Below are 70861 nucleotides of genomic sequence, written 5' to 3'. Positions count from 1 at the left end.
TATTAGGTTCCCTATTTCCCTTGGCAAAAAGAAAATCCCTAAAATACAAAAACAAAAAAAAATTATAACTTATTGATTTTATGATAAGTGTCTAAATTACCCATTTTAGCTATCAACCGCATTTGTTCTTTCCGATTTGTGTTTTCTGTTTTTCACTTCTCGTTATCGATTTATGACGTCAATACCCGCAATTTTTTTTTCAGCAACAAAAACTCTAAAATATGATGTCCATATCCCAAACTTTTTCTTTTCCTATTACGAAAACTAATAAACTCTTTCCACCCAATTTTTTTTCATGCTTGTACAGATTTAGGGCAGTGGCGACACACAAAAAAATTTGAGTATTGGAGTCGTGATGGGCAAGGTTTAGGGTTTTTCGTGGTAGATCGAGAGGTTCTTTCGCACATTAGAACAATTTTTAAGGTTTTAGTGATGCAAAAAAAAAAAAAAGGTATTTATGTTACCATGGGCACCGTTTCCGTGGTTTGTTTTTTTTTTTTTCAGTGTTTTCTCCAAATAAATAAAAATGGGTACATGTAGAAACACGACATATATGTGTGCACAAAGTAGCAAACTATTAATCGTAAATTAATTAAGTACGAGATAATACATTGCAATTAACGATAGACATCAAGGAGCAAGAAGGAAGGAGTTGCTGAATTTTTTTTGGTCTCTTTTTGACTCTCTTTTGCCATCCAAAAGCTAGAGAAACCGTGTCCAATTCACTCAGCTATTTTTCCCCCTTTTCCCAATTTTCGATCGTCATTTTTCCTCAGCAATTTATGCTTTGATTCGACCCGCGAAGTTGAACGATTGCGAAGAACCGGCATAAGTCATAAGCTTTGACTAGGATTTTATCTTTTTTTCCTGTATTTTGATCATTTGTTTTTTGATATCTTTTGATCAGAAGTTCATTGGGAAACTGCAGCACGAGCATTTTAGCTCCAATGTAGATTGCATCATTTCCGGACATGTGATCACGTCGATGCATAATGGAAACCGCAGCACGAGCATTATTGACTTGGGACTCTCTCTCTCTCTCTCTCTCTCTCTCTCTCTCTCTCTCTCTCTCTCTCTCTCTCTCTCTCTCTCTCTCTCTCTCTCTCTCTCTCCTTTTTACGGAAGTTATAGGCGCAACCGTGGGGGGCCTGCAACTTGCGTGAAAAGGCCCCCCGCCGCAGTGGCATAATGCCGCTGCGGCGGGTGTGGGGGGAGGGGCTTGCTCGGCAGTCATATCGCCGACCGGGCCCCGCCCTTTCCCCCAACTCGACCCCCCTACCCCCGCCCCGGCCCCCGCCCCCGCCCCCACTTAGCCCCCCCACGTGGTGATGCCCCTTGCAGCATTCGCGAAGGTGCTGCGGCGCCATTATTTTGCGCTGCAGCACCTTGACGGGTGCTACATCTCTTCACCGTGTTTGGAGGAAAGCTGAAGCCCCCTTCTCTCTCGGGCCAAATTCATTTCGGATTCGCACGAAATAGGACAACATCTCTTCAACTATGTAATGTGGACATCGAATAGATAAATGATGAAATATCGCGCAATTGAGATATTGTAATATTACAAAAAAATTACACATGTAATATAAAAATCAACTAAAAAAATGATTACGCCACTGTCATCTAATCCCGAGCCGATCCGTGCGCACATGTTTGCCTGTTGTGCCCTGATTTCTCGCAGTTCGTGCAATAGTTACACGAATCGCTACCGCTCGGGGTTCTCTAGTCCATCTCATTACGTATCCGGGATGCACGAGGCCTTCCTTTCTTCCTAATACGCCTTGGATCCGGCACTAATGGCAACTCATTAAGTTTATCCCGATAGTCATGATGCCTTAACGGATGAAACATGTACCGATAGCACTGAAGGGTTTTGTCTACCGTATAGCATTCATCTACGAACCCGGTGTAATCAATTGCATGTAGTTGGCATACTGCAATTACGTGGGAACAAGAAATTTTCAACTGTTCAAATTTTCCACATGTGCATGTTCGCACGTCTAGGTGCACTTTGTATTTGTTGCCCCCGGATCCTCCGGTTCTATCACGTGCAGCTTTTACTTCGTAAATCCCTCTTTCAGAGTCGAAACATCTTACCCGATGCTTCTTTGCCTTTTCGCTGTTTTTGAGGAGCGTTTCACTCGCAATTTGCATAAATTTCCATTGGTTGGCCTTCTGCATCGTGTACATCGTTCTCCTCGTGTCGAAATAATGGAACAACTGGTAGAATATCTTTTCGACCATGGCTGTTATTGGCGGACCACGAACCGGTTTCAGCATCCCGTTGACCGATTCAACCAAATTTGTGGTCATCGACCCATATCTCTTCCATCCATCATAAGCCTTTGTCCATTTTTCCTTTGGAATCTGATCACACCATTCACTTGTGGGTTGATCGATCTCCCTAATTCGGCTCATGATGAAATCAAACTTCTATCGTTGATTCGCGTAAGCTGCACATTACAACAATAATGAGTACATTATAGTAAAATTTTTGAATAAGTATTTAGTTGGGAATTCACGAATTTCAATGTTTACCCGCCATCCGAACATGCTTTATTCAATCGGCATTTTTGAAATATTTTTTGTAGTTGCTGACAATGTGAAGAATGTAATATCTATGGTGGGGATGTGGAGGACGCCACTGTGTTGTGTGCATTGTTTGTTGAATCCCGATATGTCTGTTTAATATCACATAAATATCATTTCTTCCCGTGACATATCTCCGCAGCATATTCATAAACCACCGCCAATTGTCAACATTTTCCCGATCAACCACAGCAAATGCCAATGGGAAATTATGATTGTTCCCATCAAGTGAGGTCGCACAAAGGAGCGTTCCTCGATATTTTCCATACAAGAAAGTACCGTCAATAAATATAACAGGCCGACAACTTTTGAAATCTTCAATCGTCCGCTTGAAAGTCCAAAACATTCGGTCGAAAACCGTGCAGGTCTGATCCTCAGCCATGCGATCCTCGATCACAAAATGAGAACTTGGATTCTCTTTCATCATTGCGTTCATGTACCTCCTCAACCTACCGTATGAATTATCCCATCCTCCAAATTCTTTGGCAATCGCTATTTGTTTGGCCTTCCAGGTTTTACGGTAAGTAGGTTGGAAGTTCAGCTTGTCTTGAATCTCCGCCATCATTGCCTTGATTTTGATATCCGGTTGGGCGGAGACCATTTGTTGGATGAAGCTGCATATGTATATTTGATCAAGGTGCGGATGATCTGCAGATGCATGTAAATTACTGCATGTATGTGGGCCATTATACTTACTTATTTTCCAAAACATGCCACCCACTTTTGTGGTCGCGCGAAGCCTCCAGCCGCATGGTGCATTCGGATTACCACACTTGATGACATATTCTCTCTTCTTTGTAGTATCATAGCAAAACCTATGATTTCTTCTCATTGAGTACTCTTTGACAGCCAGCTATACTGCATCCCGTGATGGAAAAATCTGTCTAACAGCAAATTCTTTCGACGGATTAAATACCGTACCGCTCGGCTTTGCTCTTGTATTGTCTTGCATCATATCAAAGTCGATCTCCTAATAGGGCGGTGGATGTACCAATGGCTGAATGGGGTTACTACACTGCGTGTTGTAGTAACTCTCCATATTGTCAGATTCGATAACTTCGGCATCACTATCATCGGTGTCCATCCAACTATCATCTTCTTCATTGCTAACTTCATTATCATCATTATCACCATCATCATCATTATTATCGTTATTATCATCAAACTCACCCGATCGATTACGCACACCATCTTATTCTTCTTCACAAACATTGGACCCAAATGGTCGATTACGCACACCATCTTCTTCTTCTTCACGGACATTGGACCCTTCCCCCGTATGGTAATCATGTATCACCTGGTGTTCATCTACAATGACATAAAACACTACAAACCTCGTTCCAGCAGATCGATTGGCAAACCGCTGGATTATCCGAACAAGATTATCATCACGCACTCCATTATATCATACACGACAAACCCTTGTGTGACATTTAGGTATCTATACATGATGCTATGAATGTACTGGTTTTCGGTAATATTCAACACGCTCTCAATCGTAGCACGTAATGCATCTTTTGTCCATATGCTTGCAAACTCGAACCGGGTAGATTCTCCATCTTCGTAATCATTTTCATAATCTTTTTGCACTATTCTACCTCCCCAGTGCACAATTGCAAAAGATGTGACGCCATTCTGCTAAAGAAATTATAAATTATTTGGCGGCTACATTTTACCAAACATTAGAACAAACAATATATCAAATGAAATAAACATCCTTGTATAGCCATAAAGGCTAACTTCTAATTTTTAAGAAATGTTTCCAAAAATAAAATTTAACGAATTTTAAATTTTGCAATTATTTCACGTATAAATAACAACTAAAAAAATAAATCTATACTTACGAAACTGTAAAAAATAGGTACAACGAAATTAACCTCGAACTATCAATAGAGAGCACGTGCCGAATGAATATTTCTTAACTACCAAGAGAGTGCACCGAGCAACAAGGTTGGCTTTGCACCAAATCACAACTTCGGGAAAAAAAAATTTCACAAATTAATTTCAATACAACGAAGATATTATTAACAAACACAAAAAACACACACTGTAATATACACTTACCGAAGCAACGGAGAGTGCAACGGTTTCTAAACCCAAGGCAACCGAGGGGGTTTTTGTGTGAAATAGGGAGAGTGCGAGAGTTAGAGCACGAGAGAGAGAGAGAGCGCGAGAGTGATTTGAGAATAAGAGAGGGGGGCTTCGGTTGTGCTTTAAACACAGCTGAAGAGAGGCCGTAGCACCCGTGAAGGTGCTGGAGCGCGAAATGATGGCGCCGCAGCACCTTCGCGGATGCTACGGTGAGTGGGGGTCGGGCCTCCTTAGGATGTAGAATGACTACAGCGTCATAATGGCGCTGCAAGAATAGGGGGTGGGGGGCACCTCCCTTCTACGGCTGCAGCGCCATAATGGCGCCGCAAAGGTAGAGGGGCCACCCCTTTGCAGCGCCATATGGCGCCGCAGTGTCGGCCCCCCAACCCCCCGCTCGGCGGTCATACTGCAGCACCCCCCTTCCCCTCATCCTGCAGCGCCATAATGGGCGATGCAAAGTAGTCTTCAGCTCTACTTATTTAAGTAGAGCCGAAGACTCTCATTCCTCATCATCAACTATCTTCCCTCAATTGCTTACTCAATCCTCGTGCTCTTCCTAGCTCACTCACTAAAGTTACGAAATTTTGTCATTTTTCACAATTTTGTAGATATAGCACAGAGGAGTTACATTCAGCCAGGGCCCGAGGATGATTTACTACTTATTGGGCAGGCTCGACATCGATCACAAGTTTTATGGGACGATGAGGTAATTGAGGAATTTAGCATGTTAAATGTCATTTATGACGATATTATGAAAATTGAAACTAATAGTTCATGTGACAATTTTCAGATACCAGCTATCGCAGTTGTTAGATGTCAGCGAGCGGCGCAACACGTAAGTGAACTTGATCCGCGAATAGTCCCTTATCCGCAAGATTCGGGATTTTACCGTGTTTATAAAATGGGGTTTGTCCAGCTTGATTGGCATTTGATTACAGCATTGGTCGAGCGATTGAGGCTTGAGACCCATACCTTTCATATGTCGGAAGGTGAAGTTACGATGACGCCGCAGGACATTGCGATGATTATGGGGCTTCCTATCAATGGACTTGCGATTACTGACCCTACTAATTGGAATTGGAGCACTCTCTGTGATCAACTGCTTGGTGCTCGGCCAGCTCAATTGCGCGGCACACAAATAAATTTAAGATGGTTGAGTGAAAACTTTTATTATCTTCCCGAAGATGTCGATGAGGTCACCGTCTTGTATCATGCTAGGGCATTCGTTCTCCACCCGATTGGAGGATATATTTTCGCGGACAAATTAGGTGCCCGAGTTAGTTTGCTATTTTTCCCACTATTGGCGAACATCGATGCCCCTACGCAGTACAATTGGGGTTCAGCAACACTAGCATGGTTGTATCCGGAGCTATGCCGTGCAACCAACCCAAACGCAAGGCAAATGGGCGGTCGTATCGGGTTCATTATCTTCCCGAAGATGCCGATGAGGTCACCGTCTTGTATCATGCTAGGGCATTCGTTCTCCGCCTGATTGGAGGATATATTTTCGCGGACAAATTAGGTGCCCGGGTTAGTTTGCTATTTCTCCCACTATTGGCGAACATCGATGCCCCTACGCAGTACAATTGGGGTTCAGCAACACTAGCATGGTTGTATCGGGAGCTATGCCGTGCAACCGACCCAAACGCAAGGCAAATGGGCGGTGCCCTACATGTACCGCAGATTTGGGCGTGAGAGCGTTTCAAATGTGTCTCCCCTGGTCTAACTTCCGGTGCTCCTTTCCCGGATGCACCTTTCGGTAGTCGGTATGTGATATATTGCCTTTTTCATTTCGTCCGTCATTAATTCTTTGCGGTGCGTATAGTACATGAAAATCTAAAGTTTTATGTTTTTGCAAATTGAGTCGAGGCCGAACTACAACCGATGTCCCTACACATACTGTGACACATCTGCGGTACCAATTTGATCGAATGGGGATTGAAGATGTAAGTAATGATAGCAACGAGTGGGTTTAATATCATGTTACTAATTAGATGTAGCTTTCGTGTAATTTCATATATTTCATTAGGATAACAGATTACTTGGGAGCCGTATGACGAAATTGAAGCAGATGTACTAGATTATTGCTTGCATGGACAACACTATTGGAGGGCGAAGGTCCCACTCATCTATCACTGGATAGTTGAGTGGCACTATCCAGACGGTGTATTTCGGCGGTTTCGTTTGCAGCAGCCAATACCTAGGAATCCTCACGATCATAGTGGCTTGCATGGTCTTGATAACACGCAACCCAGGACTAATTGGGCGAATAAACACAGACGGTGGATTGATTTGTGGAACGGACGTGCTGAACGTATAGTGCGGGGAAGACATACAACGGAAGCACTCCACTTTCATTCGGGATATATGGAGTGGTTCCGTCGTCATACAAGGAAGTGGATTTACATTACAGAAGCTGCAATGAATTCAACGGTTCGTGCATTTTAATTTCAATTTATTTCACTACTTATTTTTAAGTAACATAAATTATTGCCATTTGATAACTTTTGTTAATTTTGATATCATTACTAGGGTGACAACGTCGAACGGATCGTACATATCATGGATTCGGTCGGTCCATCTCCCGAGGCTTGGGCAGAAGTGAGGACGATAGCTAGGGCAATGTTATATGTCCAGAATGAGGACAAGCGGCTAACAATGATGTCGGCACCTCAACCAGCAACTACAGCAACATCCATTGGGCCGGACGAGGAGGATGACCCCCCCGAGACTGTTCAACCGACCCGGAGAACTCCTCGAGCTTATGCAGATGATGATGTCGTCCCGTATTCCATGGAATATCATACGACGGATTTCGCTCCCGAGTTCACTTCGGGGTTCAGCCAGCATTTCGATGCGGGGTTCACCCAGTTCGCCGGAACATTTGACGATCAACATCCGCAGACTCCGGCTAGTTCTCCTTCAGAATATGGACCCGATTTATCTCATTCTTATCCAGTCCCTCCTACATAAGGGTATGACATATTTTCACAAGATATGCCTTCGTCATCGAGACATCCTACTCGGCCAAATCGTCGTTCTCGTCGGTATGACACTAGGTCTCCCGATGAACAGAGACAACCTCATTGCGGAACAGGAGGTCATGTAGGAAGACATTATCATTAATACATGTAATTGCAGTTAACTTGTTATCTATTATGAAGATTTCGTGTTTTTGTATATCTTATGCAATTAAATGTTGATAATTATATTACAAGAATGAGCTTCAAAAGAATAAAAATATAAATCCAACATTATTGTTGACACCTAAATGTTGCCAATCTTTTTTTTTAGTCATTAAATAGAGATTAACCTTAGTTCCTAATGAAAAATAATTAAATCATCTTGCATATAGTTTGCACTCATTTCAATTTATATGTTTTGTTTCTAGACGTACCCATTTTTAATTAATGGTCCTTGATGTCCATCGTTAATTGCAACGTATTAACTCGTACTTAATTAATCTACGGTCAATAGTTTGCTACTTTGTGCACACATAATTAGTTCATGTCATTGCACACATATACGTCGTCGGAGTAGCCCTTGCCACCTCGTTTGGAGCCAAAAATCTTGGGCATCATAGACTTTTCAAATGCGAAAAGAGAAGAATTGAAACTGAATTAATCGAACCCGTGAATGGCGCCGCAACGCCCCCCACGTGCGGAACATTTGACGATCAACATCCGCAGACTCCGGCTAGTTCTCCTTCAGAATATGGACCCGATTTATCTCATTCTTATCCAGTCCCTCCTACTGAAGGGTATAACATATTTTCACAAGATATGCCTTCGTCATCGAGACATCCTACTCGGCTAGACCGTCGTTCTCGTCGGTATGACACTAGGTCTCCCGATGAACAGGGACAACCTCATTGCGGAACAGGAGGTCATGTAGGAAGACATCATCATTAATACATGTAATTGCGCTTAACTTGTTATCTATTATGAAGATTTCGTGTTTTTGTATATCTTATGCAATTAAATGTTGATAATTATATTACAAGAATGAGCTTCAAAAGAATAAAAATATAAATCCAACATTATTGTTGACACCTAAATGTTGCCAATCTTTTTTTTTAGTCATTAAATAGAGATTAACCTTAGTTCCTAATGAAAAATAATTAAATCATCTTGCATATAGTTTGCACTCATTTCAATTTATATGTTTTGTTTCTAGACGTACCCATTTTTAATTAATGGTCCTTGATGTCCATCGTTAATTGCAACGTATTATCTCGTACTTAATTAATCTACGGTCAATAGTTTGCTACTTTGTGCACACATAATTAGTTCATGTCATTGCACACGTATACGTCGTCGGAGTAGCTCTTGCCACCTCGTTTGGAGCCAAAAATCTTGGGCATCATGGACTTTTCAAATGCGAAAAGAGAAGAATTAAAACTGAATTAATCGAACCCGTGAATGGCGCTGCAACGCCCCCCACGTGCAAACGCAACAGAAGCTACGTCTACACACCAAAAAATTAGGGGAGGTCCCCCATAGGTGTTGCGGTGCCATTATTGGCACTGCAACATCCATTTGGGGGAGGCCCCCCCAACCAAGTACTTGGCTCTGCAGCACCCGTGATTGGTGCTGCAGAGGGTCCCCGGGCCCACTCAGCAATCACATTGCCGAGTGGGCCCAAGGACCCCTCTGCAGCACCAATCACGGGTGCTGCAGAGCTGCAGGGGGGGGAGGGTTCCCCCAAATAGAGGTTGCAGTGCCATTATTGGTACTGCTGCACTGTGGGGGGCCTCCCCTAATTTTTTGGGAGGTTTCGCAAAATGTAATCGTTCGAAAGGTACATTGGAATACCGGATAGATGTCCCTAATTTTTTCCAAATTTTTTTTGTGGGTCGGCACATACGGAAAATATGTCAAAGATACGAGCATTAATTGAGGTGTCGTCTCCTCCCATGAGGAAAAGTTTCTCACGTGCATCTCCGCTGTCAAGCAATTCGTTTATACCTAATTTTGTCATGTGTTGTTCATCAATCGGATAGACTACGAACAATTCAAGACTAAACTTATTAAATTAGGCCTCAATTACAGTAACAGGATGATTCGCTCATTTTGTGTGAATTAGGAAGAAATCTTGGGACATAGCTGGCTGAGTCTTTCTTAGGTCATTTCCCAATCATTGGAGACTTTCCTTTTCCTTTCATTTTCCTTTTCATTTCCCAATCATCGGGGCGGGGGGGCGGGGTTGGAGGGGTGAACAGCGCCATAATGGCGCTGCAGAAGGGGGCCCGCCCCCACACTTGCGCCCGTAACTTGCGTAAAAATAAAATAGAGAGGACAAAGAGAGAGAGATGCCCAAGTCAATAATCTCAACCGAAACACAGTAAAAAAACTCTCTTTTTTTTGTTAGGCGACATAATAAATTCCATGTTCTTTTATAACATTTGCTTATACTTTTCTCATCGATTTATATACCTTTTATCTCAACAAGAAAATACTTCCGTTCGGCCCGTGTCGGCATAATTGGCCTGCTCCCGAGCCCCTGAAATAGACGGTTGCGCGCGCAATCGTAAACATATATTTAATGAATATCATCCGTGTAAGTCTCTCTTTTCTGCTTTTCTTTTCTTGTTTTTTCAATCACATGACGTCGATTCGAATTGCGGAGGCGGCACCATTTTAGGGGGAGGCGACGAGGGAATTGATAATAAATTCCCCCTTCAATGCTTAAGGACCAACAAACCGTGTCAAACACTTCTTTTTATTTGTCTGTAGAGACAGAGATGGAGACAGACAGTTAGTTTTTGTTCAACTTAATCCGCTTCCCTACATCACAACAACTCCAAGGTTTTGTGGAGACTATATAGGTTTTTGGCGAGAACTATAGTTTTTTATTTGTCCGTATAGGTTTTCCCTACATCCTACTTAGCCGGATCCTCATTTTCGGCGGTATAACAATAGACCTCCCGATCCGGATAAATGTTAATGCAATGCTTGAGAAAAATTAAATATGTCATGCATGAAAATTATTTTTGGCGAGAACTATAGTTCATTCTCATTTTTATGAAAAATGAATAATTTAAAGAAAATCATTAAGTGGGGGGTCGTGGGGGTGGGATGCTTGCGCTAGCCCCCCGAGAAATAGTCGTGCTCCACCGCCGGTTTGAGCCATAGCTCGCCGGCCGCGCGGACACCTCGGTTATAAAAAAAAATCATAATTTAAGGAAAATCAAAATTTAGGTGTCAACACATGGTCAAAGAGAGATGGGAGGGAGAGAGGTCATTTCATGTGACAACATGAGACAAAACTGAGGAAAAAGTGACAAGTTTCAGCTTGGTCAAACAAAAAAAAGGAAAGAGTAAAGAAGAGGGACCTTCGCTCACCGAGAGAGAGAAAATGAGGGGGTGAGGGATTACTGCAAGCACAAGGAGACAAGAAGGCCTTCCCTTTTTCTTTTGCTTGACTTGTACAAGATACACACGTCCAGAGAGTATCTTTCGCTTGATTCAAATATTCGCAAAATATTTTGAAAATTGGTTGAGATATCCACTTTCTTGATTGATTTGATTGACATAATATCTTTACAATGAATATTCTCTTGCGTGATATTTAAAATTCTGAAAGATATTGCGTTGAATCAATTATCATGTTTAGATAAATTTGCATCCTTAAATTACAATCATGTAGATATTTGCATGTTTAATTTAATTTTAGAATAATTTAATTTAGATTTGCATTCTATGATAGAATCTGCATATTTCAGCTAACTTTGATGTCTAAAATAATTCATCTTTAATATGTTAGGGATTAGGCAAACTTAAACCCTAAAATATGCAAGATAATTATCTTTACGTATAGTTTTATTTAGGGTCGTTTATTAATCCGAAAATAAAAAAAAATTAAAACAATCTTCCCATGTCATTTGCATGATAGGTTTAGATCATATAGAATCTGCATATTTTAACATTTTTACTAAATTGTATTATTAGGGATTACAAGGTGGGTTGGTCTTATACGGTGGCCAAATGTTACGTTGGGGTTTCACGTTTGAAAGGCAAAATCGAAAAATTGCACATTTAGTTGTTCCATGGTTAGGGCACATTCTTTTCTTTTTTTTCGTCAAAGGTTAGGACACATTCTAACGTAGCTACCAACTGCTTGGTGCCAAATATTAAAATCAAAACAGAAAATTTATTATATATGTTTGTCTAATGAAAAGATAGAAAAAATAAAACCGCCGCCCTAACTTGCTATCTTTCTTGAACTTAAATATCTTGGGGGGCAAAGATGGTTTTCAAGTACTTCAATAACATCATCGTCTCAAATTTTGCAAATTCCTTGGACTTCCCCAGAGAATGCCATGACACTGATGTATCTACTTTCATAAGGATTTGGTCTTCTACGCAAGTTTTCGCCGGCCGTCGGACCAGAATTCTCCCTTAATATAGATCTAGCTTCTTCGCTCGCTATTCGAAAATTGGATTTCGATAATCTCTAGCGGGGAGGAGGACATGAACTCCAAATGTGACGATATGTGCTCCATATAAAGAAGGGATTTTGTTAGTTAATCATTTACAAGTATCGAGCTTTAATTACTAGTGATGTTATATGATATTTATAACTTATTTTTTTTGCTATATGTTCATGTACAAAATTCATATGAAGACCTTCAAAAGAGCCGGCAGCCATCGCACTAACCTTGGAATCTCAAATCCTGGTCAGCAAAAGATTAGAAACTTGCATTATTAAGCCTAAGGAGAACAAATGTTTCATTCTTTTTGGTCCTTCTCGTTTCACTCTTTGTAAGAGCTGCCCCTTTTTTTCCACATAAACTCAATTTTGTCGACAAGACATATTCAAAGCTGGGACTTCTTCACGTCAGAGGCGAGAAAGCTTGGTCTGCTCCATGTTTGGTGTTCCTTTTGAATTCCGTACTCTCTCCCAAATTAACTATCAACCCCCGCAAGCTAGATAATTAAATAAGAAAAATATAAGTAAAGTGAAGGATTAATACTATGAAAAATATTAAATTAGTCTACTTTCCTTAACGGAGCATAAATTCATTATAGTTATATCAATTCAAGATTTTTATAATCAAAAACTTAGTTTAAGATAAATTTGTCACGGGTGTTAGTTTAGATTTTTTGTGGTCAAGAAAATAGTTTAACGTAAATTTATTACAAATATACCGGTTTCAATTAATTGATTGTGTAATCGCATGATAACCTTTGTTAGTGACTTAGGTTAAAATCAATTAACGTTGCTTGACGAAATTCATTTTTATGAAATAAAATGGTACCAAAAGGGCGTTAGAGTAATCTAGCGTAATCAAGTCCCCGGGCTTAGAATCTCTAGTTCATAGAAGTAATTTAGCTCTTCCATTAATTTACTTAGGTTTCTCATTGACCTACCAAAAACGATTAATAGAGACTCCAATTCAAATATCTTTGCATGTTAAGTTGCGATTTGGTATGGACTTGGAGAGTCCAAGTTAGGTTAGTTGAATAATTGACCTCATAATCCATTAGCCTAGAGTTTTCAAATTTTAGGTCGCGACAATTATAAACATAAAAAAAATGAAATTAAAATGAAAAATAAAAATTCAAATGGCATATCGAGTGGCCAATGTGCGGGTTGGGGATGGGCGGTCGCTCTCGGCTGCCGCTCGGCACTATAAGTGCCGAGCGGAGGTGGTCCGGTACTTCCTGCTGCTGACCGACACCTGATTTGGTAAATAAAAAAAGTCAACACCTGATTTGGTAAATATATTATTTTTTCCACCTGGTTTGGAAAAAACCCCGAACTTTTCCCCAAAAAATTAATTTGAGATGGCATAGCATAGTATCTAAGATGTTTTTTTGGAGTTACAGCTACAATTTTTGTACACGGTTTTTGTCGGAAATCTGATCTACTTATAGTTATAGGTGTTGCTGTGGAATTTTTTTGGGGCTTCATAAGAATTACAGATCCAATAAATAGGGCCCTGTTACTGAACTTTTTTGCAGAACGCGGTGTTTTGGAAATTGGTCAAAAGTGCTAGAATCCCAATGCGTTGAAGACAGCTTCTTAATATATGGAAAACGGCTTAAGTACACTCCAAGTGCCATAAGTTGTGTACGACGCTCACTTTAATGCCAAAACTTTCAAATCGATCACTTTAGTGCTAAGTTTTTGTAACTTCGATCACTGCAGTGCCAAAACTTTCAAAACGATCACTTAAGTGCCAACTTTTTTTAAAAACGATCATTTAAGTGCCAATGTTTTTAAGAAACGATCACTTTAGTGTCAAATTCACCAAGCCACGTCATCTCAAATATTAATAAAAAATACCACGTGTCGAATTTTCGGCAAGCCACGTTAGCTCTGGCACTAAAATGATCGTTTTTAAAAGAAGTTGGCACCGAAGTGATCGAAGTTATAAAAACTTAGCACTAAAGTGATCGATTTGAAAGTTTTGGCGCTAAAGTGAGCGCCGTACACAACTTATGGCACTTGGGGTGTACTTAAGCCTGTGGAAAACCATCCAAAAAGGATTTAATCTGCTGCATTGTATTTTGCCATATCAAAGTCTAGAGTGGGACAATACTACTTAGCTATTGCTTTGGCATGTAAGTTCATGTTTGACGACAAGTATGGAGGGGAAGTCAAATTTCAGTCCATTGACGTTTTCCATAAGCTCTCCTTTTCTATCAAATTAATATGATTGAAATAATCATAAAAATAATAATTTATCATGTATATATAAACATATGCATTTAATATATAACGTGACCCAACGTATCAAGAATTCTCTATTTTTTGAGAAGCGACATGTCAGCGTGTCGTGTCATGTCGGTGTCGATGCTACTTACATCGGTGGAGTTGACATGAATTTCCTATAAAGGCTGATTATCAAGCGCTATGGTAAGCTAAAAAGTACTATCCTCGTATGTGAATACTATGACATTAGAATGATCAACTCTAATATGGTCGTCCAAAATTTAATGTGCAGAAGCATTAGTTTATATGATCTAATGACTAGTACTTTTTAAAAAATCTTGAGTTTCTGGCCAATTTATTTATCTTACATGATCAGCTCACTCCATCAAGTTATGATGCATAAACTTTAGATTCGAACCACTAGATGGCGAGTGTCATCCTCATATTTAATATAACCAACTCACGGATATTGCATTTAATTCACAGAATCTACCACATCCAAACCTACTTATGTTATGAGTGTCACATGTTGTAGCTAGCGTTATTACATAAAAGGAGATGAATAGGTGATTTTCAAACTTGTTTTGTAAGTGATGCGGAATTAAAATAAACAAGCTCAGAGTTTAGTTCAGAATCCGATCAAGAACAAGATCCGAGACGACATCAGAGTCTGTCCGCACACAATTCAACTATCTACTATAATAATAAAGAGTTTAAGGGATAGAGAATTTGCATAGAGAGTTTATTGTAGTTCGGCTTTGTTCAAGCATACGTCTACTTTTTCACACCGATAGCCAATCAGCTGGATTCCACTAGTGAATAGCTCGGAGGTTACAACTTGATGAGAATTCTTGAGTCAAGAGACTTCCCTTCTAACACTCAATCAATATGAATAAAAACATCTAAATATCATAGTGTTAGGATCAAGAATGAATTGAGAATAGTGAAGCTTTCTTGAACTTTGAAATTTTGATTCAAGACTTTCATACTTTCTTCAGCCTTGAGGTCTCCTTTTACACTCCTCTACTTTCAAACTGGCCATTGCAAGGTCTCTCAGAGGATCACTCTCCGATCAACCCGTTGGACAAGATTGTATATAAAGGATTTCGTCGCTGTTGAGAAATAAGATTAGAATTCCCAGTTGATCCGATCGCCCATACAATCAACATCCGGGTTTCCAAAAGTAGAATTCTTCGTTAGGAAATATATCATATTCTTCATTAATCCATGTCCTTGATAGATATGCAATTGTCTTCATGATTGATAATCTTCAAGAACAAATCTAACACAATTTGCTAGCCATTGGATAATATAATAACTCAACATTAACATCTTGATTTTGTTTCATAATAATCTGTTCGTTGCATTTGAAATATTTCCTCAGAGCTCGAATTTACACGACATCATCCGAACTCCTGAAACAACATTTGAGTTTAACTTACACGACTAATACCTATATACCATTCCTCATCTCCTGAATGTATTAAGGACAATCTGTAAAACAAGCATTTCATTGCATTAACTCAGATGTTAAAAAATATGGATTGTTTTGTCAACTTCAAAATCAAATAAAGGTTTTTCTCAACACCATAAGCGTGGTAATCTCGCTAGGTTATGATCCTTGGCTGCGCCCTTGAGTCACCACCACCCGTGCCACTAAGTGGATTGCCGGTGATTGAGACTTGTTCGCAAATGGAGTTTCTTCTTACTAAAATTAGTAATTATGGACAACCTAGAAATTGTCTATTAAATATTTTTTTACTCCTTTCGGAGCAAGTAAATATGCTTGATCTTGTTGTTTCCGGAACTTCCTAATCGTCTAATTTACATAACAAGCTCGTTTAATAGATTATCTCGCCGTTTTATTATCTTATCGTTTCTCTTATGGAGATACAAAAAGTAGTGAATACATGTCACCAAGAATAGTTTGTAGTACTGCTAGACAACTTATTCATTTTTGGATTGTTTAGTCATAAAAAAGAAGAAGAAGAAATTTTGGGTGGCGGTTGTGTGATAACTAAAATTCTGGTTTGAATCATCGAATGAAATATTTCATGTCAATGCCTTTTAAGTTTTCTTCCCCAATGGTTTGGTTTGAACATCCAATATTCAGCTTAGGAGAAGAAGGCCCTAAACTTGGTCGTGTCCGGTTGTAAGACGTTGGATTGGATGGATTCTTTTAGTAATTTATGTGCATTTTTGTCCTTCATTAGTTTGCGGTCGCACTAATGTCCAATCCATTCAAGGATCAATTCTAGTCCAACAAAGAACAAATAATCGACCCATAAATCAAGATTCTTCTTGCTAAAGCGAAAGGACCGGAGGGTGCGGCGACTGGCATGAAAATCAAAGTGGAGGAAATGATGTCTCGATCACTTTCCCGATTAAGTCGATCATTGTCCCAAGATGCAATTAGACCCTCTAAAACTCTCTGGTGGAACACAAAAAAAGGTTTGGAAAGATAAAGGAAGAAAGAAGAGAGAGAGAGAGAGAGAGAGAGAGAGAGAGAGAGAGAGTTACAGACTATAGTTGTTGAGAAGTTGCTTTAAACATGCACCGATGGTTCTTTGGAGTTTTCAGTAGTTTAGATCTCATTTAATGCTTAGACGTACTAGTGTGGAGTGAAACTTAATGGCGCACATGCATACAAGTCCTTATTTCATGTAATTTTTCCATCGTGGGCCTTAGCTTCCAAGAATATCAGTATCGCTCCGCCAATGTCTGGTACGGGGGCTATAAAATGTTCCAACTTTAAGACACTGAATGGATCGTCCATTCGCGCCGTTCATGACCTTTCGATGTGAGATAGACTAGCCTCGTCATGATATTCACATCGAGCTCCCAAAGATCCCGAACCCAATAGCCGGAGTGAGATGCATACACTACCGGCTCTAATGAGGCCAAGTAACAATATCGCGTTAGGGAATATCAACGCGTACCAATAGGTCACTACTTACGGCCCGTTCCATTAAATCTAGTCATCATATGATTTCGAAAGCAAGCCAAACAAAGTGCCTTCATTTTAAAGGATGTATCTAACCATAAGTAGTGACCCAGCAATTTAATATTTTCGAGTTGCAAATTTTATCTTCGAATATATTATAACAAGTATAAGAGCTGGGATCCTTTCAATTTTGGAGAGATAACCTTGCCATGTAAAGTTACTCTTTAAATTTAACACCCCACATCCCCCCCTCCCCTCCTCAAAAACAAAAAAAAAATTGCTCCTTAAATGACTCAAACGCCCACACAACAAAATGCAAATCGCAAAAAACCGATCCTTTTCCCCATGGAAAAAGCTAGCATGACCGTCCCAACATTTCTTGGTGGGACGGTCAAATTCTGTCCACAAAAGCTTTTGATGAAACCGGATCACTTGCTGATCCGATTTCACCCTTTTGGCCTCTCCATTTTATTTTTTTAACTTTTATGTATTTTCATTTTAAGTTAAAATTAGAAGAAAAAATTATGACAAAGTGATCGTGCGGCCCGGTATAATCTCAAACGTAGACCCACTCACCATCACCGCATGTTTTGCATAAAACATTCATTAATTGAGAGATCGCGTGGCCATTTGATTTGCAACTTTTAAAATTGATTTGATTTGCATTCAAGAAAGAGCCAAGTATTTTCAATCATTGCTGGTACTTATTATAATTTTGTCTTCTAATTTTAGCTCGTAATAAACACACATAAAAAAAAAAAAAAAAAGAATGGGGAGTCCAAGTTTTAAACCACAAATTTCGTTTGTGGTTATAATTTGACCGTCCCACCATCAGAAATGGTGGGACGGTCATGCTAGCTCCATCGTTTCCCCACTCTCTCTTCACTCTCCCCCCCCCCCGCTTCCTCCCCCCACCCCCACATTCAGTCGCCGTCGGCCTCCCCTCCCCGTGCCATCTATGGTCGTCGTCGCATCCCCTACGTTCGCTCCGTCTCGCCCCGACGCCTGACACACCCCTCTCGTCTCAATCCCAAGCATAATGGGCTTATGCTAGCGTTAACTTTTTAACTATACAACATTATTTCGCTTCATATTATATGTTCCCTTCATCTCATACAAATAAGTTACATACACACAAATTAAAATTCTGTCGATGCATCCTAGCACTGTAACAAAAACCCTCCTGAAAATCCGACAGCAACCCTCTCTTCAAGTTAAGCCTCCGCAGGAATTTGAAAAACATCATTCAACGAAAACATAAAAAAAAAAAAAGATAAAAAAATATACCTTTAGCTTCAGCATGTCGGAGTACTGCGTGGTCCACGAGGTTCGAAGCGTTCTAGAAACGTAGAGACCGCATGAAACGGCACGACGCCTCGCAGCAAATTCAAGTTCTGACCTTCTCGTCACGCCTCCGTGCATCCGTAGAACGGACGGCTCTGTACATACTTCGACTCCATTTCTCTTCGCGTCGCGACAGCGCGTGCGGCCGGAGCGAGCTGGGTCGTCTGGCTTCCGGCACGTTTAAGGAAAGGTCTTCACGTGGGTTGTTCGTTTTCCCCACGTTGGGTCGAGCTTGGGACCTTCGCGTGACGCTGACGTCGAGACTCGAGCGACCGGGCTTTTTTCATCCGAGGAGAAAAAGAAGGCAAAAAGTGATGCGCAAGAGCCAAAAAGTCACGCCACTCCGTATGGTGTATGGACGATATGTTTGTGGGTTATCTATCCAGGATGGGATGGGAACTTCGACAAGTGACCATCTATATCAAGATGACAATGGAATTGCTTTTGGATAACTATCTCCTCTCCCTGCCTTTTACGACTTTTCTATGATCAAATGATTTTAAGCAGTATATACAGCCAAATCGAGATGTGCATCCATGTAACTTTGCATTCGGTACCGTTGTGAGGCTTCGATGTGGTGAACACAAGTTCCCTTAGCTCGCTCGCCGTCAATCGACCCACGCGGATTGCACATGTGTTTCCTTTCCCTTAGTTCGCCGTCAGTCGAGCCTCGGCCTACTTGCAAGAACCGTGGGAACTGAGCTGTCTCGTTGTATTAAGGTGTGTGGTAAGCTGAAGGAGCCGCCTCTTGAATCCTCAGAGGCAACCTCCAGAATTAGTTCCTACCTTCCTAGTGCCGTCATGGACCAACATGCCGACACGGACGGGATGTAAGTGCTATAAATTGTAGCCACCCAAAGGCCCATGTGAGATGGGAGAGCACTTGTGGCTTGATTCATACGTGCGACTCATCCTAACATAATTATCAAAAACGTCATAAAACTATTATAATTATGCTAATTTAATCCTAAGTTTTTTTTTTTTCCAATTGAGTCATAAACCTTTCGTATTTATGTCAATTCAGCCCATCCGGCAAATTTTGCTCGAAAATTGCTGATGTGGTGTGGCCGATGTTGATGAGGCATGGACGGTGTTGACGTGGACATTTTTGTATAACATTCTTTTTCAATCTTTTATTAAATCTTATCCTTTTTTATTTTTTATCTTTCTTTTATTTTTTTTCTTCCTTTTTCCTCTAGCCGATCGGATACCGGCAAGGCGTACCTCGACCCCATCGGCCACTAGCGAGGGTGAGCCTCTCCCGGTGGATGCGAGGTTGGCTTCGCCAAGGGGGGTGAGGCTCGTCCTCACCGGTGGCCGGAGGGGGCTCAACCTTGCCGGTCCTCGCCTTTGGGTGGTCACTGGACTCGGCGACCAGCTGGAGGAAGAAAAAAGAAAAAAAGGAAAGAGAAAATAAAAAAATCGAAAAAAAATACTAAAATGATATTAAACATTGTGCACGTTAGTGCCGGTTTAGCCATGTCATTAGCCGGATGAACTAAATTGGCACAAATACAAAATATTTATGATTTAGTTGACACAAAAATAAAGGTTCATAACTGACTTCACATAATTGCAACGGGTTTATGACTTTTTTTTGTGATTCTTCCTTCTATTAATCGTTAGGTCGGCTCAAGTGGATCGAATTGGGTCCTTGCAGATTCAGTTAACTACTAAGCTTGAAGTGAATTTAATGTTGGGGGGTTGTAATGCAATAAGGTTGTCAAACTAGAGACAAGGGGGACAGAGTCCATGAAGGGCTGTATGCTGTAATTAAGGCTTTCATCCACTTCATGTTAGCTTTTAGAGAGTAGTCTTTCCTCGGGGGATGAGATGATCATGATGATGTTCTATATCTATACCATGAAGATGAAAACACAACTTCACCTGATTTTTTATATTTCCTATTTTGCCCATAAAGATGGGTGATGAAAGGCAAACCCGTTCTGACTTTTTTTTTTTTTTTGCTCTTAATTGAGTGCAGATTATGCAAATTGGCCATTACCCCTTGCCATCTTCGTGTGTCTAACCTTTGATAAAGAGTGCCAAGGAGAAATGCTCAAGGACAAAATTGACATTAATTACCCAAAATTCAACCGAGGAACGTCACACAACCAGACATTTCTAACGGGATTTGTTTTCCTTCTTCTTCTTTTTTGGCTCTAAGCTCAGGTTGAGTTATAGCGCATTCAATCCAAATTAGTTGGAAGAAAAGACAACGACATTCTTATAATGAAATGTAGCAGAAAGATCGAATCTCCCTAACAAGTACCATAAGTAAATCTCGTCCAAATGTTTTGATCGCTTTTTATATCTCGTTAATGAGTTCGAAATGAATAAAAACGGTTAAACTTATCTAATTATATATGTAACGGAAGTTCGTGTTCAAATCATGACGGACCTCTTCTATTCATAATCGAATTGGAGATCACGTTCTTTAAATGCGCAGTGCGTGCACATTCGGTTGTAAGAGAAAGAAAGGGAGAATTTTCGCGTGTCTTGATTAAAATGCCTGAGGCTAAGATTGAACCGTCCAGCCGTCCGATTACGTCCACCACCGCGCGGCGCCACGCCATCATCCCGTGAGCCAGGCCCTCGTGGACCGCAAGAGCAGCCATCTCGTCCGCCATATCTCACTCATGACGTCATAATTGATGTGATCTCCTTGCCCCCATCACTTCTAATGTCATTGTATTTACTTGTTTATTCTTGCTTTTGAGAGTGCGGTTTGTACGGGCCGGATCACAAATCGAGATTCGCTAAAGCCTAATCAAGCTGCGTTGTTATAGCAAACATTTTGCTCACACATCGAAAAAATAAATCGCAATGATGCATGAAAAATTAAATCACTGGATGGATTAGGCTCCATTTATTTAGCGAAAAATAATCGCTCGCATCATTTAAAATAATCAACCAACGAAAACATTTGATTAACAATAATAATTTTTATTTGAGCATTTTCGTGGACGGCAAAATTTCGTCTCTATTTTGGACGGAGAAATTTCGTGAACGGCGAAATTTCTTTTTGCTCATTCATTTCTACGAGCGATATAACCGATTATTTTTAAGAAAATATTTTTCAAAATTCATGCACCCTTAGATAATAATTTCACGCACTAAATTCGGGTGGACTCAGTAGTAATCAGAAGCCGATCCATTCTATTGCTGGGGTACCTAAATTCAGGTGGGCATTCGGCAAGAGTGAATATCTTGAAAGCAGAAGTGGACCTAACGCATGTGATAGGTCGCCCAAGTGTTTCGATGACCAAGAACAAATGAAGGAAACATTTACCGCTTTAATCATTCACTCTCTTTTCGGAAATCGTGGTAACTAACATTTTTTTCGAAATTGAAACATTCCTCATAGAGCGTGCTCCGCTCCTTAACGTAAGGATGCACGGATCAGGCGCCGACACATACACGGTTCTTGACTTCGGCAAACGAGGGTCATTTCGCCGACGGACGAGAGCTTCTGCTTTCACGAACCACCTCGCATAGGGCGAAATTTCGCGACGACGCCGACGCGGTGCGATTATTTACCTGAAGGTTCAGAAGCTCGTAGCGAGACATCCTCCGAAACTTCTCCTTTTCCACCCTTTTCGTGTCTCACGATGGTTTTTACATTTGGAGTGGAAGACTTCTAAAGACGCTTTAGGGGAAAGAAAAAGGTTTTGTAGGGAAACGACAAATTTATGTACCGCGACGCGCTCTCAAATAGGTAACCATATATATATATATATATATATATATATATATATTGTAGATGGTTTTGTAGTCTTATGTGCGACCAAAGATTATATTTTGTTAATATCACGAAAAACTCTAAACTGATACTAATTTTTTTACCATAAAAAACCTCTAATTGGTATAATTGTGATAAATTTATCCTTCCGATAGTTTCCGTTAAATTTCACCGTCGAATCGCTGCGTTGGATGGCACGTAACAATTAACGAGTGTACCACTTTGGGGCTTTTACCCTCCGTTTGTTATAGGTATACTAGCTCGGAGTTTATCGTGGTAAATTTATCACAAGTTTACCAGTTTGTGATTTTTTATGGTAAGAAAATTAGTTTGCGACAAAATTTATTACAAGTGTACTAATTTGGAGTTTTTTGTGATCGAATATTTAGTTTTGGATAGATTTATCGTAAGGGTACCAGTTTGAGATTTATCGTGGTATTAATCTGTTATATTTCGCTACAACAGTTGGGTAAACCAAGTTATTTTCGATAGAATTAGGCAAATAAATTAGGAAGCTGGTAGCCCGACTATCCGACAAGATCGTCAATTGTTTCTGATCACACGATCTCCCAATCAATTAGTGCATTATACAAAATCACGCAAGGATAATATATAGATCTACGGTTGAGATTATATTATCGGACATCGCATCTTGTTAGAGAAGCGTTTCTCCGCAAATTATGCGGATACGAGACATAGACCTTGGAGCACAAGCTCTCGAGACTTCGTTTCCTCAACTGAACCCCCCAGGACTAAGACTTGCCACAAAAAAAGCTCTCCCCAAGACGAGCAGCTTCTTGGGTTGAAGTGGAACCCCCTCGCACAGGCGCACACAACCCTACTTCCATCGTTCACACCACGAACCCCGCGTTCCACGCTCGATCGACCCAACCCCACCACCAGCCCCGAAGACGGTGAGAGAGAGAGAGAGAGAGAGAGAGAGAGAGAGAGAGAGATCTATTTAACCCTTGGTTGGATTCGCAGAACACGCCCACCTCAGCGGAATCGCCATTAATAGGGCTCGAAGGTGATGGCCTCCGATTGACCACATTGTCTCGAGCACAGCCACAAGTCGGGCAAAAAGCGACACCTCCTCCATTGACAAGACTACCTCGCCAATCGCTGGCTACAGCCTCCCTTGTTTGTCTCTCCCACCACCTTCATCTCCGCCTCACAAGCCTTGTACGTAATTCTTGTCATCGATGATCTTTTCCTCTTTCTCTGTACCTATTATAAGACGGTAGGCACGCAACACGCTTGGAGCAAGTGTTAAGCGAGAACGATGCCTCCATCGCTGGCCCGGTGGCTCAGCCTCGTGGCCTTGATCTGGCTCCAGACCATCGCCGGGACGAACACCAACTTCCCGGCCTACTCGTCGCAGCTCAAGCAGATGCTCAACATCTCCCAGGTCCAGCTCAACAACCTCGCCTTCGCCTCCGACGCCGGCAAGCTCTTGGGGTGGTTCTCGGGCCTCGCCGCGGCACACCTCCCGCTCTGGCTCGTCCTCCTCGTCGGCGCGTTGCTCGGGCTCGTTGGGAACGGCGTCCAGTACCTCTTCGTGGCCGGCAAGGTCGCCTCTGTCTCGTACCCCGGGATGTTCCTCCTCGCCGTCCTCGCCGGGAACAGCATCTGCTGGATCAACACGGTGTGCTACGTGGTCGCCATCCGCAACTTCCCGCTCCACCGCCAGGTGGCTATCGGGCTCACCACCAGCTACCAAGGGCTGAGCGCCAGCTTCTACACGGATGTAGTTGACGCCGCGACGCGGCACGCCGGGACTGGAGCTAGAGCTGAAGCATATCTGCTTCTCAATTCAGTCCTGCCAATGGCCGTGTCGCTAGCCACCGCGCCTTTTGTTAGAGTCGTCAATGCGGACGGCCCGGGGGCAGGCAAAAATGCGCACGGCGGGTTCATAATCCTATTCATCATAACGATCGCAACTGGAATCTTCGCGGTGGTGAGTAGTATGGGGTCGGTGTCGGGAGCTATACCGGCAGTGTACAATGCAATGGGCATGGGCATCTTCCTCCTGATCCCCATCATTATACCGCTCGCGGAAGGCGTCAAGCACGTCCTCGCCCACAACGAGAAGAGGGTACACGACATCGTCGTGACCGAGCAAGAGAACGGCAAGCACGGCGGAGACGAGGGCGGGCTCCAGTGGGAGGCCCATCCCCAGGTTGGCAACCAAGAAGAGGCGGTTGCTGTGGTTCCCACAGGCGAGGAAGTGGCAATTAATAGCGCGAGAGAGGAGGTTGGAGCCAGAGCGATGGTGACGCGGGTCGAGTTCTGGCTCTACTTCTTTGTGTACCTGTTTGGGGCGACGCTCGGGATCGTGTTCCTCAACAACCTGGGGCAGATCGCCGAGTCCCGGGGGACCTCAAAGACGCCGTCGCTGGTCTCGCTCTCGTCGTCGTTCGGGTTCTTCGGCCGGTTGATCCCGTCTCTCTTCGACTACCTCTTCGAAAGGTACTTAAGACCGTGATTTCCCCATTGTTAAGTGCTTCAATTACTGTTGTTAAATTGTTAGCTAAGTGAACGAGCAAGAGCAACCGTGGAATTTGAACGTAAATGTCTTGCTTGCATCGGATGACCTAATATTTGCATTGCTCCAAGAAATTCGTCTTATGTATGTCGCTTTCTTGCATTCTGTGCGTCCACTTTTAGGTGAAAAAAAGTTGGTCCTTTCGTTCCAATTGTGGAGCGAGGATCAATGTTCCGCCTACATGTGAAAGGACACAAGCTTTCGGGACAACGTTCTTGAACGTCCTAAGACTTTAAGTCGTGGTCCAAAAGTTGGAAGTCATTAAGTGAACCGTTTCTTTTCTACCTGTTTTTTTTTTCAGGAGGAGGTACGTGGTGTCGAGGCCGGCAGCAATGGCGGCATTGATGGCGCCCATGGTCGGCGCCTACTTCCTGCTCCTCAACCACGCCCCGGCGGCGCTCTACGTGAGCACTGCCATCATCGGCGTCTGCACTGGGGCCATCACGTCCATCTCTGTGTCCACCACCACCGAGCTCTTCGGGACCAAGAACTTTGGCGTGAACCACAACGTCGTGGTCACCAACATCCCAATCGGGTCCTTCGTCTTTGGGTACGGCGCGGCGCTGCTCTACCGCCGCCGGCGAGGCGGCGACGCGAAGTGCATGGGAATGGACTGTTACAGCACGACGTTCGTGGTCTGGGGGTCTCTTTGCTTACTCGGGACTGCCCTAGCTTTAGTCTTGCACGCACGTACGCGAAAGTTCTATTCGAGAAATATAGAGAGGTAGTAGCTAACTCAGCAAATTCACTCTTCCATAAGAGTTAGGACACACTCCTTTTCTTTCATTTAGCGAAGTATTTTTGTTCAAGGAAGAAAATATTCCTGTACATGAATATAGGCTTATTGAGCGAGGAATCAGCATTTCATATTTCACCAAGTCCCATGTACAAGTTCATCGAAAGAAAAACATATCTGGTGATTTGTATTAACTAAAACGACGCGACATAAGATACTCGATTTGAAAGAACAGGCATGTGATCTTATCCGTCCATATGATTATACACAAAACAGTTAAGATGCTTAGTGCGAATCCAGCTTCATTAAAAAACCCACATAATAAATTATGAGCAAGATGGTATATCATTCATTTCGTTTTGACTACACTCACTTGTCGAGAGATAATTATTTGCACTTATACCTCACACCCACATCCGTAAAACAAAAATGATTGGATATATCGGATGACACGATCGATCGATTTCCACCCGTGAGAGCAAGGGAAATTTTCACTTTTTGTTAATTTGGGTATTAACCGATCTCCTTGCCCGTTAAGTATTGTTTTTTGGATGCTGCTGCTAATTTGAACAGAACAATTATTCTTTAGAAATTTACTAGCCTGACAGTTTAATAGTATTATCAATTATTTCTGACCACACGATACTTTATGCAAAACATGTATTGAAGGTATGTGGGTCTACAGTTGAGATTGTACAGTCCTGACGGCTGTCAGGAAAGCATCTCGGAGAAAGGACATGGGGTCAGGACCTGTGACTTGTGAGGTCACTGTGTGCCTTCACATTCCTTTCACTCCGCTAAGAATGCGGTTGGACTGGCCGATGTCATCGAGAACGAACCGGCCATGTCCTCCAAGAACTAATTAATAGGTGTAGTAGACTTTGTGCAACAGACGCAAAGCCTGTTCAAACTAAGGATGGCAAAACCACTTCTGCTGTAGATATGATGAAAGCCGTCCATGTTGCAGACATGGAACGTTTAGCTTACGAAGGACGTGACGTACCACCGGCGTAAGGAAGAGTTTCCTGCGCCTACTCTTCGTTCTTTGGAGCCGAAAGAAATTTATGGTGGGTGGTTCCGCCATTATTCGTCAGCAGAGGTGGGAGGTTGGCAGAGCGACCAGAAACGTCGGACGGTTCGTCTGGTCATGGTGGCATTTGCCCACCATTTATTCCTGCCTATTTTCTGTCGGAGTGTGGAGTGAATTTTCAATGTCTTTCCGTCGAATGTGGAGCTGAACGAGATTACGGTGCTTTCGCAATAATCCAGGAAGACGATTACAGAGATCTAGCTATCTAAATATCTATAAAATACCATGCGACAGGACTTTGGTCTGTACCGGCGGTCCTGGCTCATGATAGTTTTCATGTAGTTAGTGGGATCTGAACAAGTGACATATGATATCGTGAATTGAGAATCCCCTTAGACCCTACCAAACCACGTCATTCGTACAGGGCGTTTCGAGTGTTTTCTAGGGTTCCTATTTGAGAGTTGTGTGAGGAATACACTTGAGAGATTATTTGACGACATTGATGAACATCGATTGGATGCAATGCGGCGCTTGGGCATGAGAGAACTTTTTAACCTAAATTTGTAATTTCAGTTGATCATGGCAGAATCGTCGCCGTCGCTGCCGCTACCCCCATGAACTATGTTCCGATAACTTCTCACTATTGCCCGTCGAATTGACAAGACAGCAAAAACATGAGACGGCCGACGTGCGAAGGCAGGCGGTTGCCGTGTTTGTGAAGAAGCTTAATGTTGCCGGGTGGAGGTCGATGTCTTTTCTACGCGGTCGACGTCTCATATGATCTGATTCCGAGCTTTCGGATCCGGTTTGCCTTCAATCATAAGACTCTTCAAAAAGTGGGTCTTGGTCTCCCTCTTTAAACCGATCTTTCCCTGTAGAATGTTGGGTGTGAAGGACGAAGGAATCTAACTTCATTGACCCGGTAATGGAGAAACAGTAGTTTGATTACGCACTCATTTCTCGAACTTGCTCTTCACGAGTCTTAAAGTTGAGTCAAACTTCGTCTATCTGTCGACCGACTTTTAGTTCATAACCCTAATGGCCGGTGCACGCGCTCCGTGCCGATGCGATCCCGATGGAGGGAGGCAAAGACTCCGCGGCCGAAACGAGAAACTGTTCGAATGGACTGAAATGGGTAATGCAATAGATAGGAATCACCGTACGTGATGAGACCCCACAAATTTGAATGCGGTTCAGAACTATATTCATGAAATAACCACGATCAAGCATTAAAGTCTCGTTCTTTTTATCTAAGTCTCTTATCTGCTTAATCATCCACGATCGAGCACTAAACTCCCGATTTTTAAAAAGAAATAAAAAAAATATCTTGATAAAAATTTGGACCACAGTGATTGGTTGATCGCATTGATGACGGGTTCCTTCAAGTACACGTGTTTCCACCGTCTTTCGATTCAATTTTAATGAAAGTCACTGATTTTGCTCAAACTAGAAAAGCTAATAAATTAGCTTTAAACAGTTAAGAAAAATATTTTAGCAGATTGAAGATAGATCTTAAGGACCTACGTGAATACTTTAGGGTGTTTTTGCCAATAAATATAGTCGAGTTTCGAGTACAAATGAGGGGAAAAAAAAATTGAAGATAAATCACAGCAAAAAAATATCTCATCAAGTGGGTCCCTTTTTTCCGGGGGATTCCGACATTAAAAGTGAGCAACATATGGCAGGTGCGATGTTTAATGTAGCCGTCTGACGTCAGTATGACGATTGCATCGACTCACCCTGGGGAGGGCGAACGGGACATTTTCTTGTCGTGAACGAGGCTTTGACTCCTTTCAGTGGATTTAATTATTTTTTTTTTCTTGTCTCGTCTTCTTTGTCAAAATTTGAAAAATGATGCGAAGCCCGTCTAGTTTTTCTCACTTCATAATGATAGTGAAATTGAAATTCACGTTTTCGGCATGATTTCAACTAGTTCCCGATAATAAGTTCTCATCTTCGGGATCCGCCATCATTGAATTAGAGAAAAAGACACATGTCACGAGCGCACTTGATTGGGTATCGGAGGATTTTCGAAAATTTTGATCCGGAGGCAAACTATTATGGATCGGGGTTGTCTACACGAATCAAGAACTCGGACTTAACCAATTCATGACGTTTACGGAATGTTGCGGGGAATTCTAAATAGTTAGGTCTCCACACCCGAGTCAATCATTGAGTGTAAGTACAATATTTTAAGGGCAGTGGATCGTTCTAGCGAGAGATTAGATACACCTGTTTCGCATCCGAGACTCATTTTAACTAGTGTCTCGAGGACGTTACTTAAGTTAACTAAAATTAGAAATAACAATCATGGAAAAGGATTGTGCTCTCGAGAGAACAAGGAAACATGTCTCGCATTTGGGTCTCGAGTTCCAATTAAGTTAACTAAAGTTAGAAAAAACACTTTTGAGAGATTTTGGAAATCGAAGAAATACACACATTTTAGGGATGGTACTTACTTCAAATTAAAGCTTTGACATTTCATGGATTCGCGTCATGGATTCAAAATCTCATGAGAGAGAGGGAAAACAAAATGGCAAGCCGAGCCTCCTTGCCCAAACTTGTAAAATGTTGGTTCAATGATGGGCTACTAATGAAATGGGGTGTTATATTTGATTTATACGTGTTGACAGTTACTTTCAACAACCGTCGTCTAATATACGGAAAAATCCAAACGAAGTCCTAAATCCATTGTATGACGGCCAACTTAATCATAAATCATTTAATTTCGTCAATTATGTACTAAACGTTTTGACGATTTGCTAATGGAGTTTTTCCAATCAATTTTGACTAGAAATCGCTAACATGAATACCGGCCGTCTTAGTGATCTTCTTCTTCACAATGTCAAACGCAACAATACAAGCCAACACTAGCTGAATAACGCCAAACGCTTATCTATCCAATAATTCCCAACCAATTTGCTTCACCAACTCTGGCTTCTTTACAAATAGGGGTAAGTACAAATTCGTTTAATAAAGATAATCATCAATATGCATATTTCAGAAACCAAAATCCTTTCTATCAAATTTGTTGATTTGTACTTTTCCTTTTTCTATTGCTATCGATTTGCTTCCTCTCCACCAAACTTGGCTTTGATATCTATTGTTATTGAAAATAAACGATTGCCGATAAATAAACAAAATAAGAAAATAAATTGAACACCAGAATTGCATAATTCGGTTGTTATGACTACGTTTACGGGGAGACTAGCAGACGATCCCATTATAGGTCAAGTAATGCAATGGAAATTACAATCACACACGAGTCATTTAAACACTCTAGTGTTTTCCAGCTCCCAATTACATCCAATAATTCACACAGTATTTAGCACAATAGTTTCCCGTGAAATAATATATCAATCTTGTAAAGGAATTAATAATGTTACCACAAAATTTATTGGCTTCGATACTCACGGATTGCTCTAGGATGTAATTCACGAACAAGTCCCTTGATATATGCTCTTCACATTGAAAACACTTCTTATACATTGACAAGAGTTAGATCCAAAATAATAGTGGGTTCAATTAATACCTTAAGGACAATGATCATCATCACGCATTAAAACATCAAAGATTTATAGAGAAAATTGTCCAAAAAATCAAAAAGTATTCTATGGTGGCTAGTTCAGTCCTAAACTTTTTTTGAAACCAATTTAGTTTTCAATCTTTTAACAATTTGCCAATTTAGTCCTTCCGGCTAATTTTGATCAAAAATCTCTTATTTGATTGTCCAAGAAGTGTTGATCATCCTATGTGGTATGACCGGGTGACAGTTGGCACTAATGTGCGCAAAGCGTTTTGCATTTTTTTTCCTTTCTTTCTATTTTTGTTTCCTTCTTCCTCTTGTCGGTTGCCGGGCCTCGGCGATGGGCGACGACCAGCCCGAGGCAAGGTCAACCTCGCCGACCATTGGTGAGGGTGAACCTTGAACGCACTTGGCTAGGCATACGAGGTTGACCTCGCCTTGCCACCGGCGAGGCTCGACCTCTTCAAATTTGGTGAGGCTTAACCTTCGCCGTTGTTGGGTGAGGTCAACCTCACCCCCGCCCTAGCAAGGCTCGACCCTTGCCAGATTTGGAGAGGGCGAGGTCACTAACGGCCGACACCGACTAGACCGACACATCAATGATTTTCGAGCAAAATTGCCCACAAGAATAAATTGGCAAATCGTTAAAAGGTTTAGGACCAAATTTATAAATCATCATAAGGTTTAGGACTATAGGATTGGAATGTTAAGCTGTAAAAAAGATTAGGACCAAATTGACACAATCGAAAATTTTATGACTGAATTGATTGACGCATAATTGGTTTAGAATTTTCTGGACAATTTTGGACAATTTTCTCATACCTTAAGGACGTCATCACACATCAAAGCATCATAGAACTATAGATTACTACTCATATCTTTATCGATAATCAAATTTTCCCATCAGCCTGTCCAAAAACCAATACGCTAGGGCGCTCTGAAGGCACGATGGAACAAAGGTAGGTAATCAACGGACCACCGTCTAAATACCACTTTCCTGTTTTTTTTTTTTTTCCTCCCCCTTTTCCATCGAGCAACAAGAAAACAACCCGATGTTAGGCACGTTCTGATTATGATGTTTATATGCATACGAGGAAAAGATATCGTTTACGGCATCGTCGACCGTAAGATGCTGCCCTTACGTATGCGCTTGCATCGGATGATACTACGTTACATCACTCGAAGAAATTCGTCCTCTTTATGTCGCTTTCTTGCAGTTGGTCCGTCCACTCTCAGGTGAAAAAGGCAAGGCTCTTTTGTTTTGATGTTGGAGGGAGGATCAACGTTCCTACATGTGAATGGACGCAAACTTGAGGACAAAATTCTTAAACGTCCTGAGACTTGGAGGCATGGCCCAAAAGTTTAAGTCGCTAAGCGAAGAATCTCTTTTCAACCCAATTTTTTTGGGAGGAATCACGCAGTGTCGAGACCAGCACCGATGGCGGCATTCATGTCCCCTCAGCCCTGCCACGGCGGCGCTCTGCGTGAGCACTGCCATCGTCGGCATCTGTACCGGGGCCATCACGTCCATCTCTGAGACGACCACCAACGAGCTCTTCCTGACCTAGAACTTCGGCATGAACCGTAAAATCCCGATCTGGTCCTTTATTCTAGGGTACGCAGTGGTGCGGCGACGGGAAGTGCATGAGGATGGGGTTTTATAGTACGACGTTGGTCATTTGGTGGACGTCCTTGCTTACTTGGGACGGTCCTAGCTTTAGTCTTGTAAGGACGGATGCACAAGGTTCATTCAAAATGTATGAAGGGAAAGTACCTAAACCGAGCACATTCATTAGGTTCTTCCGTACAAGTTAGCATGTACTCCTTTTCCTATTATTATTGAGCGAGAAATTGGCATATCTTATTTCACTGAGTCAAAAAAACACAAGTTCAATGGCCGGTTTTCGAACATAGGGGTATTAATCAGAGCGGCACCATGTCATTAAATGGAAAAACATATGCATCAATCGTATTTGCGAGATTTTATGAGTTTAAACTATTAGATGAAAGCGTGGTTTTATATTGTAATAATTTGTCACTCCCTTTCGCGTTTAATTTGATCCTTTTGCCGGTACTAAGCTTGGAAATATCTAATTTGGGGGAGACAAATGAGGCTCGAAGAGATTCGAACTGAGGACTTTTTTCTTAAGCTTTTACAATAATTGAAGGCGATCTTACAAAATCTCATGATATTAATGATACAACATACGATAATCGGTGTGATTGGAGGGACGTGGCCTTACGCGTCTATGTGATTATACATCGTCCCACTCTCTAATATGATCTATAATATAGGGAAAAAAAAAACTTACTTAATAAAGTACGAGCAGGATGATTTATCGCTTATTTCTTTGTAACTACATAAACGTGTTGACAGATATTTCTTTGCAGGTTTGGAACGTCAAGTGATGCTGCTCCCTTGAACGGGTCGACTTTTGTTTTTTGAAAAAAAAAACAAAAAACAAAAACAGAAGCATATGGACAAAAGACGTGTGAGGTCAATGGTTGCCTCCACATTCCTTTCACGGCGCTGACAGTGGAATGGACAGACAAATGACACATGTCCCCTGTCTTGCCCGAAAGCTAAGTCCTTGAAACATTCTCGAACCCTCTTCAAACTAGAATCACAGATCACTCCTCCTTTTAAAAAAAAATGACACGAAGCCTTTCAATTCGATCGGTTTAATTCTTTACATTGTTATCAAATCGAGCCCATCCGATCAATTTTGATCAGAAATCACTAATGTAATGGATGCCGGCTATTTTATAAAATGCGATCGACTACGATATAGATAAATTTTTTTAATACTTTTCCCCTTCTCCTATGAGGCCGTGACATGAAGTCGCTACCCATGTTCTAGATTTGTAATATAAGCTTACAAAGGACGTCCCGCACGTCCGACCTAGGGCGGAGTTTTCTGTGTCGAGACTATGCTTCATGGGCAAGTCTCGTTTGTTTGTTCCAGAGAAGTTTATGTGTTGCTGTTGTTATTGTTGTTGTTTTTTTTTAGGTGGTGAAATGGAGAAGTCTATGTTGGGTGGTTCCACTATTGTTCGTCCATGGAGGTGGAAAGCTATCAGAACAACCGGAAAATGTTGGATACTTGTCACCCGGCGTTCACCTACCGTTTGTTCCTGCTTATGTCATTAGAGTGTATACTGACTTTTAAGCTTCGTTTGTTGCGAAAAGAAACGAATGATACATTAAATGATTGCTCGAAATAATTAGTCATACAAAATATGTTCCGGCAACATAATTTATGCTTAAATATTTTGATAGATGATGAAAATATTTTTCATTTATTTTTATAAGAAATACAAGTGGTCATTTTCGGGAAAATATCTTACAAATATTTATTTTTCGCGAAACGTAAAGAGTCTTAATGTCTTTTCCGTTTAATGTGGAATTGAAGAAGGTGGATGTGCTTTTCTAATGATCCAAGGGTACAGCCATAGAGATCTATTAGGTCAGCGAAACGTCTTGCGATAGTATTTCGATCTGTGCATGTGACCTTAAGTCACGAGCCACCGGCCAACCCTCGCTAGCCATGGGCAATGGCCTGGACGCCCTCGCCGGATCGAGACAAGGCTGCTTGACCTGGGCGTCGCGGTCCTTGCCAGGTCTAGGCGAGGGGCCATGCGATTCCTCGCCCTAGTGGCCAACGAGGCATTGTGGCTCTCGCCTAGAGTCGGTGAGGTTACGCCGGCAGCGGTTGCTAGCCTAGAAAAAAAAAAAAACAAAACGCATAAAAGAAAAGAAAAATTAAATAAAAACCAATCAAAATATAGTTAAAAAAATATGCATATGTCGGCGCCGGTTGTGCCACATAAGATAATCAGCATTCACATCAATGATTTTCGGTCAAAACTAGCCGGATGGACTCAATTGGTATCGTGGCAAAAAAATTTAGAATTAAACAGGTACTAATGTAAAACCGATCGAGGAAATGTAGAAGTGTGGCAGCGGCGAAGTGGACGGAGGGTGGGCGGCTGCCGCGAAGAAACTTTGATATTGTGGAGCGGAGGTTGACGTCTGATGAGCTCACCATCACCATCGCCATCACCATCTTCCTCGCGTGTGATCGACCCGATCTCGTTGAACGGTGACCGAAGGGTCATCGACCGTAAACTGTCCCCCGCCCCAAAAGACCATCTTACTTTACTTTTTAAAGCTTCATTTTCGTGGGCCCCGGAGTGGAGAAATCGGACTTTGAATCCACTGACGAGTCCAAAAAGACGAGTCAAAAATTCGTGTGAGCATATCAACTTTTTTTTTTGGGGGTCTTGCACGTCGCGGGCCGGTGCATGCGCTTATTGATTTTTCTCCAAAAAAGTTGTGCTAGCTTTAAATAGTTATGCAAATAGTCTAGTAGATTTAAGCTAGATCTTAAGGATCTTTACGGTAACACCCCAGAAAAAGTATTTCCGTTCTCAAAATATTCTCATAATACTTTGAAAATAAAAACGCGTATAGTAAAAAATTATTCTAAAAGTATTCCGAGAACACTTTTGAAAAACAAAAACACTTCTAGAGCAAAAATGAGAAACAAAAAAAAATTATTTTTGGATTTTAAAACACTTTTTAGAAACAACTCGAGAGCAAGCTTGTGCAAGCCACCACCTCCCACCATTGTCGGCGAGGAGTTGAAGTGACCGACGCCGCTTGTCCCAGGTCCCCGACCACCCACCGTCGCCCCCCGCCAGCCTCTGCCCCCACCGCCCGTTGCTCGACGCGAGCCACCGCCGGTCGCCTCCTGCCGCCGACCCCAGCTGGTAGGCCACCGTCGGTTGCAGATCCTTCATTTTGGTGAAATTTTTTTTTTTTTATACTTGCCAAACACGTTTCTATTCTCGAAAACAAGAGCGAGAAATAGAAATACAAAAAAATGTTTATGTTTCAAATATGTTCTCGAGGAACGAAACATTACCATACACAACCTACGTAACTTTATAAATGCTTGGGGATGTTTTTGCTACTAATGAACATAGTCAAGTAACGTTGTTTTTCCGACCCAAAAAAAAAAAAGAATAAGTAATGCTGCTACAAAAAAAGAAAAAAACATAGTCAAGTAATCGACCAAAAAAAAAAAACATATTCAAGTGACAAGTTAAAAAAAATGAAGAATTGAAGATAGATCGCAACGTTAATGCAATCCCAACCTATAAAGTAACTAACGGATGACAGATGAGGAATTTAAAGCGGCTTGCTGACGTTAGCATGATGCAATCATTGCCTCGCCCCCTCCGGCCGAATTTTTGCTTTCTTTCCTTGTCGTTCAATTTTTTTTGCACGGGGCGTTTTTCCTTTTTCCCCCTTCTCGAATGAGTGTTTTTGACTCTTTGCGGTAGCTTTAGTTTTAGTTTCTTTTTTTCGTTTTTTTTTTTTCGTGCCGTCTTCTTCGTCAACATTTGAAAAATGATGCAAAGCCCATCTATTTTTTCCTCAGTTAAAAAATTACGTGGGAGAAAATTGTCAGAAATGACATGAACCTGTTACATTTTACCAATTCAGTCCTAAACCTTTTTTAATTTTACATATTCAGTCCTAAACCTTTTTTTTTGTGCCAATTCAGTCATAAATCTCTTGTATTTATACCAATACTGTCCATCCGACTAATTTTAACCGGTTGGCGTTAACATGGATGCAGACCGACGCCGATTTGGATAATTTTCAATAATATTTTAAGGACGATGGACTGTTCTATCGAGAGACCATATACACATGCTTCTAATTCAAGTCTTAATCTAACGAGCGCACCACGGCACGACTTAAGTTAACTAAGATTAGGAATAGCCCTTTTCAAGAGGATTGTTCTCTCGAGATATCATAAAAGTTTTATAATGTGAAAGAAAGGATATACTCATAAATTTCAAGTGATTATAATCTCGATATCAAATTGCAAATAATAATATCGAGAATACATTTCTATCGATATTGATCGAGATGGCGTCCCACGACGATCCAAAATCCATTAATGAAAAAGAGTAAGCCCAGCCCCAAAGTTGTAAAATGTTAGAATAGTGATGGGCTATTTGTAAATGGAACTTGGGTGTTTTGGTCGATGAATGCATGTTGACAAATCACTTCCAACACTCATCGATTTGAAAAGCCCACTTCATCGGACAACGAAGCCCAATGTTTAAAATCATAGAATTTCCTGAGTGTTTTTTTTTTTTTAACCCTCATAATTGTCTAGAAACTCGTACGTTGTTCAGATTAGTGGACATATCAAATTGTCCATGGTTAAAAAGCATGCAAATGGTAGGCACAATTAAATCAGACAATCTCGGAACACGATCGGAGATAATTTGCCTAATCTCATACGCTAACATTGAAATCTAACGGAAGCCAACATTCACAAATTCGTTAATAGGCAACATCCTATAATCTCCCGGCCGAGATCGGACTTTTTGACCGATTCTTAAGGCCCCATTACGATTGTTCATGATTTAGTATTGGTAACTTTGCGATAAGATCTTGGTAGAGCACTCGTCAACATAAATCTAATTAGGAGTATTTCCATTTTCAAGACACTAGCAACACATAGTACAGAAAATGAAGGACAAAAAAAGAAAATGAAAAGGCGACACGATAGGAGATGAGAATGATGTTTTCAAAGGAAACTTGGTGTGGAGGGTAGCCATGCACCTCAAAGAGTGAAGCTAAACCTGCCATCGGCATCGATCCAAATTGATCTAAGGTCTAGCCAAGGTATGAGGGTTGGGCTTGAGCCTCAAGTCTCGACTCGCCGCCTTCGGGATGGGAAGAAAGATCGTGTTAGAGAGAGAGAGAGAGAAATTTTCTTAATGCGTTCCTTGTTGGACATGTGGCAAAAATTTGACGCCCAATAAGACAGTAATAGAAGCACTGGTCCTTACAGGACAAGGCTTCCTCGCCCGCGGCCGCGATGGCCTTGCTAAGAATTGGGTGAGGCCGGTGATGCTCTCCCATAATCGGCAAGGCATTCCGGTCCTTGTCAGCCGCTGAGAAAAAAAAAAAAGGAAAAGTAAGAAAATAATGAAAAACTCGAAATAATATCAAACTATTATTAAATAGCGTCCCTGTCAATGCCGGTCGTGCCACATAGGATGGCTAGCGATTTCTTGCCGATATGATTCAATCGGCAAAAAAGTAAAAAGATTTAAAATTTAATTAGCAAAATTAAAAGGTTTATAATTGAATAGATAAAAGCGCAATAAGATTATGACTTTTTTTATAATTTTCCCGGCCAGCCGCTTATCAAGCGACTTGGTTCGAGCCTCAAAGAGTCCCACAAAAGGCGTTATCGATATGACTCGATCGGAGGTCAAGCCAAGATCCTAGGCTAGGGGTTGATTCGAGCCTCAAATCTTGACTCGTTTTTGAACAAGGTATGGACTTGTGCTATAAATCCGACAGCCAATAATATACATTGGGACCTTAGACCCACTAATCATTTTGATAAACGACTTGATTAATCCTCACTTTTGCCGACTTTTACTGTAATTTCCACTAAAAAAAAAATTCTTTGTGTTGGGGTCCATGGGGTTTACGGTGGTCCGCCTATGTAGGCAACCACCCCCCATGCTCACCGTTGATAAGGCGAGTTATTAACATCGTGAAACGACGTGATATTCGTGTTTTTATCTATAGTTCCTCCCTCTGCCAAGTTCCTTTAATAGAACGAAAGAATAGATAACAATGAGAGGACGACAACGATGATTCTCTCTTCTCCTCTTCCGAACGTGATATCGGGACGAATTCTCTCGTTGCATTTTAGACACTTAATCTACGAAAAACTAGGTACGTCCGTTACGTTATGTATTTCTCCGATCGGTGATTCAAGATGACCCTAGAGCTTGTTAATTCCGTGTAATCCGCTGCGTATATAATCGAGATCGATTCCCTTCACTTTGGATATCCATACATTTGTGATTAAAAAGCTTGCTCACCATGTTAACTTTTCCACCTTCAGTATGATGGAGGTAGTGTAGGATACGCATCCTTTCCCAAACACACCCACACAAGAACCCTCATCTCTTCACTAGGATCGCTAAGAGATGGATTTTTTTTTCTTGTGATTAACCACAAAAATGGTTTCTTCTTACGCTTTCGGAATAAACCGGCGCCACGTGTAAGTCAACTACTTTATTAACAAACCTTGCTTTCTTATAGATTGACAAGTAATCAAATCTCTAATGGCTTGTTATTTTTTTCTCCTTAGTTCACTACTTTTTCTGAACCCTTCTTCACTGGAAATACGGATCGAAAATAGACTCAAGCTTCATTTGTTTCACGAAAAATGAATGTCCGGAATACACTTTCCTCAAAACAATCACATGTGTAGCTTATAAAAATAAATGAATTAAAAATATTTTCATCGTCTGTAAAAATATTTACACATAAATTATTGTTGATAATGAAAATATTTTTTACTCACCAATAATTTCAAGTGATACAAGAGATCATTTTGGGAGATATTTTTCGAATCATGCATTTTTCGAGAAATAAACGGAGCGTTATAGAAAAATAATTTTTGGTTCTAAACGTTTGCTTCGCGGAAAGGAATCAAATAAAAATGGAATGATCGTTCCATAGGCATAGGCATAAACAGCTATTTTTCCAATTTGTTTTGCCTAATGGAAATAGTTATTTTTCATCCAATTTTCAGCCCACGGGGCCTCGTGAAAATTACAAATCCGACCCAACCTCCAAAAGGCCCGACCCGACCCGACCCAATGCAATTCTGTTCCGCTAATTAAAAATTCACGGGCGAGATTATTACGTCAGCCTTGGTGGGGTCGGATCGGGGCCCCGAAACTATCCCGAACCGAAATAAATTTTCTGTCGGGCCTCCCCGGATAAATTCGTGGCACTGAAATTATTTCATCTTTTCCGTTTACTTATCATTAACTAATTAATTATAATAAGGCAACAGCACAAAGCTTCGGGAATTTTTCTCTTTCCTCTGTTCGGTTTTTGGATCCTTTCGCAGCTTCGTCTCCGACAAGAACCATGGTCCAGAGGTAAAATCGCCCTGAGGTTTATTTCGTCTCTTGTCCACTTGTTCTCTCCCATGGTTTCTCTTGGTGTTTGTCGAGGCCGAGCTCTGCTTCTTGTTTGTTTGTTTGATTGACTCGGGAGCTTTCTAGCGTTTCCAATCCATAACCCAGAACAGAAACCAAGAAAGTTAAACGTAGCAAGCTTTACGTTCTTTCCTGTAATGGGGTCGTTCCAGACATGTTTGGTTTTTCGTTTTGTGAGTGGCTGTTGGGCGGTGATTCTCTGGAGTCGCCCAAGGTCGGCGCCGCTCGATCCGATCGGATTTGTGATCTGCGACTTCTGATTAGGGGGCCAAGAGCTTTGGAAAAAATTTGTGCGTGTGATTTCTTTTTTCCAGGTGATCATCGACATAGTTAATCTGGTATTAGGTGTAGATAAACTCGAGTTAGTCGTTTACATATACGTAAGCCCAAGCTGGAGGTTGGTAATGGGTTCTTTCTGGTCGAGGACTGGCCTGTCCCTGAGTACAATGAATGTTAGACATCTGCTTTCTTTTTCTGTTCATCTTTGGTCATTGTTTTGGTTTCCTCTTTGACCACGATTCTCATTCGGTTTGATGAGCTTTTGACCCTTTTCTTGGAATTGTTTCCAATGATCTTTTAAGCTACACATGTCGTTGCAAAGGGAGGGAAAAGTTTTTATTTTTATTTTTTTTTTTGGGTGGTGCATTCGTTTTGTTTCTAGACCTTATGCTGTCGTTCGGCCTATACCTCGGATGCACCAATGGTTTGCTTAACCTGTTTATTGTGATGTGCAATCGTTTATTGTTCCTGCTGGACTTCACATGGTTCCTGGAAACTGCTGTGTAGATTGGATCAATTTATTTACGAATTCTTTATTCTGTCCATATCGTTGCTTCCTTTCTTTACTCTTCTATTTCATATATCTACGCAAAGTCTGCATGCGCGGCCAGCACAATTGAATTCTAAGTGTATGTAGGAGTGTTTCTGAGCTAGTTCTGCTCTAGAAGTGGTCATGATTCCCTGAGGGATCTCATTAATTTTCTATTTGCTCTGCGAAGTTATCCAATTCTACTTTCTTGTTTATTGGGATCTCTACTGTAAGTGATAATAGTTTGTGTGGATGTTCAAACAACAATATTTGGGTTTTTAGTACCTTTGCTCTCCGAGAATGAACATTTGATACCGTTTTCCAATTATGTTCCATGAAGTACTAAAGGCTGTTTTATTGATTGTTTAGTAAACATTCCTGTCTTTGTATTCAGGTTGGAGGATCCATTTGTCTGAACATTCACCGAATTATCAAGTCTCTCTTGAATGCTTTTTCTTTTTAGATAATATCTTTCAAGCCTCTCTAGATCTTGCTCAGCAGGGAACGTAGGGAATGCTGAAAGATGTATCTAACAGAATTAGACTCTGTCTCAAGTGTTGATGAGGTTGGAAGAGTAAGAAAGCTGTCCTTACTTATGCATGATGAGACTGGTGTTTTGGCACTCGACCGTTTAGATCTATTGCCTCAACTTCAGAATGGATCCTGTAGTCATGTAATGGCTGTTGTTCTAGTGCAATATTTATGTGGAGACGGTTAAGCAGCTTGAAAATATATTTACTCCAGCACCATAGCATTGCTTTTTAGATATTTTCTTTTCTTGATTTGGCATGGAAAATAAACCCAGTGTATTGACTCAAAGATACGAACTAGGACGACTTCTTGGTCAAGGCACCTTTGCGAAAGTCTACTATGGGAGAAGTCTTCGGACAAGCGAGAGTGTAGCTATTAAGGTCATAGACAAAGAAAAAATCTTGAAGGTTGGTCTGATGGATCAAATCAAGCGAGAAATCTCTGTTATGAGAATTGTTAAACACCCTCACATTGTGCAGCTTTATGAGGTAATGGCCACCAAGAGCAAAATTTACTTTGTCATGGAATATGCTAAAGGTGGCGAGCTCTTTAATAAGGTTGCTAAAGGAAAGCTGAAGGAGGATATCGCTAGGAAATTCTTCATACAGCTTATGAATGCAGTTGATTTTTGCCACAGTAGGAATGTTTATCATCGAGACATCAAGCCAGAGAATTTACTCCTAGATGAGAACGACAATCTGAAGGTGTCTGATTTTGGATTAAGTGCACTTGCAGAATCCAAGCGCCAAGATGGGCTGCTCCATACAACTTGTGGCACTCCTGCTTATGTGGCTCCTGAAGTGATTCGCCAAAAAGGCTATGATGGGGCCAAAGCTGATATTTGGTCATGTGGGGTGGTCTTGTATGTTCTATTGGCAGGCTATCTTCCTTTTCACGATTCAAATTTGATGGAGATGTATAGGAAGATAGGCAGAGCAGATTTTAAATGCCCTAGTTGGTTCCCTCCCGAAGCTCGGCGCCTTCTAGGCAAAATATTAGATCCGGACCCTAGTACAAGGATTTCCATAGCCAAGATAAAGGAAAGTTCTTGGTTTAGGAAAGGGTTAATCTCCAACAAACAGATTATGCGGGAAACGGAGAACAGGGACATGGATGTCTCGCAGTCAAGCAGTTCTAGTTCATCTGAGAGTAAGAGTAACAGTATTCCTAACGAGTCAAAGGCGGAGCATAAAAAACCTCCAAATCTGAATGCTTTTGATATCATCTCTTTTTCTGCTGGCTTCGATCTTTCCGGCTTGTTTGAGGAATTCTCCCCGAAAAGAGAGGAAAGATTCACCTCTAGACAACCTGCTTCTGTCATCTTGTCTAAGCTACAGGAAGTTGCCAACTGCTTTAGGCTGAAGGTGATGAAGAAGGACGCGGGTTTGCTGAAACTGGAAGGGACCAAGGAAGGTAGGAAGGGGATCCTTGGCATTGATGCGGAGATCTTTGAGATCACCCCATCTTTTCACTTGATCGAACTTAAGAAAGCTAGCGGGGATACGATGGAATATCAGAAGGCAATGAAAGAAGATATAAGACCTGCTCTTGAAGACATTGTTTGGGTGTGGCAAGGTGAGCAAACACCCACAGCCACAGTAAATGCAGAACCAGCTGCAGCAACAATTTTTAGATGAGTTCCTGACTGACTTCTCCGGTTCTCTGCTTGTGCTTTTGCTTGCTCTTGTATATGAGATATACTTGATTTCCTTTGCTGTATGTATCGTTGCTTCACTTACCACGTGCCTTAGGTCAACAGTGGGCATGTCGATTTTGTGTAATCTCTTTTGTGATGAAGAGATGATAATGCACATAGATGTGCCTTGAAGCACACTGTTGAAGTTGTATACCATGTTTTCATCATGCAAACTCCCTTATCTGGGTGTCGCTTATGGTGACCTGAACAAAGTTGTTGAAGTGCTATTGGCGATGAAATGTAAAGCTTATGATAGCTTGAGTGGTGACTGCCCTTTGATGTCGACCGGGCCAGGGTATGTCGTAAGAAAGAAACAGGGCAAAAGTTCAAATGGCATTGTTGTAAATCTTATACACAGGTTCTGTAAGAGCCAGTACATGACTTTCCAAGTTTGAGTAGCATAGGACTCATGATCACACACGCTCCATCCATGGTATATTTAAGAAGAAGTAAACTGAATAAGCACTTGAAGCAAGGCGCTTTGTGCAAGTATGCACTTCTTGCCCTATTCTATTTTCTTTACCCAAATCCCAAACCTGGGTCAGGACAAGGATGTCTTAAATCCTAAGCTCAGCATTAATAGGTCTTCAAGAGGACAAGATAATTTTAGAGGGCGGTAGTGGTGTCGCAACAACACATTAGGGATGAGGCAGCAAATTGGACTGTAGCCTCTCAAGGACTGTAGGAGCATCACGTTTTGACTTTTGAGGTCGAAATTTGGACTGGGGGATGGTTTTAATTTACTTCTTTTCTTTCTTTTGGCTGCTCTTTTGTTCTTTTGGCCAGAGGATTGGTCTATAGTTGGCCATGCAATTGCACTTAATTTCTTGTGTCTATGGATGCACAAGCTGTGAGTCTTAACTCGATTAAAAAAATTAATGAACTAATGCCCCAAGGCCTACTATGTTTTCCCATAAGCATTTATGGCCACTCTGATACTTCATTCCTTTAAAGACTCAAATCGAATATTTCGTAGCGGTTGTGTGACCCTTATAACAACATGAAAAGGGTGACCCTTATAGTAGTAGCATGCAAAGGGACCCTTATAACAACATGAAAAGGGTGACCTTTATAGTAGCATGCAAAGGGGGCCGCTATATTCCAAAAAAAAACTTACAATAATTTAAAGCTATAATCGATTTGTAGGGAGGGCTAAACCAAATGATGAGCTCAAGGGGCCAATTATAAAAAATATCTTAAATCTATTGTAATTGTGCCAATATCATCTTAAATCTTTTGTGTTGTTTCAATTCAATCCTTTTGCCCAACTTTGGCTGGCCGGCACTGAAGTGGCCAATTTTTAACAATTTTTAATTTTTTTTATCTTTTATTATTTTCTTTCTCTTCTTTTGTTCTTTCCTTTCTTCTTCCTCCAGTCGGTCATCGAGGTAGAGCCGACGAGGGTAAGGTTGGCCTCACTAGCCATGGCAAGGCCGAGCTCGCCTAGCCATGGCAAGGTTCGGCTCGCCTTTAACGTCGCGAGGCGACCTTGCCATGGCTAGGTCGTCGCTTGCCCTCGCTGGCTTTGGCCTTTGGCCGATTCTTGCTCCATCGACCGATTGGAGGAAGAAAAATGGAAGCGAAGAAAAAGAGAAAGAAAAAAATAGAAAATAAAAAGATTCGAACAATATTATAATATTATTGAAAATTGGCCACATCAATGCCGGTTGGCGTCCAAATCAACGAATTTCAACCAAAGTTGGTTTGAAGAACTGAATTGGCACAAATACAAAAAAGTTTAAGACTAAATTGGCACAATTACAATAAGTTCAATTTTTTTTTGGTAATTTGCCCATTTGTAAGGATTATTTGATTACAGTGATTCTTTATGTTAGATGAAAACGAATACCACAATTTTTTGTGCAATGAAAAAGAATACTTGATGTGCTCGCGACACAAAACAATATACGACATCGTCACATACTCTTCCCTCAAAATTCGAACACTTTGCTTGGGTATTTCGTAAATTTGCCGACTACTACTGCTGCATCAACTTCTCCCAAAGTTAACAAGTTATTCATCCTCTACAATGCAAACTAATTGCCTTTACAGGAATCTGATCACCGGAAGTGATCTACTTCGCACAAGTTTTTTAAAACGCAATCAATAGCACTTCCTTCTTACAGATGATTCCATCATTATTCTGAAGTTAAAACTACAGCATCCTACACTCTATAATTAGACAAAAATGGGAGACTGAGTCAAGTCGATAATTTCGGGACAAATGGTAGAAACCCTTCTCCTCTTACCGGAAGAAGATGTAGGATTCAGCGATGGGGTGAACAGTTCTACGATCTCTATTTCCTCAGCCGCAATAAATCTAGTGGTCTCTTGGCTGTTATTAGCAGTCGAAGATGTCTCAGGCAATTTCCCTTCTAACTGCTTATTTAACTCGGCACTCCTTCCTTCATCCGAGTAAAAAGAGCAGGGGTTGACTGAAGATTGTACTCTAACTGGAGACAAGCCGACCCCATAATCTTCTCCATAAATGGGCCGGTGTACCGGTGGTTCGTCGTAGCTCAGATTATGTATCGTTTCGTCTCTTACTGACTGCTCCTCCAATCTGTGAGCATTGCAATCCTTGTCATCAACCTCCACCTCGCCTTCCCATTCACCTTCCGGCATCGAAACTGCTATTCCGTCAGAATAGCATGGGAGCTCATCCATGGGGCAAATCTGAACCTTCATGTGCTCGGGCAAACTCAGGCAACCAGCAGAATGCTCCGTGTATTTTGTTGAAAAATAGTTCACTCTGATGTTCAAACTAGTTTCCAGGGAAGGAATGCATAAGTTCCAGGCAGACCAACCTGATCTCTAACAACGGACACGGACCAATACTGGTAATCCTAAGTGGGAAGAAAAAGGAAACACTGGTAAGTACCTTTGCCAGGATGGGAGATTAAGCATTGTGTATGCCAGTTTAATCTTGTTGCCTATCCCAGAGAGGGATTTGAATTCTGAAGCTGCCTTCCTTACGGCCAAGGATTCTCTTGGATGCTGCCAGGCCCATTCGAACTGTAGTTTTCTCGATCAAAGCAGAATGCATCAGGCAAAGAACACTACCTCAAAGCATATGGTGACTACAGCTAGAGCTTCATTCAAAGGCAAAACCACAGCGGCAAAATCAACCCTTTTGGGAATTACGCTACAAAAGTCCACAAAAACTGTAAATTGACGACCCAATTTAAGTCACCATCAGAGACATGAGAAGAAACACAGTGAACCGAGACTCTGAAATTGTTAACTTTTTGCAAGTCTAGACCTGCATATTAAGATGATCTCTCAACTTAGAAACTACAGATACATTGTAATTCCTTCACAACGAGTCAACTCATGAAACAGTCCGAATCAGAGATTAATTGACGCATGCTCTGCAAAACAATCTTGTAAAAAATTGCCGTTGAAATTGGAACTGAGTCTAGGCGAAATTTGCGCGAAGAAGTAGGAAGGAACATGCGATGAGAGCGGAGCCGAACCTGAAGAGCGGAGACATGGGAGGGGAAGCCGTAGATGCAGAAGACCATTTCCCAGGGTCGCTTTCTCTTGGTCCTCCACGCTCCGCACATCAATTCCCCGTTGTGCTGCCTGATTCGCCGTCTAGGGTTCACCGTGAATCTGTCCGAGCGAGAATTCAAGATCAGCTCGACGTTGACAAAAGAAATAGATCCAAACAGTCACCGGACCACGATCGGTCACCGAAAGTGTACAGGATCGGAGTCCGAACCCACGAAGAGGAAGAAGAGATTGGTACCCGATGTAGGTGTGACCTTTGTGGCGAGGGCTGAGGGAGGCCAGGAGGTAGCACGCAAAGAACTTTCCATCTCCATCTCCTTTTCCTTCTTCTTCTTCTTCTTCGATCTCCGTCGATCTGGCGGCTAGGTTTTCCACCTTCTCCGATCGACCCCTTCTCTTCCCCATCTCTCTCTCTCTCTCTCTCTGCGCGCTTGTCTGTGTCGCTGCAATTCGACCGTTGATTATACCGGAGAAAAAGGGCAAATCCAAGAGATTTCTACTTTTTGAATTGCCGTTGAAGTTAAGCAGAGTTTGGGCTGGACTGTTTGCGTTGAGGAAATGAGATGGTGGAGCCCAAGGCCCAAGGCCCAACGGCTCTATGTACAAGTAGGTTGTTTTTAAATTTTAATTTAAGCTCCGTTCGATTTGCATAAAAGGAGTGATTTAAAAAATATTTTGCTAAGACCAATTGCTTATGTAGCTTGAAATTTATTAGTCAATGAATAATATTTTTATTACCAACGACATTTTATGTCTAAATATATTCGTGCACAATGAAAACATTTTTCGTTTAGTCATTTTTGTAAGTGATACGGACAATCGTTTTTAAGAAAATATTTTTCAAGTTATTCATTTTTCATTAAACATACAGAGCATAAGCTCGTTTCCAGGAAAATTAACCCTCTGAAAAAACATTTTTCTCATTTTTTTTACCATTTATCACGTTTACGCAAATGAATTAAGGAAAAACCCTTCTTCACAAGTCAACAAAGAATCTGTGATGATTTACGGCTTTAATTTTCTTTTTTTTTCTTTTTTCAAAAAGGTCATTTTCTAAGTTTAGATTTTACCTCCACCAACACCGGACCGTTACAATGGTTATACCAAGATGTCCAGCCGAAGGACTCGGGCTCGTGGATGGTCCGCCGTGTTTCGTCTAATCTCATTGCATAATTTAAAAGATCAAATTGTCGAGGTAAATATGTTGACGCTTAAAGTCACCTAACTTTGCTTTCAATAACAAAACCGATTCAATTTTTTTTTTTTTTTCATTTTGTCTATTGATGCATTGACTGCTTTCTGAATGATTTCGAAATGTAGATTTTACGGGGCGACTTGTGCCTCGTCGGACATGATTTGGCATCACCACCACAGCCAAAAGGCCCAAAACGTCACTTCGGAGCCAAACCCTCAGTCCAAGTCAGCCACCGCCCCTCTACCGCAGCCGGCCACCGCCGCTGTGTCGCTGTCGATGCACTGTCATTGACAATCTCCCCCTACCAGCAACCCACAGCTCGTGATCCACCGCCACCTCAAGGTGGTGTCATCGATGCAACCCATCAAATGAGACCCCATGGGGACAACGTGTTCAAAAGTCAGTAGTGATATTGATTTGCAAAATCAATTCATCAAATGACGTGACAAACGACAATCGACGATTTAAGCGAGTGGGTTATATTCAAGCTCCCAATAAGAGACTGTCAAATCACTTTGCAAACTAATTTCAGGTCGTGTTCGGTATCTCTAGCCCCCCTAGGATTGTCATCTTATGTATGTATCATGCCAGGTCCAGCCAAACAAAGTGTAACATCTTGATCTTGTTCACTAACAAATATGACATCTCTCACCTTCCTCCTATTCTGTTACTAGTGCACCGCTCCCGCATTGGGAAAATTACCAAAAAAGTTCTAAACACATTGAAATTATGTCAATTCAGTCCTAAACTTTTTATAATTGTGTCAATTCAGTGGTTCGATCAATTTTGAATGTCCAGTGCTAATGTGGATGTTGATCAGCACCGACCATCCGGCGACATAATATTTTAAAATTTATTAATTTTTTTTAGTTTTCATTTTTATTTTTTTTTCCTCTTCTTCCTCTAGCCGGAGGCGACGGCTGACGAGTAGGCGAAGCTCGCGGCAAGCCTTGCAAGCCCAATTTTGGCGAGGTATCGGCCGGCCTCACCCGGCGACCGCGACGTCGAGATTGAAGGGGGACTCAGGGTCAAGCCCGGACCGGACCTTGACCGGCAACCACAAGAAGAACTCATGCTTCAAAGCCAAAATAGAGCTATCAACGTGGGTGTCGTTCGCTTGTGCCCATGATACGGAGTTGTCAACCCTCCATGGACTTTGCGGCCAAAATCCAAACCAGCAACTCAAAACTTCTCTGTATGTGATCAAAGAGCTAAAGAAGAGCAAATGGAAGTAGACCCCAACTTTGATAGATCTGGGCTGGCGAGGCTGATGGAGACCTCACCCGGCGACTGCAAGGCTCTCTATGAGCTTTGCCTGTTCGCCGGCGGTCGCCTCTGGCCAGAGAAAAAAAAAAGGAAAAAAAGAAAAAAAAAATATTATGTTGTCGGGTAGGTGCTGGCTGGTATACAAGTCAGCGCTGAAAGGTTAAAATTAGCCGAACGGATAGAATTGACCCCTAGACTGAATTGATATAATTGCGATAGGTTTAAGGCTTTTTGGGTAATTTCTTGCTTTCGCATTACAACCTTATTCCATCACCACAGCAATGAAACCTCACTGGGAACTGACACCGTCGTCCTCGTCGTCCGTGGCGGCGAACAAGTCCCTGCACAGCTCGCCATAGAATCGAGAGACCAAGCCGATGAAAACAGGGCACTTGAGGTTCTTCCAACAGAAGAGAAGCTCCTCCACGTCCATGAGATCCCTCACTTTCCCTTCTTCCGCTATCATTCCCACCAAGTAGTTCTCGAAGCTCCTGCACGCATCTTCCACTTCGTCAACACCGTCGCCGCCATCCTCGTAACTGTCCCAACCACTCCTCTTCAAAGACTTTGAAGGAGCGTTGTGGATTGCTGAAGAGGCTGCCGGCGTGATCGGCGAGGGAAACAGCAGTCTCTCGCATCCAGAATCCGAAATAGCCGAGGCGGAGATCACCTTGCCGATCTTGCTGCTCTTGGCCTTGCGGTCTTTGAGCCTGCCTCTCGCGCTCATTTTCTTCTTCAGGGATCGGATGACCGAAACGAAGGCGGAGATGGGTACGAGTCTTTCGAGCGGGGAGGAGGCTCGTTTCGACGTGGCGCGGCTGGGAGACGCTCGCGCTCTTCTTATAGCGAGCGTCTTCCTGAGCCGGAAGACCAGCAGGAGTTTTCTGCACGGACGGAGAAGCTTGGATCCGAAGGCAACGCCGACGTGTGCTTCGGGTTTCATCTTCTTCTGTAATGATTGGAGTGGATGAGGTGATGATGGAGATGGTGAGTGCGTTTGTGGGCCGCTTCAGCTTCAAGAAACGAAGCAAACAGGACCAACTTTGGTTACGCGTCAGTTAAAAAACAGAGAGAAATCTGCGGGGTGTGAAGAGCTTCTGGTCGCGTTTTTATATACCAGGAAATATGCAGAGTTGACTGACTATGTCGGTTGGATTTCGAGTGCATTTCACGTCTTCGAGTCGCAGAAGAAGAGTGCACTGACATGCTTCCATGTTTCTGTCCCTCCTTTTGGCAGCTGGAATCCTATATTTCATGGGAGGCATCCTGTAAGGACGAGATCAAATGGGCCTCCTTACGTGAAGGAAAGTTCGGTTTGAGTCATAGTTACTGCGTAAGCACGGGCTCGGTATGTTTGGGGTCTGCTGTACCCAAAGGATGGTGAGCTCGTTACCGCAGCCCTACCAAGATGCAAGAGGTCGGCTGTTCGAGTTAGATGCACACAAACACAATCTGCCCCAGAACCCTTCGGCACATACACGATGGACCAGACGCCTTTTCCAGACATAACCTTAGAAATGTAATGATGCTCTTAACATAAAAATAGAGATGCAAGAGTTGCAATAAAGAGAACAATTCCTAGGAACTTGTCCCACGTAACAGTTGCAAATACAGAGATGTCATTATGAAATGCATTTACCTCGTCTATTAGCAGGCATCAGCTGCTTATTTTTTGCATTAGACCGCTTGAAATCGGCATTAGTTGCATTCAAGCTAAACGTTCATATGAAACTCCTGCGACCTAAAAGGATCGTAGTTTTGATCTTTGCAGGGCGGATACAATGCTAAATTTCCTGACATTTTGATGCAAATCACCATTTTCTAGATGCTTATTAGAGAGGGCAGATTTCAGTTTCTTCTGTTTTGGATCCTCTGGCCCTTTTCATGCCTTGAACTGCTGATGACACAAGATCCACCAATCTGTGGCGCCTTTCTTGATATCTCAAAGGGCGCCTGAAACCCGATGTTCTCAACCGCTCCGACTGTCCTGAACAGCCTCCGCTTGTTCACCTCCTCCAGCAATGACAGGCGAAGTAACTGGCTATGGACATCTACCAGAGACCTGTTCCGTGACAGTCTGCGGCCAATCATCCTCCGGTTAATGACAGAGGCAGAGTCTCTATCGGACTCTGTCAGGACCTGGCATTGTAAGGTCTGACTCCTAACGTTGAACTGCCTTGGCCTGTGGTAGTCGTCGGCGCAAAACCTCAAAGGTTTGTTGCTTGTGCTGATAAGGTGTTGATCTGGGTTTGAAGGACCTGAGTTCACTTCGTGATCTTCCGGGCAGCAGTAACTTGTGTAGGAATACGTACCGGACTGTAAGGAGCTTGGAGAGCTCATATCATCTGGCATATCTGCAATTCAGTGCTGCTCGTCGTGAAACTTGAGGTCGGATTTATTTCAAGCCGAGTTATACAGATCTGGCAAGCAATATGCAATTTCGAAACAATGACCTTCACAAGAAAATGAGCATTTTCTATCCTTGTTCATTCATTTCCATGACTTATTGATTGATGCTTTAAAACTGCATGAAGTATCATAAATAAATACACTAAACAAGCTGTCTTTTGTTGTTGGCATGTTAAACTCTATCGGCTTTCTCGCTACCTTGTGTTGTATCGAAATCTTAATGAGCGAAAAAAGAACAAAAGCTATACCCTGGAGACAACTGTCGTCGGACGCGATTTCATTCCCTTTGTAGGCTGTAAAACCTGATGGTGATGCCTGGGATGACGAACTGGAGGAGAATGAGAGAAAAGGTAGAGGAAAGCCATCTTCATTCTCCTGATAATAGTCTGGCACGTCCTGCTTTGTCCAGTTAGGTACTAAAGCCGAGATTTCTCCACCGATCATTTCGGCTAACTCCTCTGCTTCCCAGTCCACAATCTCCAGTTCCTTGACCATTTCCATTGCCACATCAATTGGAGTGTCGTTTACAATGTCGAAAGGAAAATAGACATTTCTCACTGAACCTGCATGGTAATGGGAGGGAAATAAATGAAGACCTTCATTAGTTTCATCAGTCTGGAAGATTTAAGAAGATAAGCGTGGCCAGAAATTCTACAGTCTCTTTAATTTACGCTGCTTAGTATTGACCGAATGACAGCTTGTGCACAGTGATTTCGTACTTATAATGGTACTAATGGAATTTAGGAAGATACTGAGGAATTCAAACCATTTCTATCAGCAATCTGAACTTTCAGAAAAATGGTGTGATCCTCAGGATTCAGCTTTCCCGTAATTTTCATGTCGGTCCTGAGTGGATCATCCCTTGCAGACAGATTTTCCACTTCTTTCACATTCAGGAACGGCTCTGGCATTTCCAACTTCAATCCTGGGAGCTGGTCATCTTCGTTACTTATAAGAAATGGGTCGTGTAGCAGCTCCCTCGCCGATACTCTACTCGAAACGTTTGCTAAGCATTTTATGACAAATTTCTGCGCCTTCGAGCCTCCAATGTGGTAGAGTGCTTCTGGCAACTTTCCCTGAGTTGAGACGAGGGGGGCACGCTTATAAGGCGTCAATCTGCTATTGTCAGCATAAGTAAACCATTGGAACCGGACTTTACCGACGTGACTTTCTTGTAAATTTGAGCCGGATTGGTGCATTCAGCGTAAGGATACTCGCAAGTAATCATTTCTAAGACGCACATGCCAAACGAGTAGACATCGACGAGCTCATTGTAATTCTCTTCGTAGAGTTCTGGCGCCATAAACTCCGGAGTGCCTGAGAGTGTGTAGTAGCAGTAAATTAACAGGTAATCAGAAGCATCGACGACATTAGATTGCTCATCGTTGGAACTTGTTACCTATGACGCTATGAGCTGCCCGAGAACCATGAAGAATCGCTGCGAGTCCAAGATCGCCAATTTTAACTTGTCCCAGATGGCCATTAACAAAGAGGTTATCACACTTCAGATCTCTGTGGATTACTGGCGGATCGTGGCCATGCAGATACACGAGGCCGTGAAGTATTTGAACAACCCAATTCTTTATGGCTCGGATGTCCAATCGTCGGTATTTCTTCCTGTAACTGCATAACCAAGCAGATCACTGTTACAATTTCACAAGTGAAAAGGTCTATCACCGAATGGTGATCGCAGACCACATTGAAGGCCTAAAGAGCTTGCAGAGTCGAGGAAATGTATGGTGAGAAGGTTGCATAGAGGAGAAATTTTACTTTCTGAGGGTGCCTGAAGTGAACATTTCGGTGATGAAATTGAAGGACATCCCTTCGATATCGACCCAGGAAGTGTGGAATTTCATTATGGAGTCGTGATTGAGGGTGCTGAGGAGGTGAACCTCCGAGATCAGACGCTGCAATTCGTCCGCAGACCGAAACGAATCGTTCAGCTTAACTTGGTTCCATGCCACCTCCATCCCGAGGACCTCATCGATCGCCTTGTACACTGTCTTGGTTGCCCCTTTGCCCAGAACTTCTTCAAACTGTTTCGCGGCGAGGGAGGAAAGGAATGAAAATGGGCTAATGAAGAATACGAAGACAGAAGGACAAGATAGGGATCAATCTGGCTATAGTTGCCGCCAAATGAACGTACAGCAAGCACACGCGCAGAAAAAGCAAGATGGAAACTCAAGGCAAATCTAGTTCTCCGACGAGCTAGGACACAACTCGCGACCACAAGCAAACTGCACCTTTCCAAAAGAAACCACCTCGCATGATACCACAAGCTCAGGAAGGAACAAGCCACACAAACATTCAAACAAAGGTACAAACAGGAAACTTTGTAAAACACGGCTCCTCCTCCTAACCCAAGCAAAGATTCCAGGAGAGTTGCTCCACCAACATGGTATGCATCTTGAATTGAACCAACCAATAATCATGGCAAAGTTGTCAGCTTTTGCAAAGATAAACAAATCCGCGAGCGAATTATAAAAATATTAAGATGGTATCTAAGCGGAGCCGGACTGCTTTTCAATAAACAAGTCAATGACAGAATCGAGCCCTGAAAAGAGGAAAACAGTGCCGTCGACTCGCGTACCCGAGCATACCGACCGGTGGGATCGGTTTCGACATAGTATCTGGGCTCGGCCTGCGCTGCTGCTGATGCTTGTATTCTGTACATGTCTGAGAATTCACTAACTGATCAAGTTGTTCTATGGGAAGAGGCCTATCCGGGACACGGTCGGTTTGCCTCAGGAACTTGTCGTGAGAGCTCAGATGATCCCCCAAACAGACATTACTCGGAGGAGCAGTCAACAAAATGGCTTAGGTTGGTCCTCGCCAGAACTCGACGCGATCGTTACATGTCGCGCTTCTTTGGCCACAACCGAAAGGGGAAGTGGGGGGGAATATCAGGCGCTAACGCTAGCCAGCGATGGATTTGACTGAAAGATGGAAAGGGATGTGGGCGTCATGACATGTGGGGCGAGGCAATACGTAGTGGGCAGATATTCCTACTTCCTCAGCTCAGAATTGTTGCTGCCTGAAGCCACTTACGCTAGGCGACAAGCTCTTGTGCTCGGCTCCTTCCTACATGCCGTGTGCAGCCGACACGTGGAATTGGAGTTTTCCGTCCTATGTTCATCCACATACACAATCTTAGGCTCCATTTATTTCACCGAAAATTTTTTTTTCTAAACTTTTCAGCATTTGATTTATGAAAAGTAGACTAGTCAAGAAAAACATTTACCACCAATGAAAAAAAATAAATATATATATATTTCAATTTCCCTCATCTTTCCTCCCTTCACATCCCTTTTCTTTTTAGTTCTTTCATTTTTTGAATTTTTTTTTCTCTTATCTTCTTTTCTTTTCTTTTTTCTCTCCTTCCTTCCTATGCCGATCACCAGCCACAGCGACGGCTGGCCAGACTCGAGATTGCCGGCCTGGGGCAAGGCCGTGCCTTGCCTGTGGCCAACGACCAACAGAGCGAGAAAGAAAAGAAAAGAAAAAGAGAAAAAAAAAAAAATAAAAGCATAAAAAGTGAAATATATAAAAAGTTCAGAATTTATTTTAAGAAGAATAACCAAAATTATCCAAGTTGGCACTTGGTCGTGCCGGTAGGACAACCGGATCCACGTCGGCAATTTCCGACCAAACAATGACGCGGAAAATCAAATGAGATTTCCCTTACTAAATGGCAGAAGATATTTTACAGTTCACTTTCACGTCTAAACCAAACATTGAAAAATATTATCATTTTTCTGAAAAATAATTTTTTTCAAAAATACTTTCCGAAAACGTTACGTTTTATGCGAAAGAAAACGGAGCGCCTTAGCAACGCTTGATCTGTTGAGCAAGGCCTGATAAGGGAATGCATGGCCAAGTCCGCCCATTTTACACGCTGGGCCTGAGTAAGCCTCGGGCCGAGCCTAGTGGGCCACCACGTGCACGATCATCTCCAGTCCCCAAAATATAACAAAATTGAATAATCACATACTACCTTATGCTTTGAGGGAAAAAAATAAAATAAAAAATCACGTACTACCTTATGCATAACTCGATTCTTTGTTTTCGAGCCCCTTGGTCGCTAGGAACGGGAGTGAGCATCGTCCCGGTCCGGTTTGGTTCCGGTGTTAGGCGGTTCTCGGTTCACAAAAAATGAAATCAACGGGAACCGATCCGGTTCTCGATTCCTCAAGCGGAACAGGACCGAACCAGATCGGTGGAACAATATAAACCTTAGTTTAGTCCTGCTCACTGGTTCAGGTTTATCCACACTTCATTTTGTGCATTTTATGAACATCGTCAAGGTCAAGAGACGCAGTTTACACAAGTTATGTCGGAGAATTGGCTTAACGTTTGCCAAGCTTCTTCAATTAACTAAAGGATAAATTCTTATTGGCTTCATAATTACTTGCCTTAAAAGAGGCTTTGTTTGATAGCCTCTAATAACTTACGGTTTTGTGTGACTGCTCAGATTGTAATATTACAAACATTTGTGCATGTATTAGAATATATATATATATATATATATATATATAATCCGGGTCTAACCGGAAAAGTGAAATGGGACCGAGTGGTTTGGACCGATTTCCAATTTCCAGGGGGGAGGAGAACCAACCTACCTTAAAACTGATCACTCTTAAAAAATACTGCTACTTGATGTGTCCATTTAGCCATTTATTGACTCCATGAACACTTGCCAATGATGGATTTCCTTTTACATTGATAGTGCATGCTATAATTACTTTATTTTATAGCACGTTTATTGTATGGATATGAATAATGGTCTAAGGAGTTTAAGAGTAGCAAAACCCACCAGACAGTAAATCCCCTTACGCACGTAATATTTCATCGATGTCATGGACCAATTATAGGTATTCGCTGAATGGGTGCAAAAGGTTTACAAAAATTCGATCGATGTGTCCTGGATCCGCAAGCGAAAGGAGGAGTAAAATTCGACATGTCAATATTTATCCGAGTCCCCGAATAAACCGAAATCTCACGCCGTCATGAATATTTACCCGACAGGGTCGGCTTCCACTGCATCGCCGGGTATCGATTACTCACAAATCCTGCACGGAGGAAGTGTCCCTCGCGTGAATTTGCCGAGGGAAGGAGCTGGCGTCGCCCACGGAGCTCACCGGTCACATGCACCGGGGATCATCTCGCGATCTTCTATGGAAGGTCGAAAGCGATTGGTGGGGGCCCACTCGTCTGTTGTGGGGTCAAGATGTCAACTTCCAATGGGCCCCGCAATCTTGCCAGTCATTACGTACATGCCCGTTCCAAGCGACATTTGGGGGGAATGCTCCTGGGCAAGAGTCTCGTACCAACATGTCCTTAACTTGTCTGACTATCTTCCCATGCGGTACCGCTTTCCTGTTAGATTCCTCATAATTCTTTGTAAGTTACAAATCGTAGCAACTTTTTGTAGTTGTCGATTCTACCAAGCACGAAATAAGCGAAAAATAATACTGCCCCGAGACGGAACATCTAAATAATGAACTTTCAAATTATCTAGGTATGTGCGGTGAGCGGCGATATTTACCATTTATTAGCGGCAATATTTGCCATCTGTTAGGAGACGACGTTAGAGTATTAAGGCGTATGAATTATTCATAACATTTGAAAGTTGTCTTTTTTTTTTTTCCTCGAGAACGAGAAAGACATTGGTGCTGATAAACAAATTTATCAGATAAAAGCTGGTAATTCCCCCAACAAACACTCCAAATGACATCAACAGCCACCAGAAGTCAAGACATCGTGGAAATTAACTTCAGGAGGACCTTGGCTTCAGGACGATGGTGGAGTGCTTCAATATGTGCAAGCTGAACTGGCCCCCCTTCTCTTCTGTGTTGATCTTCGACTGCCCCGGAGGCGGCAAGAGCTCGAAGTTCTGCACCAACTGGCCGATGGTGATGCCGAGGATGGGCAGGGCCAGGATGATCCCGGGGCAGCTCCTCCGGCCCACCCCGAAGGGGAGGTACCGGAAGTCGTTCCCGTTGGCCTCCACCTTGGCCTCCTCCTCCAAGAACCGCTCGGGGCGGAACTCCTCGGGCTTCTTCCAGTGGGCAGGGTTGTTGGCGAGCCACCACGCGTTGACCAGGATCTTGCTCTCAGCGGGGATGTCGAATCCCCCGAGCTTGGCGTCGTGGAGGTTCATGTGGGGCACGAGGAGCGGGATCGCCATGCGGAGCCGCAGGGTCTCCTTGACCACTGCCTGAAGGTACGGCAGCCTGTGGATCTCGGGCTCGGTGATCTGGACGCCGGGGCCCAGGACCGTGTCCAGCTCCTGCCGCAACTTCCTCTGGATCTCGGGGTGGTTCACGAGCTCCGCGATGCCCCACTCGATCGACCAGAGCGTCGTCTCGATCGCTGCGCCCGCAAAAATTTCATCATCATCAACATCACCATCATTCCATTCGATTCTCGATTCGATCAAACCAACCATACAAACGGAAACCAACCACGTGATCGTGGACGCTCGTGAGTGCTTACCTACCACACGAGAACTGCCCGCGTTCGGGCAGAAAAACCTATGACCAACGAAACGGACATAAACTAATGATCAAACCACGAATTGGTGCGTGTTGGTGGGTGAGGCCCGGGGGAGGTTGGTTGGCCAATTTGTTCATCAACCGCCACATATGAAGTAGGTTTGCATCTGCCACCTCTCTAACCTTCCGGGACCCACCAACATTTTGCTCTCGAACATTTTATCAATCGATCGAACGAACGAGAAAAATTGCAATTTTTCAACGCCCTGATAGCTTTTTTTTTTCTGTGGTCGAAACCGACGATCGGTTCCTAAGTACGTCACGAGCGGGACAGGCGAAATGGCTGACTAGTGACTACATTAAATAATATGGGCAATTAAAGCAGGCCACCAGCCCCACACCGCCAAATCAGGCGGCGAATGGGTCGCCGTCGTCGACCTTTCATCCGAAATTTTTGGCCAAAAATAAATGGTTATGGTTTCGCCATTTAATCTTTGCGGCTCCAAAATGGCTTTACACAATTTGGGCCCCACTTGCCTATTGGTAAATTACCAAAACCACTTCATCCTTAGGCTGCGTTTATTTAGCAGAATAAATAATTTAACAAATATTTCCTCAAAAATTAAACGAAAAAGTACTTTCATAATTCACGAAATATTTAGACATAACTTATTATTGATATTAAAAACATGTTATATCGATTAATAGTTCAATCAACGCAAGCAGTCATTTTTAAGAAATTTCTTTCTCAAATTATCTATTTTTCGCCAAACAAGACAAATGGTTATGCACGATTTTCATCATCTAACTTGTGTCGATTTGACTTCATTGGCGGCACTAAACGGGTCCCGCTAAACGCCCGGTTGTTCTTAAGTCCTACCTCTCCTTGACTTGTTCCGCAAAGTTCGATTCGTAGGTTTTACCCCATATGGGAAATTGCTCATTTCCCTTGTGGATCTAATTATGAGATTTCTTGCTAACACGGGCTTAATTGCAAAAAGAAAAAGAAACCAGATATATATATATATATATATATATATATATATTTTTTTTTTGTGGGGGGGTTTCAGGACATACCGGCGACGTTGATGTTCTCGACGATGTAAAGAACGTTGTCCTCATTGATCTCCCCCTTCTGCTGCGCATCCAGAATGTGGTCCATCGCGCACTTGAGCCCGTCGTTCTCCATCCGCTTCACGCTGTCCAGTTTCCTGCACAAGTTTCCGGTATTTTCAGTTTCGGACCACTGAAATTAACTTCTTCACACATTTGGCCCGCGCAGACGGGCGCACTCTTTCAATTCCACCCCCGGGGAGGAGCGAGGAAACAGGAGGACTATAGACATCATCCGTGTCCTACTCCTCCACAACGTGTTCACAAACCTACCAAAAACCTCGAAACTAAATTCGAGCACCGACGTGTCCCCGGCGGCGGCCAACGGGACTTGCAGTTTCCAGTTGGTCATAAATTGGGAGGTAATAACTCCCACAGACCTCATTTTAATGCAGCTTTGCCGTTTCTCACCTCTCCCTAATTCTACTGCGTTCTCTATTGTGTAAACAAATTATAAAATGAGGGATAAAAACAAAGACAGATTGCGATTATCGTCTCGGTCTGTAGGGTGCAAATCACAATCTAGTTGGTCAACGGAGCCTATCCATCCTAGTATTTACACGTAAGAGAATAAAAGTCCACGTGGACTCGTTGACAATATGGAGGAACGAATGAAGGGGCGGTAAAAAAACAAAGGAAAAAGAGAGAAAAGAGAAAAAGGAAAAGAATTTTTTTCTTACTTCCTCTCGTCGACGAAGTAGTCCTTGAAGAGCTGCAGCCTGCGCTCCTTGACCTCCTTGCAGATCTTCAAGTACCCTCTGAGGAAGGGCCTCAGGATGGGGATGAAGTCGCCGTAGTTGTAGTCGAAGCTCTGCGCCAGGCGGCTCCGCTCGCCGTTGAGGGCCTTGAGCTTGACGAAGAGCGGGTCGTCCTCGCTGTCGAACCGCCGGTCGAACATGATCCGGTACATGTTGTTGTACATCATGAGCTGAAGCCTGCGCCGGAGCACGATCCCCTCGCGGGCGGCGGCGGGGTTCTTCCTCACGTCGGTGACGACGGCGGCGGCCTCGGCCTCCCACCCGTGGCGGTACTGCTGGACCACCTTGTTGGTGAAGAAGGGCACCGTCATGATCCGGCGCATCTTCCGCCAGTGCTCCCCGTAGACGGTGAACACCATGTCCTGGCCCTTCCCGGTGAAGATGTCGAAGACGACGTTGCGGGTGCGGGAGCCGAACTCGACGCCCTGGGTGTGGAGCACGTCCTTGGCGAGGTCGGGGGAGGAGACGACGACAAGGTTGCGCTGTCCCATGCGGAGGAGGAGGATGTCGCCGAACCTCTTGGCGAGGTCGGTGAGGTTGCGGTGGTTGAGGTCGTCGCCGACCTGGAGCCAGTTGCCGAAGACGGGGACGGGGAGGGGGCCGGGGGGGAGGCGGAAGCGCTTGCCGCGGAGCTTGGAGACCGCGATGGCCACGACGGCTGCGGCGAAGAGGGTCAGGAGGGCCTTCTCCAGGAGGAGGAGATCCATGGCGGTCGTTGAAGGTAGAGACGGCAGGTTTTGGATGACAAGAAGAAGAAGAAGAAGGGGATGAGCGAGGGCGAGGGTGGATGGAGTTTCGGCTTAAATAAGCGAATCCTACTTATTTGGTTCAGGAGGACAAAAAAGTAAAATTGAAATAAAAAAAAAATTGAGATGGGGTTGAATCGTTGGAAGGCGTGACGGTGGGAGGCGTTAGGTGAAACGTGTGCGGGGGCGGGTGAGTTAGGGGGGTGGTTCGGGCCGACCCGGTTCTGCTTCGTATACCGTTGTTATTTTTTTACCTGATATAATAATATAGTCTTAGCAGTTAAAATCTAGATATATGACGTAAGCAGATTTCATTTTCGGCGTCATATCAATCGCGTAATTGGATAGATAGAACATCGTTTTTATCGTAAAAAGGTAAAAGGATATTGAATACTCCTTCAAAGTACGGGAGGGAGGGAGAGGGTTGACGGCGTCAATTGACGGTTTTGGGGGAGGCGCTTTGGTTGAGGTGGGTGCGTCAAAGAACGGGAGTAGGTGAGCGTGGGAATTTTTTTTATTTTTATTTTTTTTCCCTTCATCTTTTTAATTAATTATTTATTTATTTGGTGATTTGGAATGAGAGTGGGGTTGGTGAGGGAAGGCACAAGTCTAACTTTTGAGGAAGTAAGGTGCGTTTGGGAACAGGTTTCCCAATGCACTTTGGACCTCTAAAGTACCTTGAGAAAAAAGTTTAGGTGTTTGTCAACTCACTTCAGGAAAATGCAAGTACGGACCAAAGCTGAAAGCCCAAAGCAGTTGGGGACTTGCCTTGGGCATTGTGCATTTTCGGAAGGCTGGGCGTACAGTAAATTGAATTTTTTTTCCTTCCCAAATTGCCCTCGCTTTTTATTTCATTTTTCAAGTTTGCCCATGCATTGTTCATCTTCTCCTTGAAGCAGATTAGGAAAGTGGTGGAGGAGAGAGGTGTGACTTGATAGGTGCGGGCGAGGGGTCCGCAACACCGATGTTGATCGCCCAGGGTCATACGGCTAGGGTTGCCTTCCGCCTGACAGTGCGACTTCGAGAGGCACGCCGGTTTTTCAGATAAAGTTTGAATCTTTGGACATCTTTGGTTGTTTTGTTTGGCCTTGACAGAAAAGTAAGAATCCATAAAAATTCGGAGAGGCATCGGAGTCCGGAGAGGCACGACCCGAGGTCGGTGACCTCGGTTTCGGCTCGCCTAAGGTTGCGCGACCTCGGCATTGCCTCGGCTGAGGTTGGGCCAATGATTGAGGGCCGGATCTAGGGGAGGTTGTAGTTGGCCACGAGGCACAAGATCCGAGAGCGATGAGCTTTGAACGACTAGATTTGGTCATAGCCGGTCGAAGGTCGCTTGGCGGTTGCCACGGTTGAGGTTGGGCCTACGCTTGAAGGACGGATAAAGGATGATAATGAGCTTCAAACGACAATAGGGGGGGGGCGGCGACGAGACGACTAAGGAGAGGATGGGATGGGACGGGAAGGGAAGCTCCGGCGACCCTTGCTCCGACAAGGATAGGCGGCGAGTCGGCGACGCCCGCTTCGACAAGGACTCCTCCATGTCTTCGCGGCCCATGGTTGCCTCTGTTTTTCATTTCTTTTCTTTATTTTTTTTTCATTTCAAAGTTGCTTTGCAAAATGAGTTATCCAAGCACCACCCAGGCTTTCACTAGATACACCTTCACTCAAAGGTCCTTGAGAATATGGGTGAGCAAATTGGATCGGACCAGCCCGAACCGAGACCGAACCAAGCGAGTTGGTCCAGTCCTTTAGAGGGTGGTCTGATCCTCGGTCCCAATAAATGGGACCGGTGACCGTGTGGTCCAGTCCTCGGTTCCGTGTGGATGGGATCGGCCCGGACCGGACCACCCATAATATATATAATTATTTATATATATAATTAAAAAAATGAATCTTTCATTTGTTTTCAATATTCATTTCTCAAGCCATTTCCATTGTTAGGCTGTATATTCTTGAAACTCGGACATGCTCTCAATGTTATGAATGCGGTATATCTTATTTATTATGGTCTTTTCCAATGCATTATGTGGTGAGTGTACGTTGGCATGTTCTTTTCAAAAAGAAATTATTCAATCGGTTCATTTAATATAGTGGTAGCAATTTTTTACCGTTTATGCGTTTCGATTGTTCATTTCAATGAGTAATCCCGTATTTTGTTTACGTATGCTGCTTGGATGTGGAATCCATTTAGTGAACAACATCACTATTAGTATGTCTTCGCCGACTAAGTATTTTCGATTCTGTCCTTTATATATCTCTATTGTATCGGCGGTTAGACCAATGTCATTGTTAAACGTACTATTATGTGAAGACACACCTTCATTATAAATGTGAGCAAACTGGACCAATGTGTTTTTTTATTCAACCAGGGGTATAGATTGTAAATTAACGTACAATCGAAGTATATTGTATTTCAAGGGTTAGATTTTAGCGGTCCCACTTGGCCGAGACCGGATTCTTGTCCCGGTCCGGTCCAATCTCGGTCCGATCCTTGGTTTCGAAAATTTGGGGACCGAGACTACTGGTCCGGTCCTCGATTCCATACCGGAAGCGGACCGGCCTAGACCATGCACACCCCTACTTGAGAAAATAGCTTTGCATTCCCCCAAAATGGAACCAAACGCATCCGTAAAATGCCTTGGCCTTGGCCTTGCATTCACCCCCTATCTCTATCTTTCTCTTTCTCAAAATAAGAGGATATGGTGACAACTCTCCATTTAATAGTTACCAAATTAAGTGGTGCATAACAGCCAAAAGCATAACTCCGGAAAGGGGAAATACCACACATGATAGATTTTATGTGAATTTGAGTACATGGCAGTACACCTACATGTATACTGAACTCGTCAAATGGGTATGTCGGGTCGGATCGAAAATGGTCCGGTCCAATTTGGCCCGTTTGATTTGTTTTGACATATTTTCGAGCAACACAAATCTAGCGACACATACCCGACTTGACCCATATTACTAAAATACTTACTAAGTAAACCAAATCTAGGAAAAATTGTTTCTTATATTTAAAAAAAAAAACTATATTGTCGAACACTTCCATGCAATACAAATCTAATGGATAAATTTTATAATTTTTTCTTAAAAATCATACTTTCTTTATATTTTTATATTTTTATATTTTCTTTTTATTTTCCTTTTTTTGCTTCTAAGTCCAGGGAGGGCCACCCTCGCCGATCGCAGCCCTCACCCATTGGCAGAGCCCTTGCATGGTTTTTATTTTTCATTTATATTTTTTGAACATTTTCTATAATTTTTAATTTAATTTGATTTACTTTATTCCTTTTTTCCACCTACCAAGTGTGAAGATAGGAACAAAAAAGTAAATAAAATAAAAATATAAGTTTAGAAAATTTAAATAAAAATAAACAATATAAACCTTGTCATAATATCTCCAACTCCACCCGACGTATTAGGCGCTTTAGTTACTATTAGAAGACTGATAAAAAGTTCTCTACTTTTCATATGGGTTAGTTCTCGACCCATTTAAGACCCATTAAATCCTTAGGCAATCAATTTATGACCTTCTTAATTATGTTTTTCATAGTTAAGGAAACTCATTTATGACATGCATCATCAAATATGGGTTGAGAGATGTGCTTTAGACTCATTTTGCCACCTCTAACGCAGATCGAAAAAATGCATAACATGTGAACATGAAATCGTTGGATATGTACCATTTCAGTTTATAGAGAGGCAAGTTGACTGAATTTGGCTTCCTTGAACAGGAGATGTGTGATTATGGCGAAAGATCGATGGTGAAATCTACCCGATTAATTGTTTGGTGCTCTTGAGAAAGATTGAGAGAATAAATAGGATTGTTATTATCCATTCGATCTTTGTTATGATATGAAGTGACATAAACTTCCGAAAGCGCAAACTAATACAATTTTTTTTCACGCTTTCAAGCAAATGTGAAAGGGGTAATTTATCTTTGTTTGTATAATTATATGTATGATCTACTTATGGAAATGAATGTTGTCAAATCATCCGTATACCATAGCTAGATGAGAATACATTGATAAGTACGAAATTAACATTTGCTTTCACCAAAGGCTCATTTGATTTTACTTGAAGACTCTTCAATTAACCTCCAAGGTTCGATATTCCTAAAGTGCAAGTAAAGTTGTCAAATGGATAGGATCGTGGGTTGGATCGGGTTTGGGTTGATCATAAATAGGTTTAATCCAAATTCACCTATTTAACTCACATTGACCAATTTATTTTCTAAACAATTTACATGGCCCATAGCCAATCCCACCTAACCCAAACCTAATCTGAACCCACCCACGTAACTCACTTTTTTTTATCTGCACAAACAAGGCACTTAGCAAATTTTAAATCTATTAAGAAAAAAAAAACATCTCCATAGTTCCGTTGTACGGCTCCGCCCCTTCCTCCGCTACCGGCACCACCATCGACCTTTGTAGCTCCATGGCCACCACCCTCGTCAACTATAGCAACGCCATTTGTTTCGGACAAACCCTTGACTCTGCCTAGAACATCGGGTACATGAAGGCGTCTCTCCCAACGAACACCCACTTCTCACCACAGTCCTTAGCCAACACTCCGGCTTAAACAACTAATGTTCTATCCTCCACAAGGTGTTAGAAACTTTCTCAATTGAAGCATCGAAGTTTCATTAATGTCAACAAACAAACCAAGTCTATAGCTCTTGAGTTTTCTTCTTTGCTTTGCTTTTTTCTTTTTATAGCAGTTGTTGCATTGTTGATTATGTCTTTGCTACTGAGTTGTAATAATCATAGATTTAAGTGTCCAAGTGTAAGAGTAGTTGTTGTGTCCTGATAGTATGATCTATCTTGTGAAAGAAACAACACCCGTCGGTTGTAACTTGCGGTGCTGACTATTAGTGGATTCTAGCCTAATTGTGGATGCTAGTCCGAAGAGTGGACGTAGGTTTGATAATAAAGCTGAATCACTATAAATCTTAGTGTGATATCTTCTAACTTTTTATTATCAACATCATTGTTCTTTGTTATTGGTATATGTTCATCGGCACCACACCATATTACGTGAATATGTTCATTAGTAGCAATCCCGATTACGTTAAATTGTGTCTGCTGCTAGTGAAGTTTAACTTGTTTTATTCTGCAAAAGTTTCTTCGTAGTTCTCATTCGACCTATACACTCACTTCTATATTGTATTGTTAGCCCCAACAAACCTAAGGAGAAGGTGTGGCCAAAAATCAAAAATTATATTGTTCATGGTTGGTTGTAGCATATAGACCCTAGCAACGACAAATCTCACAAAATGGAGCTCCCTAGAGACGATGTCCGTCGTCCGGTGACTAGTATGTGGTTAGTGATGGCGGGGTGAGTAGAAGACAAGCTGATGGCGAGCCATAGGAGGGTGTTGGTTGGCGAGGCTGTGAGCCCAAAAATTACTGATTTGGCCTGGAAGGTGCAAAAGTTGGTGATGTACCATTGACAGCAAATTTAATTGGAGGTTGCTGACTGTGTCCAAAGCCAAAAGGTCTAAACGCCCCTCATGAGACAACACAAAATGGTGTACCTCATTTCTAGAGAGAGTGGAACACTAGATATGAGCCAAAGTAGTCACTAGGGTAGTGGCCAAAGTGGAGTATTCGGAACCCGAACCCCAAGATAGGTGAGTTTTTTATTCTCCAGCAAAAAATAGTTTCCCCAATAGCTAAAAATTGATGGGCAATTTGGATAGCCTCCTGTATATATTCGATCACACTCCTATGACCTTTTCTCATGGATTCGAGTTGTATCTAGAGGGAAGAGAAGTGAGCAGTAGACTAAGACGCATACGTGTCGACCATGTCAAACCCGACCGATACAGAAGTTTCGTGGCTTATGAGTTGTGCTACTATTGGACTTGTTGTTATACTTAAAATCCAGCCAAGGGCTGCTTAATCTCGTATGTGCCAGGCCTTATATGCGGGGTTGGGAGTGAACATGGTTTGACCAAGATTTTGTGGGTGTGGTTGAGAAAGGTCAATAGGAGGCGTTGGTTCACCGCCATCAACCACATAAATTAGCTTCAAGGCTCGAAAATATGATAGGAACCGTGTGCGCCAAATCACATAATTTGTTTCATCTATGTGTTCCCTGAAGGATGGAGAAGAGAGAAGACCGAAATTAGCAGTTGTGAGAGTTGTGGGTGTAGTGGTATTTGTTGCGGGAGGCTGGTATTCATATTTGGATTGATTGACCTTACCTTTTTCTGCTCCGATACCAAGATAAGAATAGGGATGAAAAAAAAAAAAGTAGAGAAAATATCATAATTGTGTATATTGATTTTTGAATTGTATATTTACAATAAGTGGTGACTAGGCGTTTGGTTCAGTATGCTGAAAGCCCCATGGGGAAAATTTCGAGTGTTTGGGAACCATTCTCAAGGAGCTTTAGAGTGAAAGTTGGCCTTGAGAAGGTTGAAAGCTCAATATTGGAAGGGTTCAACATTTTCGGAATGCTGAAGGCCTCATTAATGAAAAATAGTGAGTTGGCTATTTTCCCCCTCAAAAATTTACTAAAAGTTCAATTTTACCCCTTTTAAAAAGTGAAATCCTAGATTACTATTCATCTTCTTTCTTGAGCTAGGCCGGTTGACGAGCGGCAGCAAAGAGCCGATGACCCCTAGCTAGGATAACCTGGGTCTCATGACCCCCGACGACCCTCGACGGCCTCGGCCGATGGCCACCAATGTTAAATCTGTCTCATCGGTGACTTGAGCCTTTTGTCGACCGACAAAGTGTTTTGATTTTTTTAATGAAATGAAATAATCCCAGCCAACTCCTTTGCAAATATTTTTTTGTCAAACATTAATTGACCCAAAGTTTCCTTTCAAAGGAGTTTTTGCCAAACGCCATTTGCATTTCCTCAAAACTCCTTATGCTAAAGATATTTGCATTTCCTCAAAACTCATTTCTAAAGTTGAACTAAACGCGCCCTATGTATGTGTATACACACACACTTCACAATAATATCAAGTAATAAATATGAACAACGGAATTGGTAACCACTTGAAACTAATATCAAATAATAAATACTAACAACTGAATCTGTAATCATCGGTGGAGATAACATTTGAATCGATCTCAGATTTCTTATCATGCAGATATTCTGATTGTGCTCAATCCTGATGCGAGCGGGATATAACATTTGAATCAACAAATGGGGCCCATACCCACAAAACAAATTGGGAAGAACCTGACTATGATACCACCATGTCAAAATATCAAACTCAAAAGCTTAACATGTCGACCAAGCCACAAAAGGAATACTCAGAGTGGTGATTATTTAGGGATGGGTCTTAGTTGTTAACTCCTTCACATGGCTCTCTAAATGCTTGCCTCCCATATTGGCTTGGGCCAATCTATTCTTGAACCCGATCCGTTGGGGTTCCTACTTTCACAACAATCATAACATTAGCATAGAATCACTCTACAATATCTCGTACATTCAATGTGGGACTTGATATGTCACTATTACTGGCATGTTGTGCTTGATCGACTCTCTACGGAAAGATGATCGACTTTAAGGGAATGCAACTTAACACTTCTTTATAGATGTTGGGAAAATACTAATCTGCATCCGATGATCAATTGTTAACATGGATCCAATCTAATAGAGCGGGTCCAAGCGAACATTACTGTGAAAGATGTCTACGAGACAGAAAGAACTTTTTCCTTTTGCTGCAGCACAACTGGAAATAGGGATGCTGTGTTGCGTGGAATTATTACCCTCTGAAAGAGAGGTTTCGAAGACATTCTTGTAATCAAGCTTATATTTAATATTTTTCCTTTAATATATAGTTTTTCCAGAGTTGTGAATTGTGGTATTAGACATATGTAAACCTATCAAAATGGATCCAAAACACATTTAATAACCCGCAAACATTTAAATGTGTCATAACAAATTTAACATGTCAGCATAATAGGTCTACAAAATAAAGATGCCAAAGTAAGTGGGTTGTAAATGGGTTCATTATAAATGGGTACATTATGAACCCATTTACAACTCACTTAAGACGACTTACTTGGGTCACTTAAGAGGCCACTACCCCTTTCTTTTACTTTCTTTTTTACTTTTTGTTCTTTCTTTTTTCTTTCTTTAACCTTTCTTTTTACTTTTTTTTTTTTTGCTAGCTGACCCTCGCTGGTCAAAGAAGAAAATAAAAAAATGAAAAATAAAATCATAATTTTTAAATAAAAATAAAAATTGAGATAAGAATAAAAATACAAAAAAAAATCATATTTTTTTGAAATTATAAAAATAGAAATATAAAAAATAAAAAAAATTCTACAATGATTTAGTAATTTTTTTTATAAATTTATAAGAAATATGTTTTCTTAGATTGGATTAAATATAGAATTTTTTTAGTAATATGAGTTGGGTTGGATATGTGTTAGGGTAGGTATGGATCAAGAAATTTGCATTACCCATAAATAGTTCATAAACGGGTTAATGTGTCAATATAGGTCGAACCATTTATAACCCAACCCACCCCTTTGACAAGTCTAGACATATATCGTGATATCTAGATGAGTGGTTGGTAGAGAGTCAAAGGAAAGCAACAAGATTTCAAAATGATTGATACTTAAGAATTAAGATAGCTTTTTTGGTGAAATGGATAAAAGAAGGGCTGAAAATTTAAGCAGTGAATTTTAAATGTCCATGGTTTAAATGCTGAAAATAGAAACCAAAAGTTATTTTAGTTTTTCTTGTCGAAAAAAGTTATTTTAATTGACATACGAGGAATGTACATCGTCATCGACGTGTTTTAGGGATATAATTGGTAAGTTTCTAATTGCCAAGCTATTTTTTCTAGTTAAAGAATTAAGTTTCCCCTTCCTTATTTACCCCATAAGTGACAAATGACTTTTTAACTTAATTGAAACTTTTACGTCATTGTCAGTCATGGTTATTGCACAAGCTGAATATCATTAGGTGCTGATTTTTTTTTTAAAAAAAAATTGCACTCAATTAGGTGCAGGCCCTAACTGTTCTATTAATTTCATTTGCTGAATGCTCCAAGACAAGTTAAATCAAGCTAACTTGCGTGAGAAACTAGTTCTCCTTCAGGAAGGGTATGCATTAGTGGTGATGAAACATTGTAGTACATACCATAAAGGTATTGATTTATGAAATTTTTTACTTACACAAAAATTGTTGTGATCATTAAAGTTAATACATAGTCGTACCAATAATGAGGAGAAACTGTAATTGTAGCCACGAGATCCGCTATCATTTTCCAACGGAAAAATCAACCAGTACCGTACCAAGGCCGATGAGGGATGTATACAAAGTATTTAAATCTATTGTATTTATTTCAATTCAGTCATTAACTTTTCAATTTGATCAATTTAGTCAAATTTTTTTTGTATTTGTACCATTTTAGTCACCCGGATCAATTTCGATCGAAAATCACCGACATGGATGACAGTAGTCTTACGTGGTATTCAAAATTTTCTGAATTATTATTTTTCTTCTTTTCTTTCCTTCCTTTTTTTCCCCAACTCTAGGCCGGTGAGGTCACCGGCCGACCATTGTTGGCCATGTCGCCTGTGGTCGGCAATGGTGGGCCAACGACCTTGCCAACCCACAATTAGGAAAAAAACAGGAAGGAAAAAAAGAAAATAAAAATAATATCTAAAATCCCAAAAATTATTTAAAATTCAGAAAAAAAATCAAGATATTGTAGCATTTGTCTACGTTAGCATCGGTCATGTCACGTAGGGCGGTTGGTGTCCACATTAGCTATTTCGGACCAAAATTAATCGAATGGACAGAAATGACACAAATGTAAAAGATTTAGGACTAAATTGATCTAGTTGAAAGGTTTAGGACCATTGGTACTAATGTAATAGGTTTAGCAGTGTTATACTTTTTCCCAAGGTCGATTGTTTCCAAATTTCATATGCTAGTGATAAAAATAGAAGAAGAAAAACTCATTTACCGATTACAATGACACTTTTTAGAGTGTCCGATCCAAAAACTAATATGTAATGACACCACAAGTGTCATAACTTTCATGCGGCCCTCACTTGAGCGCCGTCACACTTTTTTCAATCACTTAAATGTCATGACTTCTAAAAAATATTTACTTGAGTGCCATACTTTCAATCAATCACTTGAATATCATAACTATTTTAAAAAAAAGGGTTAATACCATGGAAAACCCCAAACCAGTACACTTGTGACAAATTTACCCCAAATTATTTTTTTGATCACAAAAAACCCCAAACTGGTACATCTGTGACAAATTTACCATAAAGCGGTACACATGTGACAAATTTACCCTCCGTTAATTTTCATTAAATTTAACTCACAAATTGCTGATTTAGTGACACGTGATAGTTGATGGGTATACCAATATTGGGTTTTGACCCTCTGTTTGTCACGGGTTTATCAATTTGAGATTTTTCATGCTATTAAATCAATTTAACGGGGGGTGAATTTGTCACATGTGTACCAATTTAGGGTATTTAGTGGTCAAAAGAATTAGTTTAGGGTAAATTTGTCACAAATATACCAGTTTAGGGTTTTTGGTGGTCAAAAAAATAATTTGGGGTAAATTTGTCACGGATGTACCGGTTTAGGATTTTTCGTGGTCAAAAAAATAGTTTGGGGTAAATTTGTCACGGGTGTACCGGTTTAGGGTTTTTCATGGTATTAACCCTAAAAAAAAAACGTCCAAGTATCGGAAATCTAACATTGCATGGCACTTGTGATGAATGTTTTCTAAATGTTATGATACGCAAATGATCGATTGAAAAGTTATATGGCATTTAAATGATCGTGAAAAAAGTTATGACACTCAAGTTGGTATGATACGATAGTTACAACACTAAAAAATTTATGATATTCAAGTGAGCATTGTACTAAAATTATGAGACTTGTGGTGTATACATATGCATATATATGTATGTATAGGCATGAGATGAAACAAACACAGTTGTCCTGAAAACAAAGAAAGAATCTGAGTGAAGTTACGTGCCAAGCTGCGTTGAGTTTTTCCTTTTGTTTGATAGGTATTTAGCTTGATTCCCATAGCACACAAGTT

The 70861-nt window shown here is 41.9% G+C and overlaps 6 protein-coding genes across 8 annotated transcripts; 2 read left to right on the top strand and 4 right to left on the bottom strand.

The window, feature by feature from the left end:
- The first annotated feature begins 23168 nt into the window (after positions 1 to 23168).
- On the top strand, positions 23169 to 25810 carry LOC115736507 (protein NUCLEAR FUSION DEFECTIVE 4-like). Its single transcript, XM_048284190.1, has 2 exons — positions 23169 to 24836; positions 25214 to 25810. The coding sequence occupies exons 1-2, from the start codon at positions 23650 to 23652 to the stop codon at positions 25638 to 25640; spliced, it is 1614 nt and encodes a 537-aa protein (XP_048140147.1). The 5' UTR covers positions 23169 to 23649; the 3' UTR covers positions 25641 to 25810.
- Positions 25811 to 39090: 13280 nt separating this feature from the next.
- LOC115736508 (CBL-interacting serine/threonine-protein kinase 10-like) lies at positions 39091 to 42456 on the top strand. 2 transcript variants are annotated; one of them, XM_030668233.2, is made up of 2 exons: positions 39091 to 39210; positions 40473 to 42456. In XM_030668233.2, exon 2 carries the CDS (start codon positions 40867 to 40869, stop codon positions 42244 to 42246), a length of 1380 nt encoding a protein of 459 aa, XP_030524093.1. In that variant the 5' UTR covers positions 39091 to 39210; positions 40473 to 40866; the 3' UTR covers positions 42247 to 42456. The 2 variants fall into 2 exon arrangements, with proteins under 2 accessions (XP_030524093.1, XP_030524092.1); XM_030668232.2 differs by lacking the exon at positions 39091 to 39210 and adding an exon at positions 39378 to 39584.
- A 1786-nt stretch (positions 42457 to 44242) lies between these two features.
- LOC115736510 lies at positions 44243 to 46298 on the bottom strand. Its single transcript, XM_030668236.2, has 4 exons — positions 46057 to 46298; positions 45782 to 45920; positions 45187 to 45320; positions 44243 to 45069 (listed from the first exon to the last, which is right to left on the bottom strand). Exons 1-4 carry the CDS (start codon positions 46221 to 46223, stop codon positions 44484 to 44486), a joined length of 1026 nt encoding a protein of 341 aa, XP_030524096.1. The 5' UTR covers positions 46224 to 46298; the 3' UTR covers positions 44243 to 44483.
- A 2216-nt stretch (positions 46299 to 48514) lies between these two features.
- Positions 48515 to 49751, bottom strand: LOC115736511 (transcription repressor OFP17). Its single transcript, XM_030668238.2, has 2 exons — positions 49397 to 49751; positions 48515 to 49293 (listed from the first exon to the last, which is right to left on the bottom strand). The coding sequence occupies exon 2, from the start codon at positions 49220 to 49222 to the stop codon at positions 48569 to 48571; it is 654 nt and encodes a 217-aa protein (XP_030524098.1). The 5' UTR covers positions 49223 to 49293; positions 49397 to 49751; the 3' UTR covers positions 48515 to 48568.
- A 130-nt stretch (positions 49752 to 49881) lies between these two features.
- Positions 49882 to 53618, bottom strand: LOC115736506 (probable serine/threonine-protein kinase WNK4). 2 transcript variants are annotated; one of them, XM_048283313.1, is made up of 7 exons: positions 53293 to 53618; positions 52459 to 52724; positions 52088 to 52311; positions 51848 to 52005; positions 51455 to 51764; positions 50937 to 51251; positions 49882 to 50633 (listed from the first exon to the last, which is right to left on the bottom strand). In XM_048283313.1, exons 1-7 carry the CDS (start codon positions 53311 to 53313, stop codon positions 50128 to 50130), a joined length of 1800 nt encoding a protein of 599 aa, XP_048139270.1. In that variant the 5' UTR covers positions 53314 to 53618; the 3' UTR covers positions 49882 to 50127. The 2 variants fall into 2 exon arrangements, with proteins under 2 accessions (XP_048139270.1, XP_030524089.1); XM_030668229.2 differs by having other exon boundaries at positions 53279 to 53616.
- A 2661-nt stretch (positions 53619 to 56279) lies between these two features.
- LOC115736646 (trans-cinnamate 4-monooxygenase) lies at positions 56280 to 59826 on the bottom strand. Its single transcript, XM_030668442.2, has 3 exons — positions 58976 to 59826; positions 58260 to 58393; positions 56280 to 57060 (listed from the first exon to the last, which is right to left on the bottom strand). Exons 1-3 carry the CDS (start codon positions 59758 to 59760, stop codon positions 56462 to 56464), a joined length of 1518 nt encoding a protein of 505 aa, XP_030524302.2. The 5' UTR covers positions 59761 to 59826; the 3' UTR covers positions 56280 to 56461.
- Between the last annotated feature and the right edge of the window lie 11035 nt (positions 59827 to 70861).

Source organism: Rhodamnia argentea, chromosome 8, assembly GCF_020921035.1.
Source record: "Rhodamnia argentea isolate NSW1041297 chromosome 8, ASM2092103v1, whole genome shotgun sequence".
Lineage (NCBI taxonomy): Eukaryota > Viridiplantae > Streptophyta > Magnoliopsida > Myrtales > Myrtaceae > Rhodamnia > Rhodamnia argentea.
This window is presented reverse-complemented; position numbering and strand designations above follow the sequence as displayed.

Bases quoted from the DNA above. Each gene is read 5' to 3' on its own strand.
- LOC115736510 (XM_030668236.2), bottom strand. From the start codon at position 46,223: ATGGGGAAGAGAAGGGGTCGATCGGAGAAGGTGGAAAACCTAGCCGCC. The intron at 45,921-46,056 runs GTACCAATCTCT...TCGCTCGGACAG, and splicing joins AAAGGTCACACCTACATCGG to ATTCACGGTGAACCCTAGAC. The intron at 45,321-45,781 runs GTTCGGCTCCGC...AGAAAACTACAG, and splicing joins CCCATGTCTCCGCTCTTCAG to TTCGAATGGGCCTGGCAGCA.
- LOC115736511 (XM_030668238.2), bottom strand. From the start codon at position 49,222: ATGAAACCCGAAGCACACGTCGGCGTTGCCTTCGGATCCAAGCTTCTC.
- LOC115736506 (XM_030668229.2), bottom strand. From the start codon at position 53,362: ATGTACAGAATACAAGCATCAGCAGCAGCGCAGGCCGAGCCCAGATAC. The intron at 51,765-51,847 runs GTAAAGTCCGGT...GTCTCAACTCAG, and splicing joins TTTACAAGAAAGTCACGTCG to GGAAAGTTGCCAGAAGCACT. The intron at 50,634-50,936 runs GTATAGCTTTTG...ACTGAATTGCAG, and splicing joins CGACGACAGTTGTCTCCAGG to ATATGCCAGATGATATGAGC.
- LOC115736646 (XM_030668442.2), bottom strand. From the start codon at position 59,760: ATGGATCTCCTCCTCCTGGAGAAGGCCCTCCTGACCCTCTTCGCCGCA. The intron at 58,394-58,975 runs GTAAGAAAAAAA...AAACTTGTGCAG, and splicing joins TACTTCGTCGACGAGAGGAA to GAAACTGGACAGCGTGAAGC. The intron at 57,061-58,259 runs GTATGTCCTGAA...TTGCGGGCGCAG, and splicing joins CGAGAACATCAACGTCGCCG to CGATCGAGACGACGCTCTGG.
- LOC115736507 (XM_048284190.1), top strand. From the start codon at position 23,650: ATGCCTCCATCGCTGGCCCGGTGGCTCAGCCTCGTGGCCTTGATCTGG. The intron at 24,837-25,213 runs GTACTTAAGACC...TTTTTTTTTCAG, and splicing joins TTCGACTACCTCTTCGAAAG to GAGGAGGTACGTGGTGTCGA.
- LOC115736508 (XM_030668233.2), top strand. From the start codon at position 40,867: ATGGAAAATAAACCCAGTGTATTGACTCAAAGATACGAACTAGGACGA.